Source organism: Triticum urartu, chromosome 2A (genome assembly GCF_056163025.1).
Source record: "Triticum urartu cultivar PI428250 chromosome 2A, HENAU_Tu73, whole genome shotgun sequence".
NCBI classification, from domain to species: domain Eukaryota; kingdom Viridiplantae; phylum Streptophyta; class Magnoliopsida; order Poales; family Poaceae; genus Triticum; species Triticum urartu.
Window position 1 is genome coordinate 139,445,778 of NC_141874.1, and position 72,089 is coordinate 139,517,866.

At 46.6% G+C, this 72,089-nt stretch overlaps 3 protein-coding genes across 3 annotated transcripts; 1 reads left to right on the forward strand and 2 right to left on the reverse strand.

Annotated features, from left to right (window-relative positions):
* Positions 1-9,807: 9,807 nt before the first annotated feature.
* On the reverse strand, positions 9,808-20,754 carry LOC125536352 (NADPH HC-toxin reductase 1). Its single transcript, XM_048699549.2, has 5 exons — positions 20,572-20,754; positions 20,299-20,468; positions 11,330-11,542; positions 10,290-10,684; positions 9,808-10,195 (listed from the first exon to the last, which is right to left on the reverse strand). Exons 1-5 carry the CDS (start codon positions 20,675-20,677, stop codon positions 10,042-10,044), a joined length of 1,038 nt encoding a protein of 345 aa, XP_048555506.1. The 5' UTR covers positions 20,678-20,754; the 3' UTR covers positions 9,808-10,041.
* Positions 20,755-22,558: 1,804 nt separating this feature from the next.
* On the forward strand, positions 22,559-23,457 carry LOC147984293 (uncharacterized). The gene is made up of 2 exons (XM_087541042.1): positions 22,559-23,159; positions 23,285-23,457. The coding sequence occupies exons 1-2, from the start codon at positions 22,559-22,561 to the stop codon at positions 23,455-23,457; spliced, it is 774 nt and encodes a 257-aa protein (XP_087397168.1).
* Positions 23,458-26,929: 3,472 nt separating this feature from the next.
* Positions 26,930-29,964, reverse strand: LOC125536353 (uncharacterized). Its single transcript, XM_048699550.2, has one exon. The coding sequence runs from the start codon at positions 29,719-29,721 to the stop codon at positions 27,163-27,165; it is 2,559 nt and encodes an 852-aa protein (XP_048555507.2). The 5' UTR covers positions 29,722-29,964; the 3' UTR covers positions 26,930-27,162.
* Positions 29,965-72,089: the final 42,125 nt, after the last annotated feature.

Sequence of the window (72,089 nt, forward strand, 5' to 3'; positions counted from 1 at the left end):
GGTATGAGACCTCTAGCAAGTATTTTGCCTACAAGATGGAGGAGAATAGCTCAACCAGTGAGCATGTCCTCAGAATGTCTGAGTACTACAATCGCTTGAATCAAGTGGGAGTTAATCTTCCTGATAAGATAGTGATTGACAGAGTTCTCTAGTCACTATCACCAAGTTACTGGAACTTCGTGATTAACTATAATATGTAAGGGATGACAAAAATGATTCCCGAGCTCTTCGCGATGCTGAAATCGGCGAAGTAGAAATCAAGAAAAACATCAAATGTAGATGGTTGACCAGACCACTAGTTTCAAGTAAAAGGGCAAGAGAACCAAAGGGATTTCAAGAAGAATGGTAGGCAAGTTGCCACTCCCATGAAGAATCCCAAAGCTAGACCCAAGCCTGAAACTGAGTGCTTCCACTTCAAAGGAAATGGTCACTAGAAGCGAAACTGCTCCAAATACTTGGCGGATAAGAAGGATGGCAAAGTGAACAAAAGTATGTATGATATACATGCTATTGATGTGTACTTTACTGGTGTTCATAGTAGCCCCTGGGTATTTGATACCGGTTCAGTTGCTATGATTAGTAACTCGAAATAGGAGTTACAAAATGAACAAAGACTAGTTGAGGGCGAGGTGACGATGTGTGTTGGAAATGATTCCAAGGTTGATAAGATCACCATCACATACTCCCTCTACCATCGGGATTAGTATTGGAACCAAATAAATGTTATTTGGTGTTTGCGTTGAGCATAGATATGATTGGATCATGTTTAGTGCGATGCAGTTATTCATTTAAGTCAGAGAATAATCGTTGTTCTGTTTACATGAATAAAACCTTCTATGGTCTTACATCCAATGTAAATGGTTTACTGAATCTCGATCACAGTGATACACATAATATTGATGCCAAAAGATGCAAAGTTAATAATGATAGTGCAACTTATTTGTGGCACTGTCGTTTAGGTCATATTGGTGTAAAGCGCATGAAGAAACTCCATGTTGATGGGATTTTGCAATCACTTGATTATGAATCACTTGATGCTTGCAAACCATGCCTCTTGGGCAAGATGACTAAAACTCCGTTCTTCGGAACAATGGAGCGAGCCACTGACTTATTGGAAATAATACATACTGATGTATGTGGTCCGATGAGCATTGAGGATTGCAGTGGGTATCGTTATTTTCTGAACTACACAGATGATTTAAGCAGATATGGGTATATCTACTTAATGAAACATAAGTTTGAAACATTTGAAAAGTTCAAAGAATTTCAGAGTGAAGTGGAAAATCATCGTAAGAAGAAGATAAATTTTCTATGATCTGATCATGGAGGTGAATATTTGAGTTACGAGTTCGGCCTTCATATAAAACAATGTGGAATAAGTTTCACAACTCACGCAACCTGGAACACCACAGCATAATGGTGTGTCCGAACGTCATAGTCGTACTTTATTGGCTATGGTACGATCTATGATGTATCTTACCGATTTACCACTATCGTTTTGGGGTTATGCATTAGAGGCAGCTGCATTCACTATAAATAGGCCACCATCTAAATCCACGGAGACGGCACCATATGAACTGTGGTTTGGCAAGAAACCTAAGCCATCGTTTCTTAAAGTTTGGGGTTGCGATGCTTATGTGAAAAAGCTTCAGCCTGATAAGCTCGAAACCAAATCGGAGAAGTGCATCTTCATAGGATACCCAAAAGAAACTGTTGGGTACACCTTCTATCACAGATCCGAAGGCAAGATCTTTGTTGCTAAGAATGGATCCTTTCTAGAGAAGGAGTTACTCTCGAAAGAAGTGACACTACTAGGGAAAAGCCTAGCAGCAGCGCGAGTTTTAGGCCTATCAGTAGCGCGGGATGGAGCGCTACTGGTACGACGCTACAGCTAAAGGTTAGCAGTAGCGTGGGTTAACCCACGCTACTGCTATATCGACTTAGTAGTAGCATTTTCTACAAACAGCGCTACTGGTAATTACTAGTAGCTCTTCTCCCTGCACGCGCTACTACTATTATTTCGTATTTTATTCTTTTTTATTTCATGTTTTATTCATACACCTTTATACAAGTTTTCATACAACAGCAATTTAGAGATTGTTTTTACATCATAATGAGTTATTACATCACTGGGTGAAAGAACCGTGGACTAGTTTCAAGTGGGGTTATGCATTAGAGGCAACAGCAATTTAGAAACGCGCTACTGCTACGGGCCGTAGCAGTAGCGCTGGTCAGTGGTACGCGCTACTACTAAGTGGGGCTAGCCATTTGCGCCCAGTACAAATATAGCGGCAGCGCGGTTTCGCGGAACGCGTTACTGCTAAAGTAGTAGCAGTAGCGCGGTTTAAAAAATGCTACTACTAAGTAGCAATAGTGACCTGTTTTGTCCGGCGCTACTGCTAAGATGTTGTGTATAAGGTTTTCCCTAGTAGTGTGTGTGGGAGGAAAGTAGAACTTGATGAGGTAATTGTACCTTCTCTCGAATTGGAAAGTAGCTCATCACAGAAAACTGTTTCCGTGACGCCTGCACCAACTAGTGAAGAAGCTAATGATAATGATCATGAAACTTCGGATCAAGTTACTACCGAACCTTGTTGGTCAACCAGTCAACCAGAGCATGTTCCACACCAGAGTGGTACGATAACCCTATTCTATAAGTCATGTTACTAGACCATGACGAACCTACAAACTATGAGGAAGCGATGATGAGCCCAGATTTCGATAAATGGCTTGAGGCCATGAAATCTGAGATAGGATCATGTATGAGAACAAAGTATGGACTTTGATTGACTTGCCCGATGATCGGCAAGCCATTTAAAATAAATGGATCTTCAAGAGGAAGACGAACGCTGATAGTAGTGTTACTATCTACAAAGCTCGAATTGTCGCAAAAGGTTTTCGACATGTTCAAGGTGTTGACTACGATGAGATTTTCTCACTCGTATCGATGCTTAAAGTCTGTCCGAATCATGTTAGCAATTACCGCATTTTATGAAATCTGGCAAATGGATGTCACAACTGCATTCCTTAATGGATTTATTAAAGAAGAGTTGTATATGATGCAACCAGAAGGTTTTCTCAATCCTAAAGGTGCTAACAAAGTATGCAAATTCTGGCGATCCGTCTATGTACTGGTGCAAGCATCTCAGAGTTGGAATATACGCTTTGATGAGGTGATCAAAAAGCATATGGTTTTATATAGACTTTCGGAGAAGCCTGTATTTACAAGAAAGTGAGTGGGAGCACTACAGCCTTTCTGATAAGTATATGTGAATGACATATTGTTGATCAGAAATGATGTAAAATTTTCTGGAAAGCATAAAGGAGTGATTGAAAGGATTTTTTCAAAGAAATACCTCGTTGAAGCTACTTACATGTTGGGCATCAAGGTCTATAGAGATAGATCAATACGCTTGATAAAGACTTTCGATGAGTATATACCTTGATAAGATTTTGAAGTTCAAAATGGATCAGTCAAAGAAGGATTTCTTGCCTGTATTGTAAGGTGTGAAGTTGAGTAAGACTCAAAATCCGACCACGGTAGAAAATAGAAAGAGAATAAAAGTCATTCCCTATGCCTCAGCCATAGGTTCTATAAAGTATGCTATGCTATGTACCAGATCCATTGTGTACCTTTCCATGAGTTTCGCAAGGGGTACGATAATGATCCAGGAGTGGATTACTGGACAGCGGTCAAAGTTATCCTGGGTTACCTAAGAGGACTAAGGAAATATTTCTCGGTTATGGAGGTGATAAAGAGTTCGTCGTAAAGAGTTATGTTGATGCAAGCTTTTACACCGATCCGGATGAATCTGAGTCTCAGTCTGGATATATTTTGAAAGTGGGATCAATTAGCTAGAGTAGCTCCATGCAGAGCATTGTAGACATAGAAAATTTGCAAAATAGATACGGCTCTGAATGTGGCAGACTCGTTGACTAAACTTCTCTCAAAAGCAAAACATGATCACACCTTAGTACTCTTTGGGTGTTTATCACATAGCAATGTGAACTAGATTATTGACTCTAATAACCCTTTGGGTGTTAGTCACATGGCGATGTGAACTACTTATGTTAAATCACATGACGATGTGAACTAGATTATTGACTCTAGTGCAAGTGGGAGACTGAAGGAAATATAACCTAGAGGCAATAATAAAGTTATGATTTATATTTCCTTATATCATAATAAATTTTTATTATTCATGCTAAAATTGTATTAACCGGAAACTTAGTACATGTGTGAATACATAGACAAAACAGAGTGTCCCTAGTATGCCTCTACTTGACTAGCTCATTAATCAAAGATGGTTAAATTTCCTAACCATAGACATGTGTTGTCACTTGATGAACGGGATCACATCATTAGAGAATGATGTGATGGACACGACCCATCCGTTAGCTTAGCATAATGATCGTTAATTTTTATTGCTATTGATTTCTTCATGACTTATACATATTCCTCTGACTATGAGATTATGCAACTCCCGAATACCGGAGGAACACCTTGTGTGCTATCAAATGTCACAACATAACTATGTGATTATAAAGATGCTCTACAGATGTCTTCGAAGGTGTTTGTTTGGTTGGCATAGATCGAGATTAGGATTTGTCACTCCGAGTATCGGAGAGGTATCTTTGGGCCCTCTCGGTAATGCACATCACTATAAGACATGCAAGCAATCTGACTAATGAGTTAGTTGCGGGATGATGCATTACGGAACGAGTAAAGAGACTTACCGATAACGAGATTGAACTAGGTATGATGATACAGACGATCGAATCTCGGGCAAGTAACATACCGAGGACAAAGGGAATAACATATGTTGTTATGCGGTTTGACCGATAAAGATCTTCGTAGAATATGTAGGAGACAATATGAGCATCCAGGTTCCACTATTGGTTATTGACCGGAGATGTATCTCGGTCATGTCTACATAGTCCTCGAACTCGTAGGGTCCGCACGCTTAACGTTCGATGTCGATTTGTATTATGAGTTATGTGTTTTTGATGACCGAAGATTGTTCAGAGTCCCGGATGAGATAATGGACATGACGAGGAGTCTCGAAATGGTCGAGAGGTAAAGATTCATATATTGGAAGGTTGTATTCGGACATCGGAATGGTTCCGAGTGATTTGGGTATTTTTCCGGAGTACCGAGGGGTTACCGGAACCCCCAGGGGGAATATTGGGCCTACATGGGCCATAGGGGAGAGGGGAGGCAGCCCACAAGTGGTGGCCGCGCCCCTCCCTATAGGGAGTCTGAATTGGACTAGGGATGGGGCGCGCCCCCCTTTCCTTCTCCTCTTCCTCTCCCTCCCCTCTTTCCCCCCTCCGGAAAAGGAAAGGGGGTCCAACTAGGATTGGGAGTCCTAGTTGGACTCCTCCCCTTTGGCGCGCCCCCTAGGACGGCCGCTTCCTCCCCTCCTCCTTTATATACGGGGGCGGGGGGCACCCCAAAGACACATCAGTTGTTCCTTAGCCATGTGCGGCGACCCCCTCCACGGTTTACCACCTCGGCCATAATGTCGTAGTGCTTAGGCGAAGCCCTGCGCGGATCACATCACCAACACCGTCGCCACACCGGCATGCTGACGAAACTCTCCCTCGACCCTCTACTGGATCAAGAGCTCGAGGGACGTCATCGTGCTGAACGTGTGCTGAACACGGAGGTGCCGTACGTTTGGTACTTTGATTGGTTGGATCGTGAAGACATTCGACTACATCAACCGCGTTAACATAATGCTTCCGCTTTCGATCTACGAGGGTACGTGGACACACTCTCCCCGTCTCGTTGCTATCCATCTCCTAGGTAGATCTTGCGTGATCGTAGGATTTTTCTTGAATTACTACATTCCCCAATAGTGGCATCCGAGCCAGGTCTATGCGTAGATGATATGCACGAGTAGAACACAATGAGTTGTGGGCGATAATAGTCATACCGCTTATCACCAACGTCTTACTTTGATTTGGCGGTATTGTTGGATGAAGCGGCCCGGACCGACATTACATGACCGCGTTCATGAGACTGGTTCTACCGACGTGCTTCGAACACAGGTGGCTAGCGGGTGTCTGTTTCTCCAACTTTAGTTGAATCGAGTTTGACTACGACCGGTCCTTGTTGAAGGTTAAAACAACACACTTGATGAAAAATTGTTGTGGTTTTGATGCATAGCGGTTCTTGCTAGAAGCCCGTAGCAGCCATGTAAAACTTGCAATAACAAAGTAGAGGACATCTAACTTGTATTTGTAGGGCATGTTGTGATGTGATATGGTCAAGATGTGATGAGATATAAATTGTTGTATGAGATGATCATGTTTTGTAAAAGTTATCGGCAACTGGCGGGAGCCTTATGGTTGATGCTTTATTGTATGAAATGCAATCGCCATGTAATTGCTTTACTTTATCACTAAGTGGTAGCGATAGTCGTGGAAGCAATAGTTGGCGAGACGACAACGACGCTATGATGGAGATCAAGGTGTCAGGCCGGTGACGTTGGAGATCATGACAGTGCTTTGGAGATGGAGATCAAAGACACAAGATGATAATGGCCATATCATGTCACATATTTTGATTGCATGTTATGTTTCTCCTTATGCATCTTATTTTGCTTAGTACGGCGATAGCATTATAAGATGATCCCACACTAAATTTCAAGGTATAAGTGTTCTCCCTGAGTAGTGCACCATTGCTATAGTTCGTCGTGCCGAGACACCATGTGATGATCGGGTGTGATAAACTCTACGTTCACATACAATGGGTGCAAGCCATTTTTGCACGTGCAGAATACTCGGGTTAAACTTGAGGAGCCTAGCGCATGCAGATATGGCCTCGGAACACTGAGACCGAAAGGTCGAACGTGAATCATATAGAAGATATGATCAACATAGAGATGTTCAACATTGAAAACTACTCCATCTCACGTGATGATCGGACATGGTTTAGTTGATATGGATCACGTGATCATTTAAATGATCAGAGGGATGTCTATCTAAGTGGGAGTTCTTAAGTAATATGATTAATTGAACTTTAATTTATCATGAACTTAGTCCTGATAGTATTTGCATATCTATATTGTAGATCAATAACTTGCGATGTAACTCCCCGTTTATTTTTGATATGTTCCTAGAGAAAAATAGGTTGAAAGATGAAAGTAGCAATGATGCGGACTGGGTCCGTGATCTGAGGATTATCCTCATTGTTGCACAGAAGAATTAAGTCCTTGATGCACCGCTAGGTGATGGACCTATTGTAGGAGCAGATGTAGACGTTTTGAACGTTTGGCAAGCTTGGTATGATGACTACTTGATAGTTTAGCACGCCATGCTTTACGGCTTAAAACCGGGACTTCAAAAACATTTTGAACGCCACGGAGCATATAAGATGTTCCAAGAGCTGAAATTGGTATTTTAGACTCATGCCCGAGTCGAGAGGTATGAGACCTATGACAAGTATTTTGCCTACAAGATGGAGGAGAATAGCTCAACCGGTGAGCATGTGCTCAGAATGTCCGAGTACTACAATCACTTGAATCAAGTGGGAGTTAATCTTCTAGATAAGATAGTGATTGACATAGTGCTCTAGTCACTATCACCAAGTTACTGGAACTTCGTAATTAACTATAATATGCACGGGATGACAAAAACGATTCCCGAGCTCTTCGCGATGCTGAAATCGGCGAAGGTAGAAATCAAGAAAAGCATCAAGTGTTGATGGTTGACAAGACTGCTAGTTTCAAGTGAAAGGGAAAGGGAAAGAAAGGGAACTTCAAGAAGAATGGCAAGAAATTTGCCACTCCCAGGAAGAAGCCCAAAGCTAGACCCAAGCCTGAAACTGAGTGCTTCTACTGCAAAGGAAATGGTCACTGGAAGCGGAACTACCCCAATACTTGGCGGATAAGAAGGATGGCAAAGTGAACAGAAGTACATATGATATACATGTTATTGATGTGTACTTTACTAGTGTTTATAGTAGCCCCTGGGTATTTGATACCGGTTCAGTTGATATGATTAGTAACTCGAAACAGGAGTTACAAAATGAACAAAGACTAGTTGAGGGCGAGGTGACGATGTGTGTTGGAAATGATTCCAAGGTTGATAAGATCACCATCGCATACTCCCTCTACCATCAGGATTAGTATTGGAACCAAATAAATGTTATTTGGTGTTTGCGTTGAGCATAAATATGATTGGATCATGTTTATTGCGATACGGTTATTCATTTAAGTCAGAGAATAATTGTTGTTCTATTTACATGAATAAAACCTTCTATGGTCTTACATCCAATGTAAACGGTTTACTGAATCTCTATCACAGTGATACACATAATATTGATGCCAAAAGATGCAAAGTTAATAATGATAGTGCAACTTATTTATGGCAATGCCGTTTAGGTCATATTGATGTAAAGCACATGAAGAAACTCCATACTAATGGGCTTTTGGAATCACTTGATTATGAATCGCTTGATGCTTGCGAACCATGCCTCATGGGCAAGATGACTAAAACTCCATTCTCCGGAACAATAGAGCGAGTCACTGACTTATTGGAAATAATACATACTGATGTATGCGGTCCGATGAGTGTTCAGGCTCGTGGCGGGTATCGTTATTTTCTGATCTTCACAGATGATTTAAGCAGATATGGGTATATCTACTTAATGAAACATATGTCTGAAACATTTGAAAAGTTTAAAGAATTTCAAAGTGAAGAGGAAAATCATCGTAATAAGAAAATAAAATTTATACGATCGGATCGTGGAGGTGAATACTTGAGTTTCGAGTTTGGCCTTCATCTAAAACAATGTGGAATAAGTATCACAATTCACGCCACCTGAAACACCACAGTGTAATGGTGTGTCCGAACATAAGTTTCACAACTCACGCCACCTGAAAGACCATATCCGAATTTTTTTTGCCCAGACCTCCACGAATGTCATTTCAGCTGAAATTTTGCACGCAATTAGAAATTTTGTCAATGTTCATCACAAAAAAATAGATTTTTTTGAATTTTTACTATTTTTTTGATTTTACTGTTCATTCGGGAGCATATGTGCTCGGGATCAAATACTCCATGTCCGAAGAAACACACACACACACACACACACAAAAGCCTATGTACATTTCCAATATACTTCCTCTGTCCGAAAAAGTTTGTCCCTTAAATGAATATATCTAGCATCAAGTTAGTTCTAAATGAGGGACAAGCTTTTTCAGACGGAGGGAATACATAGCAGTTCTCAAAAGAAAAAGAGTGCACCTAGACAATCCTTATTGTCCTAACTGCAATAAGAGGGCGGAAGAGACCACTATGCATCTTTTATGGGATTGTAACTTTGCACAAGATTGTTGGAACTCATTGATACCAAATAGAAAGAGAGGTGCATCTGTGTATGAGGACACCACCTTTGCAAGGGAACTCCTTTCAAAACAATTTGCTTCGGAAATTGTTATATTGGGATGTTGGAATGTATGGATTTAGAGAAATGACAAAATTTTCAGAGCTCCGCAACAGTCAATTCAGGCATGAAGGTTCTATTGAAGCAAGACCTGAAACTCCTAAGATTCAATATTAAGGATAAGTATGAACAAAGTTTCTCCAAGTGGTTATACAATAATTTGTAAATCCATGACTCTTATACCTAGAACAGGCATTGGCTAGGTCCTCACTTGGATCTTTGGCCTTTTAGGTCTTCTTTTCCAACTTTTTGTAATATATTGGGTTTTTATAAAATATACCGTACAACTATTATTCTACGGTTTGGGGGTAAAAGAAAACGTTTCGAACATATGTTCTTTCAGACTCTTAATAGAAACAACTCATGAGACCAACCCAAACTAATCGCCAAAGGAGTACAATAACTTCATTGAGTTTCAAGAAAAAATTACAAGAACACGAACATATAACATCTAAAAGATAACTTGACCCAGTGGTGGCACATCCATATTAACCAGTTTCCACTCTTGAGCAAATTTGGGTAGCTCATCCGGGTGGTCTCTGCTTGAATATACTGTTCACGAGGCTTCTCCTCCGTTAGATCTTTTTTTAGGATCCTTGATCCGCCACTGACAGCACTCCTAACTTTTTCCCGCAATCGACGCTGCCATCAAGCACCGCCTCTGCCCGGTACTTAAACTTGAACCCCAGCTCCACAAGCTTGTTCGTGTTGACCTGCACTCTGACTCCCTCTCCCACCACCCTAACAATCCACACGCAATGAGAGATTAGTATTAATCACAATTCAAACGCACCATGAGATACCTGATTTGGAACATTTAGTCGAAGAAAAGTACTCTTTCAGCGCCAGCTTGAGCTCCGGGTGCTTGCTCGCGTAGTGCTCCACCAGATCCTGCATGTTGGGGTGTGCGGTGGCGCAGAGGTACCGACCGGCAGCGACGTCGCGCTGGCGCTCCATGCAGAAGACGTGCGCCTCGCAGACGTCGTCGACGTGCACCACCGGCACGGAGCCGAGGAGGGCCTGCGTGAACCTGAGGGCGTTGTGGTAAGGCTCGATGCCGGTGAAAGGCGACAGCATGAAGTGTTGGCTCTCGTTGATGTACGGCAGGAGGGTGTCTCCTCCTACGAGGCCCAGTAACAGGACGACGACGTCGAACGCTCTGCTCTCGGAGGGGCGGTCGTTGTACTTGACTAGCTCCTTCTCGGCGATGCACTTAGAGGAGAGGTAATCCTGCATATATAACATAAGTAACAACAACAAAATGGGGACAGATTGCTTGATAGTACAACAAGTGAGCAGGCTTGTGACAATGTTGCCGGCCTAGCATGCCGAGCCGGCCATTTGCTCAAAATATACTTTCATTTTAAGAACAGGCAAAAGACCGGCAGCTCTTATTCCACACAAACTCCGTGGAATAGCTTATATAATGCACAAGGTTGTCTATATCGCCAGATGCAATATCTTCACACACAAAATTATTCCGGAATTTTAAATTTAATAGGTTTTAAATAATATTATTTAAATAGTTTTAAAACGAAAATATGTGCTGGAAAATAAAAATATTCATGTTTCTTAATATAAAAATGTTCATATATTCGAGAAAAAAGTTCATCACATGTTTAAGAAAAAATCATGTGTTAAAAATGTTCATGTATTTAAAAAAATATATATTCAAACACCACTAGATATGTGGTCATATACTTTTGAAAAAATATTTACTCATTTAGAAAATATTTGTGTTTACAAAAAAATTGTGTTAAAAAAGGTTCACGTATTTTGAAAAACTACTCAGTATAACATATATGTTTACATACTTCTTAAAAAGATATCACCGTGTACAGAAAAAAAACATCAAAATCGCAAGAAAGCACTCACGTCCATGAATTCGTTGCTGTGATCAATGGGCAGGCCGAGCGGAGTCCAGCAGGACTCATTCGCAAACTCTTTGTACCCTTTCCCGTCCTCGCGGAGTGGCGACGCCGTGATAACAGACCCCGTACTGATGACACGTCTCACTGACTTGGACCGCTCGCACTGTTGTAGGATGGCACGCGTCGCGTCCTCGATCGCTTCGGTGGTGTCCTTGTACTGCAAAATCAAATCATATAAAAGAAAGGCATGACATAACTTAGCTACAATCGATTAAAGTGAAATGTGACATTAGTGTATGTTGTGATTTGAATAGTCGTGCATGCAACTTGCTGGTAAAAGCATCTAGAGCCGGCATCCTCAAACATTCTCTATGCGTCTGAGCACACGGTCCGGTCAGTGGCCGGTCACAAAAATGTGACCTGGCCGGGCACCTCTGACCGGTCCTATATGCCGGGTTGGCTAGCACTTCATATCTATCCCATATCTGCGGCGGGTATGATAAGCCGGGACCCGCACGTCGGATTCGATAAACAGGATCCATCACAAATTCCACCAAATCTCCCCTGCCTTATCAGATGAGCCATTTCCTCTCTTCTCCCTCGTCCGCTCCAGCCCTCCCCTAAGTCCACCGCCATCACCTCCACAAAACTCATCCCCGGCCGACGGCCGTCTCACCGCTCCGTACACTTATGCCACCCCGGACGCCACGGTACGTCCGGCTATTCTCGGATTGCACCTTGCCGTCTATGTGTTCGACAAATTGTTCGAGCAGTTTTTTGTGATTCTTATGTAGGCAAAACGACGGATCCTGATGAGGAGTATGGAAACACGAAGGTTGATGAATTAATGCAAAAGAGTTCTTCGATTTGTTGGAGTTGGACGAAGATATCAAGATGATGATGAACATGAGCATCTAGAAGGAAATGGGCAGAGAGGTGGATCACATTCTGAACATCAAGGGTTGTATCAAAGGGAGGATACTTTTGAACCGAGATAGGGTCGCTGGAGCATGACTTCCCTACAAGTACTTTGATCCCAAACCAACATTCTTTGATACATGGTTTCTTCGACGCTTTATATGCAGAAACCCTTGTTCTTGTGCATGGTGGAGGGAGTGAAGGAACATGATCCCTACTTCAGGTTCACCAGGGACTGCAGCAGACAACTCTCATTCTTTGTTAAGCAAAAATACACGACTACTATGAGGATGTTTGCACCAGGTACCACTGTTGATGTCGTTGGTGAGATGGTTTGGATGGGGAGGACATGCCTAAAGACCACTGTGAGATTTGCACACGTCATGGTGCAGGTCTTTGGAGCAAAATATCCAAGAGAACCAAGTGTGCAAGATACAGAAAAGTTGATGGTGATTGGAGCGGCAAGATGCCTTTCACGTATTCTTGGTTCAATTGATTACATGCAATGGCAATGGAGTAACTTAGCCAAGGGTTGGCGCGGGATGCACCAAGGTCACATCAAAGAGGCCAGCATCATACTCGAAGCAGTCACATCAATGGACTTGTGAATTTGCTATGCTTTCTTTGGCATGTCTGATTCTCACAACGACATCAATGTGCTACAGCGATCTCCCATGTTCAGGAGACTTTGCAATGGGAAGCGTCACCGTACGCAGACATGGTTTGGAAACAGCGAGCCCCGCAACAGCATCACTTCTTCACGTGGCTCGTGATGAGAAATAGGTGTTGGACCTCCGACAGATTGGCCCGGAGAGGCCTTCTGCATCAACAGGCCTGCCCACTCTGCAACCAAGCCAAAGAGACTATAAATCCCATCCTACTGACCTGTGTTTTGCCCGCATAGTGTGGGGACGCATTTGGCAGGGCCTCAGGTGTCCGGACCAGGCACCTATGGCATCTGACACTCTCATAGACTGGTGCACCACGCGGACGACCAGCCAGTACTCAAGGAGAGATCTCAAGGCCATCATCACTCTTAGCCTTTGGGAGATGTGGAAACACACGAATGATGTCGTTTTTAATGGTGGCGCGCTTCCATCCCCGTAGCAGGTGATCTCCAACATCCATCGGGAAGGCGGAAACTGGCGGACGACGGGACTCCTTAAAGGAGATTTAGAGTCTTTCTTTGGAGATCTAACTAGGTGGGTGATACGCCTCCAACGTATCTATAATTTTTGATTGTTCCATGCTATTATATTATCCATCTAGGATGTTTTATATGCATTTATACGCTATTTTATATGATTTTTGGGACTAACCTATTAACCTAGAGCGCAGTGCCAGTTTCTGTTTTCCCCTTGTTTTTGAGTATCGCAGAAAAGGAAAACCAAACGGAGTCCAATTGACCTGAAATTTCACGGAGATTATTTTTGGACCAGAAGAAGCCCACGGAGTATCGAAGATGGGCCAAAAGAGTCCCGAGGCACCCACGACGGTGGGGGGCATGCCCTACCCCCTGGGTGCGCCCCCTACCTCGTGTCCGCCTCGGGGACCTCCCTGACTTGTTCCCGACTCCAACACCTTATATATATACACCTAAACTTCTAGAAAGAAACCTAGATCGGGAGTTCAGCCGCCGCAAGCCTCTGTAGCCACCGAAAACCAATCTAGACCCGTTCCAGCACCCTGCCGGAGGGGGAATCCCTCTCCGGTGGCCATCTTCATCATCCCGACGCTCTCCATGATGAGGAGGGAGTAGTTCACCCTCGGGGTTGAGGGTATGTACCAGTAGCTATGTGTTTGATATCTCTCTCTCTCTCTCTCTCGTGTTCTTGATTCGGCATGATCTGTATGTATCGCTAGCTTTGCTATTGTAGTTGGATCTTATGATGTTTCTCCCCCTCTATATCCTTGTGACGAATTGAGTTTTCCCTTTGAAGTTATCTTATCGGATTGAGTCTTTAAGGATTTGAGAACACTTGATGTATGTCTTGCGTGTGCTTATCTGTGGTGACAATGGGATATTCACGTGATCCACTTGATGTATGTTTTCGTGATCAACTTGCGCGTTCTGTGACCTCGTGAACTTATGCATAGGGGTTGGCACACGTTTTCATCTTGACTCTCCGGTAGAAACTTTGGGGCACTCTTTGAAGTTCTTTGTGTTGGTTGAATAGATGAATCTGAGATTGTGTGAAGCATTTCGTATAATCATACCCACGGACACTTGAGGTGACATTGGAGTATCTAGGTGACATTAGGGTTTTGGTTGATTTGTGTCTTAAGGTGTTATTCCAATACGAACTCTAGGATAGATCGAACGGAAAGAATAGCTTCGTGTTATTTTACTATGGACTCTTGAATAGATCGATCAGAAAGGATAACTTTGAGGAGGTTTCGTACCCTACAATAATCTCTTCGTTTGTTCTCTGCTATTAGTGACTTTGGAGTGACTCTTTGTTGCATGTTGAGGCATAGTTATATGATCCAACTATGTTATCCTTGTTGAGAGAACTTGCACTAGTGAAAGTATGAACCCTATGCCTTGTTTCCTAGCATTGCAGTACCGTTTTCGCTCACTTTTATCATTAGTTACCTTATTGTTTTTATATTTTTCAGATTACCAAAACCTATATCTATCATCCATATTGCACTTGTATCACCATCTCGTCGAACAACTAGTGCACCTATACAATTTACCATTGTATTGGGTGTGTTGGGGACACAAGAGACTCTTTGTTATTTGGTTGCAGGGTTATTTAAGAGAGATCATCTTCATCCTACGCCTCCCATGGATTGATAAACCTTAAGTCATCCACTTGAGGGAAATTTGCTACTGTCCTACAAACCTCTGCACTTGGAGGCCCAACAACGTCTACAAGAATAAGATTGTGTAGTAGACATCAGTGGGCCAGCCCAGAGTAGTCGGCTGTTGTTGTGGGGATCATGGTAGATCCAGTGTTTGTAACCAGGTGTATGTAAACTTGGGTGGAGGGTTCTATCCCTACTCTTCTTCTATCAATATATGATATGCACGCTCGTGCATATTCTAGAAAAAAACATTATCAACGGGCACGACTACAACATGAGGTACTACCTTGCAGATAATATATATCCTCGATGGGCGGCATTGTGAAGACCATATCCAATTCCCATGACAACAAAAAAGTCACTTTGCAAGAATGCAAGAAGCGACTAGGAAGAATGTGGAGAGGGCATTTGGAGTGCGCCAAGCTCGTTGGGAAATTATTCATGGATCTGCTATGATGTGGTAATCATGGAATTTGTGGAAGTTGATGGCATGTTGTGTCATTTTACACAATATGATTGTTAAGGACGAGTGTGAAGGGGCTGTTCGAACTCATGATTTTGAGAAGCCTGGTGAACAAGTCCACATCCCGAAATAAGATGCGGATTAGATTACAATTTTTTTGCAAATTCATCATAATCTTTGAGATGAACAAGTGCACATGTGGGTCCACTACTAACTAATCTTGCAGAGTATATGTGGACCCACAATAGAAACTAAGAAGGACCAAAGAGTTTAATGTTTGAATTGTGCACTTCAAAAAAATGTTTGAACTATATACGTTAAAATTATGAAACTACACAATGATCTTATGATATTAATGTGTATGATGGACGTGTATGGATTTGAATGGATTTAAAGGGTTAGATATGAGGAGTGTTGTTGTCCGGCAGGAGATATGAGGGGCTCGTAATGCAAGAGCATTGCTGGATGGCGGGCCGTCTTGCACGGCACGGCCTCACCCACGACGACGTGTGTGCCCTATGCGACCAAGAGCCAGAGACGATGCAACATCTTCTTGTAGGTTGTTCCTTCTCTAGGCAAATATGGCATGAAATACTTAGTTAGGTGAGAGCACCAACTAGCCTACCAGATGGTGACACCCGCTTCCAAACATGGTGGACAACTTCGTCCGACCAAGCGTCAGCCTCCGCTCGCAAGGGCCTCGCATCCATCACCATCCTCAATGTGTGGTGGATATGGAAGCATCGCAACGGATGCGTCTTCAACCACGATCAGCCATCGGCCTCTCAGCTTAACACCACCATCAAAGACGAGGCGCCTCTGGGCTAAGGCCGGTGCTACAGGGATAAGAAATATCATTCCCGAGAGTTAGCCTTTTTGTGTTTTGGGGGTGAGCAACCCCTTTTTCTGTTTGCTCCATCACTCACAAACATGCCTCTAGCACACATGGCTTGTGAGTGTGTGTAATCTCATGTTGACACTTTTCTTCCATGAATGAAAAGGTATGCAAACTTTGCGTATTCGCGAAAAAAAGATATGAGGGGCTGCCCAACAGGGGTCACTCACGGGCACGTCGACCGATGTGTAGGGGGGACGGATTGCCAATCTGATTGCAGAAACTCTAAAACAAGAACGCTCTTGCATGGGTGACCGTTGACCGTAGCCACGGTTATTTTTTCATTGCATGATTGCATGAATCCTGTACCGTATTACTCTTCCTCGTGAGTCTAAGACGCGCACATTTCAAGGTTTAACTATGTCCATCAATTACACCGAGATTACTTCATTGCCATCAATTTTGGCCTAAGCATGACTCTGGATTAGTTTAAAGTGTAATACAACAAATTGCCAATACACCAAAAATGAATCAAGATGGATAAATAAAATGAAGACATCGTGGATTACCCGTGTTGAGATGGTGATAGGAAATTTCATTTTGTTTCACAATATTTATGATCATGACTGAAAATATAAGTTCTGTGACTTCAAAATTATATCTCCGGTCCAGCAGCGGACCAGAGGGCCCAATGATATGCGCGCGTTAAGGCACTAGTGGAGGTGGGGTAGTGGTTGGCGGGGTGTGGTGTTGTGTCACTTGGTGGGTGGAGTTGGCTTGCCGGTGTTCTACGGTGGTGTTGCAGCACGGTGGCGGTCTCTGGCGGGTATGGCTATTCGGGTTGGCATGGTCGATGACTTTTCCTCTAGTGGGTCAATATTGGGCGACGTGCGATGGACTTCCCTGTTGCAGTTTGGCTTTGGCATTGTTTGTGGCTTTGGACAAAAGTCTTGTTCGACTTTGTCGGTGCTGGCAACGACGACACTCTTCACGATGCTCCATTCTTGGTGAGTGTTTGAGAAGCATTGGCACCTCCCATCCGATGGGGTCCATTACTTCGGGTGATAGCCTTGACTTAGCTTGCTGGGTCAGACTGTGGCGGCATTTTCCATGTCGTTTCCTTCTTGGAGGCACGGTCCTTGGAGTTCTGATCCCGTGGTTGGCGCATGTCCCAGCATTGGCAGATCCCAAGGGGGCCAACGATTTAGGGTGCGGTCAGGCATGGAGCGGCGATGCTTCCGAGTATGGTGTCTTGCCTTCCTCTGATTCTAGGGAGGCCCGGGACCGCTTCCCTACACATCTGGGCTAAGGCCGGTGCTACAGGGATAAGAAATATCATTCCCGAGAGTTAGCCTTTTTGTGTTTTGGGGGTGAGCAACCCCTTTTTCTGTTTGCTCCATCACTCACAAACATGCCTCTAGCACACATGGCTTGTGAGTGTGTGTAATCTCATGTTGACACTCTTCTTCCATGAATGAAAAGGTATGCAAACTTTGCGTATTCGCGAAAAAAAGATATGAGGGGCTGCCCAACAGGGGTCACTCACGGGCACGTCGACCGATGTGTAGGGGGGACGGATTGCCAATCTGATTGCAGAAACTCTAAAACAAGAACGCTCTTGCATGGGTGACCGTTGACCGTAGCCACGGTTATTTTTTCATTGCATGATTGCATGAATCCTGTACCGTATTACTCTTCCTCGTGAGTCTAAGACGCGCACATTTCAAGGTTTAACTATGTCCATCAATTACACCGAGATTACTTCATTGCCATCAATTTTGGCCTAAGCATGACTCTGGATTAGTTTAAAGTGTAATACAACAAATTGCCAATACACCAAAAATGAATCAAGATGGATAAATAAAATGAAGACATCGTGGATTACCCGTGTTGAGATGGTGATAGGAAATTTCATTTTGTTTCACAATATTTATGATCATGACTGAAAATATAAGTTCTGTGACTTCAAAATTATATCTCCGGTCCAGCAGCGGACCAGAGGGCCCAATGATATGCGCGCGTTAAGGCACTAGTGGAGGTGGGGTAGTGGTTGGCGGGGTGTGGTGTTGTGTCACTTGGTGGGTGGAGTTGGCTTGCCGGTGTTCTACGGTGGTGTTGCAGCACGGTGGCGGTCTCTGGCGGGTATGGCTATTCGGGTTGGCATGGTCGATGACTTTTCCTCTAGTGGGTCAATATTGGGCGACGTGCGATGGACTTCCCTGTTGCAGTTTGGCTTTGGCATTGTTTGTGGCTTTGGACAAAAGTCTTGTTCGACTTTGTCGGTGCTGGCAACGACGACACTCTTCACGATGCTCCATTCTTGGTGAGTGTTTGAGAAGCATTGGCACCTCCCATCCGATGGGGTCCATTACTTCGGGTGATAGCCTTGACTTAGCTTGCTGGGTCAGACTGTGGCGGCATTTTCCATGTCGTTTCCTTCTTGGAGGCACGGTCCTTGGAGTTCTGATCCCGTGGTTGGCGCATGTCCCAGCATTGGCAGATCCCAAGGGGGCCAACGATTTAGGGTGCGGTCAGGCATGGAGCGGCGATGCTTCCGAGTATGGTGTCTTGCCTTCCTCTGATTCTAGGGAGGCCCGGGACCGCTTCCCTTCTGTGTTAGCGTCTCTCTCAAACGGCGAGGTGGTGGCAGTTGAAGTGCTCCTTAGTTGATTTTGTGTCATTTTTTACGGCTCTCCTGGCCTAGGTTAGCTAGGTTTTTGTGGCCATGGGTACTGGTGGGTTTTGCCTGGTTTTTCTCTAATTAACCGAGCTATGTTCACTTGTTGGGTCTGGTTTTCCTTCTAAACTGGCTCATTTCTGTAGGTTTTTTGGGTTCGGTTTTCCATATAAACAAGACATGTTCTATCCTTCTAATGGAAATTGCAGGTAGCCCCTGCCCTCTCGAAGAGGTTCTTCAAAAGAAAATCATTGAATACATTTTTTGGAATACGAATTCAACTATATAACCTTTTGTCGCACATAACTTATATTTGTTTGATTATATTGATGACCAAGGTAAAATCTTGTAATGCACGCGGGTATTACTTGAGTATTTTTATAGGATGTTAGAAGACATATTGAGTTCATCCAAACAAATCTGATTCTTTTTAAATTGCATTTACTATTTTTTTTGGATTTTACTGCTTATATTGATGTATTTGAGCTCGGAGCAGATGATTCATGTCCCTGTCTCAGTACTTTCTTTATTTTCGTAAATATAGGAGTGCCTTCTTTATGCGGGTGTATTTAAGTTTGGATGTTCGGAATTATTAAAATTGTTGGAAAAATCTGAAAGATGGAGACATTTCTGAATGTTTGTGTTAAAAAAAATAAAGTTGTCGAACATCAGAAGTGAGAGTTGCAGGTGGTGATTGTCCTTCCGAAAGTGCCACAGTAGCTGTCGGACAATGACCACAGACCCTTGCTGGTCTTCCTGGTCAGCTGACCGCGGAATAACCTTTCCTGTGTGAACATATGTCCACCGGTGTTGTGTTTGTGATAGCAAAAGTGTTACTCTAATCCCCGCAAAGGTTCCGATAAAATTGTAAAAGAAAAAACGAAAACAATTTGAAACCTTTTTGGACGAACATCAATAATTATTCTAACATCCAGCAAAATTTCGCCACCGAATGTCATCCATAGTGATTTGTGCCTAATTTTTTAGAAAATTGAGTGCTCCAAATGTGTGTGCTTTTTTGCGGGGTCCAAATGTGTGTTTTTGATTCCCAAATTCTGCTTTTTTTGTACATGCCTGATGCCTCCACAGATGTCTTTTGTAGGTGATTTTTTACAGTATTGTTTTTTGGATTTTACTGTTTACGTGGGTATTTTTGAGCTCGGAGCAGATGATCCATGTCCCTGTCTACCTTCTTGTATAATTAAGAAGTACCCTTGTGATCCTCCTGATCGAGACACAACCGGCCGAGAAGACTAACGAGTGGGTTACCTTGGAGCTGCCGGAGTTGTGCTGCAGCGGGGTGGCGACGAGGAAGACGAACTCGCAGCCCTGGATGGCCGGCTCGAAGGAGGCGGCGTCGTAGATGTCCGCCTCGAACAGCACCAGCCGCTCCGCCGCGCCGGGGAGCCCCCTCAGCAGCCCCGTCTTCTTCTCATCCCCTGCGTGTCCACGACGGACCAAGAACGCTCAGAGAAGAATAGAAGACCGCGGGGGCCAACGGCACGCATGAAGACATCAGCGTGAGAGAGGGCGGGCGCATACCGAGGTTCCGTAGGGTCCCGTGGACGGTGCAGCCTCTTTCGAGGAGCTTCTTGACGAGCCAGGACGCGATGTAGCCTGCCGCTCCGGTGACGCATACCTTGCTCATCTTCTCCGGCCGGTCTCTTGTCTATGTCGATCCCTTGATACTGTCTGTATATGTACGTGTGGGGTGGGCGCTGAGTTCTCCCGGGTGATCGTGGGCAATGACGCTGTTGCTAAGAGGGTGTTTGGATACGTTTTAGTCTCATGACTAAAAGTAGTGGGACTAAAACTTGCTAGCCTCACCCATGCTTGGATCTAAATACTAAAAAGACCTAAAATCAAGTTATTGAGCATTTATTATCCTCCAAACCATTCAATTCAGAACTCGCATGTGTTAAAGGAGAGGCATTAAATAATGAGAGAGAGGGCTAATACATATTTTAGTAGGTTTTCTATGACTAAAAAATTTTAGCTTCAAGACTAGTTCTAGCCTTTCTTTAGTCAGGGGTGCTTGAAACTTTAGCCTCTAAAAAAGACTATTTTTAGTCAGACTAAAAATAGTCTCTTGGATCCAAGCATCCTCTAAATATTTTTTTTTGCTACGACGGTCACTAAATTTGCCTCGTCAAAGATATACTCCCTTCATTCCAAAATATAATGCGTCCGCGCTTTCTGAGGTCAAATTTTGACCATAAATTTAATAAACGAGACCGACTGCGGTGGGAAAAAAATTACATAATTAAAAACTTCTTTCGAATACGAATTCACTGATATAACTTTTACCCCGCCGCAATCGGTCTTGATAGTTAAACTTACGGTCAAAGTTGAAGCACGTAGATAGAAAAAGTACTATATTATAAAATGGAGGGAGTAATATCAGAGCCCGTAGTGGGTGTCCGGTCCACCATCGGTTAGCCGCCGAAGACTCTTGGAAAAGTGTAAGTTCGCACGCGGGCGGCCGCAGCAACCAATGATTTAGCGAATCTGATGATTATATAGCGGGTTAAAGACACCTGAACGCAGCCTCGGTTGTATTTCCCCGGAACAGAGCAGCCCTGCAGGAGACCGTCACATCCATATGGACATACGTGTTGAGATACAACAACGAGACGGACGGGCATGCTCGATCGAAACCACCATGTGACCGTACTGTGCCAACCGATACATACACTTGTCTAGCGTGCTAATCTAAACCAGCAACCTAAAGAAGAGGAGCTGACGGACGAGCAGAGACAGAGACATGTTTCTGCCTCCGCTAACTGTTCGAGTTCTTTAGTCCAGTGCAACCTTTTCCACCTCCGCGGGCGAGGTATTCTTGGGGCCTGTACGTACACGCTGATCAGCTCAGCTCCTCCAAGCTGGACCAGAACGCAGGCAGGATGTTGCTGGGGCGAGCGTAACGCCAACTCCACCATGCCATCTCATCACGTCCGCGCGCGTCTATTTGGAGTAAATAGATGAATAGCACGGTCCAACGCGCGGCTTCAAACGGACAAATGTCCGGATCCCGTCCGTTTTCGACTCATCCCCGTTCCAAACTTGTGCTCGGTTTGGGGTGAAACGGATGCGCGCGGACAGCCTGGACGCATGCCCTTGTCCCTCCGTGACCCGTCTGTCGGGGACACTAGCAGTCCCTCCGCTCCCAACGCTTCCATCCTCTCTCTCCCGCCCTGCCCCGCCGCCGACGCCGTCGCTATTCTCCGGCTGCCTCCTCACCGTGCAGCCCCCGAGCGTCCCTACCAAACCACGTCTCGACATGGCCGCCACCAGCCCGCGCTTTGGCCGTAGTTTTGGCCATCGATCGGAGGTTTGGCCGTCGCCGTCTTTGTCGGTCACAGAGGGGAGACGACCGCCGGCGACGTACCACGGCGGCCTCGGCAGCTTCCGACGAGAGCTCCAGAGCGGCCAGTAGCCGGCCGACAACCACCCCTGCTGCGTCGAGGTGATCATCGCGGCCTCTTCGCCACCACGACCGCAAGGTGTTCGGCATTTTTCCCACAAAGGTATGGACAGTGGAAACGAGTTTTTCTTCCATCACTTCCTTTGTTCATCGGATGATTCGTCGTCGGATGATGAAGATCTCGTGGTGGCTGCACTGGTCGTTCATGACCACATTCAACGGCAGCTTCCTCGGTACAGGGGGTCAGTCCCTGGCCGTGCTGCCAACCTGAACCGTAACAGGGAGAGAGGCCACGCCCTGCTCTATGCCGATTACTTTGCCAACACCCCGCTCTTCAAGCCGGATAAATTCCCTCGCCGTTTTCGAATGTCAAGGCATGTGTTCAATCGTATCCGAGAGGGAGTGGTTGCTCATGACCCATACTTCGAGTGCAAGACGGATGCCCTTGGCAAGCTTGGATTCTTCTATTACCAGAAATGCACCGCGGCCATCCGCATGGTTGCATATGGAATTCCAGGTGATCTGGTGGATGAGTATGTGCGTATGAGTGAGACAACATGTCTAATGTCAATGTACAAGTTTTGCCAGGCTGTGATCGAGGTGTTTGGCCCAGAGTACTTGAGGCAGCCAACTGCCGCTGATACAGAGAGATTGTTGACGACCAACGCAGTCAGAGGCTTTCCAGACATGCTTGGCAGCATAGATTGTATGCACTGGGAGTGGAAGAACTGTCCATTTGCTTGGCAGGGCATGTCAAGGCGTGCACTGTCATATTAGAAGCAGTGACATCACAGGATCTTTGGGTATGTCATTCTTTCTTCGGCATGGCAGGTTCTCACAATGATATCAATGTGCTGCAGCGTTCTCCAGTCTTCGCGAGGCTTGCAGAAAGCCACTCCCCACCTGTCAACTTTGAGATCAACGGTCACCAGTACAACAAGGGATACTATCTAGCAGATGGTATATATCCTTTTTTTCGAGGATACGCCAATGGCGTACCTTAGCTTTATAGGAGGAAGAAAAATATGTACAAGAGATTACACATCGCTAGCTAGGAGTCACAAACCGACCCTAACCAAGCCTCCACACCACTCCCTAGCTCTACTCGACTACTCTATGATCAGTTGTCCTCCGAAAGCTCCTGCTTTGGCCCAAGTCCTCAACTCATCGAAGATAGAGTCTACCGTATCCCACTCGTTCTTGATTATGCCTGTGCCGAATACCCTTGCATTCCTTTGCTTCCATATCTTCCAACAGATTAGCATCACGAGGGTGTCAAAGCCTTTCCGAGACTGCTTATCCATTCGCTTTCTCGTATCCGTCCACCACTGCACCAATCTTGAGTCATTTGTTGGGCATATGTCGGCCGTCAAACCCATCCTAGTGGTGCAGCGGAACCACACTTGCCGCGAGAACACACACTGCAGCAAAATGTGATCGACTGTATCCTCCTCCTGGTCACACATGTAACATTTTGAAGCTTGGTCTTGCAGTCCGTGCCTAGCTCTCCTGTCCGAGGTCCATAAACGATATTGCACCGCAAGCCACATGAATAGCTTGCACGCAAGCGGTGCCCAACACTTCCATATGGCTCCGAAGCAGTGGAATCTGACTCCTCCCTCGCATAGCATCTTGTACGCAGATGATGCCGTGTAGACTCCAGACGTGTTCCAAGCCCAGATGGGGCAGTCCTCGACCTGAGCGTCCAAACGAACTTCCAAGAGGATCTCCCAGAGGCCGATGAACTGGGCGAGACCCTCAGTGCATAGGTCACCCACTACATCGTCCATCCATGAATGCATGCACATCGCATCTCGCACAAGTCTCCTGTTTGCCACTTGTGTCCGCACCTTTGCCACAACGAAGGGTGCAAAATCTTTAATAGCTGCTCCATGTATCCATCGGTCTTTCCAGAACAAGGTCTTGCCTCCTGAACCAACTTCCCATTTGACAAGGCTTCCAAAAGCTTGATCCACCTTTTTGTCCGAGGTTAGGTTGAGGCCTTGCCACGGCCTGGAATCATCAGTGCGTCTGAGCCATTCCCATTTGAGTCTTAAAGCGATACCGTGCTTAGCCAGGTCAATGACACCCAAGCCTCCCAAGTGTTTAGGCCTGCACACTCTAGCCCAGGAGACGACACATTTGCCTCCATTCACCGCCTCGGTTCCGGCCCAGAAAAATGCCCGACACCCCTTATCCACTCTCTCCAGAGCCCATTTAGGTGCCTCTGCTATCACGAGATGATGTGTAGCACGCGCCCTCATTACTTGATTGACAAGAATGAGCCTCCCCGACCTCGTCACGAGACCCCTTTGCCATCCTGGTAGGATGTGGAGAGCCGTGTCAACAATTGGCTGCCACTCTGACCTTTTGAGTTGCCTGATGCTAAGCTGGAGCCCAAGGTATTTGCATGGAAAGGTGTCGATTCTCCATGGCAGTGCAGACTTAACAAGCTCTTCATCCTCATTTTCTGCTCTGATCAAGATTGCCGCAGATTTGGAATAGTTGACTTTGAGCCCAGATGCCACTCCGAATATAGCAAGGATTTCTTTAACGCACATGAGGTCTGGCCATGTTGGTTTTATGAAGAGCACCACATCATCAGCATACAGGGACAAGCGCTGCATTGGGCTACATCCATTGATAGTACTAAGCACTCGTGCCTCATGCGCCTTGGAGATGATGGCCGTAAGCACATCCATGGCAATAACAAACAGCAAGGGAGATATCGAGTCCCCTTGTCTTAGTCCTTTAGCGTGCATGAACTTGTCACCAGCACATCCATTCACCAGCACCCTCGAGCTAGCGGTGGTGAGGAAGATCGCAATCCAAGAGATCCAGCGCTCCGAGAAGCCCTTGGCTCTTAACACCTCAAACAGAAATGGCCACGCCAGCGAATCAAAAGCTTTGGTTATGTCAAGCTTGAGCATCACTCCCTTGGCTTTCCTCCTATGCATCGTGCGCGCCATTTGCCGAACCAAGAGAAAGTTATCATGCAAGCATCTGCCCTTAATGAATGCGGACTGGTTCGTCTGTACTAGCTCTCCCATGCGCAGTCTTAGCCTGGCAGTCAACATCTTAGAAGCTATCTTGGGCATACTGTGCACAAGGCAAATAGGTCGGAAGTCAAACACCGCGCAAGCATCCGGTGTCTTCGGAATCAGAGTGATCAGAGCTTGGTTGAGCCTTCCAAAACCCCTTCCATTGCCAAGGAAAAACTTGTGAATCACAGCAACAAGATCCATCTTGATAATCTCCCACGCTTTTTGGAAGAAAATGCCAATGAACCCGTCCGGCCCAGGTGCTTTATCCGAAGGCATATCCTTGATAACTGCCCAGATCTCATCCTCAGTGAACACACGATCTTGGTCCGAAAGATCAATGGCCATGACACCAAGCCCCTCCAAATCAAGTGTGAAATCTCGGGCTCTATCCTTGCCTAGCAGGTCCTTGTAAGCTTTGTAGAAGGCTTCTTCCTTGCCTTTTCTGATCCGTGATGATGCACCCATCCATGGTCAAGGAAGGAATGTAGTTTTTCATACGTCTCCCATTCGCTACCAGGTGGAACAACTGCGTGTTAGCATCCCCTTCTTGAAGCCATGTAATTCTTGACCTCTGTCGCGCAATAGTCCTCTCTAGGGACGCCAGCCCAAGTACAAGCTGTTTAGGGTTCGTCTAAGCCATCTCTCTTCCTCAGTCAGATTACGACTCTCCTGAGTGCAATCAAACCGCATGATGACTAGGTTCGCAATAGCAATTTGCAGCTTTATGTTCCCGATCTCCTTCTGCCCCCATGTAGCAAGCGCTCGTGCTGTGTTTCGTAGCATGATGTCTAAGCGCAAGAATGGGTCTGTGATATCCGGATCACAGACCCAGGCCTCCTTGACTACATCCAAAAATCCATCCATTTTGACCCAGAACTTTTGAAAATGGAACCTCCTTCTGGCATGCATGTGCTCCTCAAGAGCAAGATGGAGTGGGCAATGATTGGAGTGCTCGGTAGATAGTGCTTGCAGCAAGCACTCCGGATGGTCAAGCTCCCAATCTACGGAAACAAAAGCACGGTCGATCTTTGTGAGCGTGGGTGTCTCCCTTTCGTTGCTCCACGTGAATTTGCGTCCATGCAAAAAGAGCTCCTTGAGCGCGTTATCATCCACAAAGCGCTTGAACTTCCCCATCATTCTCCTGTCCAAGTTAGGGTTGTTTTTGTCTGCCGCATAAAGGATGAGGTTGAAATCTCCTAAGACGAGCCATGGCCCTGGACATAGGGATCTACGCTCCGAAAGCTCATTGAGGAAGTTAATTTTGCGCTCATCTTCTTGAGGCCCATATACTATTGTGAGCCACCACGGCTCTCCCTCCTTGGGTGAGACGTACGCCGAAATGCTATGGGAGTCATTGACATAATTCGACAAGAGGACCCGTGTGATGTCCCATGCCACAAAGATACCGCCTCTCGTGTCCGACGCCGGTAAGTAAGTGAAACCATCATAGTTCGGCCCCATGCATTGCAGGATTACAAAGGTGTCCACCACCTCAAGTTTAGTTTCTAGGATACAAACAATCGCCGCGCGAGTGGAATCCACAAAACCCCTAAGCGCCTTCCTTTTGGCCGGACTGTTAAGGCCTCTAACATTCCAACACACTAACTCCAAAGCGTTGAACGACATTGGAACGAAATGCCTCCAACGCCACCAGCACCAACGTGCCTACTGCGCCAAGATCGGCTCTGCCATCCCTGTCTCCTCTGCGAGGTTGAGCGGTATCGCCTTCCCGAAGATAGCCGCGATGGCCCTCAACTGCGGCTCCTGGAGTGGTGAGTCGAAGACTGTACGGAGCTGACCTAGCGCATCTTCCGAGACCGCCAGATCATCACAATCCAGACCCAAGGTTCTAAGCAGCACCGTTTCAGCTGCCAAGGCCTTCGTCTTCCTAGAGCTACTTGCACAGACGGACCGAGTTGTGCGGCGTGGGGTGAATGGGTCATGGCCTGGTTTGACCCCTCGCAGACCTTCAAACTCCTTGAGAAGCGGCGGTGCAAGTTTTTTAAGCAATCCAGCGCAAAACGCCTTGATGTTCCCAAGCGCTGCAATTTCTTTCGCAGATAGATTCTCCTCGCGGCGCTGTACAATAATTGCACCAGCATCAATATCATTGCCGCCATGCAACGCCTCTTGCATGCATGCATGTGGCGCGGTCACATCGGCCCTCTCAAAACCAGCACCAGCCTCCTGTATACTGGGACCCGTATCCACCAAATCAGCTGAAGGCTTGTCAATCCTCTCCGTTGTCGCTAGCTGCAGCGCGTCCAAGACCGGTGGCAATCCCTGTGCGGTTTTGTCTGGCAGCGGATCCAGTGGTGGCCTCCTCCACGGCAGCGGATTGGGCGCTGGTGACCCGCACCGAAAGGCTGTGGACGGGAAGGCGGGATTTGATTGATGGCACGTCTTATCCTGCGCATGGTCATCCTCCATGGGATCCGCGCAAATCGCGCTGTCAATCACCCGTTGCGAGTTGGCATTGGTGGGTGCCTGATCCCTTGTCACCACTTGGTCAAAAGCCTGGCTACCCGGGCCCAACGGAACGTGCAAGATGGCCACCGTAGCCTCCTGGCGTGGCAGGGTCCCACTACACCTGCCCGGATCTTCTGTGGCAAACTGCACCACCGGATCATCTGTGGTAAACTGTGCCACCGGCAATGCTTGGGCTGCAGCCACCGCTTCTCCCTGGCAAGTCCCTGTCGCAGCCGCCGTGGTGACCACGGGCACGCTCGCCGACACCTCCTTGCCATGAGCCATCGGCGGTAACCTCCACTGTGATGGCCTGATGCGACCCAACAGAGCCTGCTTGTAAGAGCCGCCGTGCGCACCACTGCCCGGCGCCCCACCGCGGTGATCTCGTGCACCCCTCGACCACGGCAAGACGCTCCATTCTCCCCGACCCGAGATGTCCTCAGAGTTCCCCGGCAAGCCACTCTGCCCGCTACCATCGGAACTAGGAGGCCTGAACCAGCGCTCTGGACCCTCGTGCTCGCGCAGCCTTCCAATGTGGATGAGCGTTTTATACTCCAGCAAAGCACGGGTCGTCGGTGACCTTGCTGCCGGCCCTCCGTTCTCCTCCGGCTCCGGCACCCATAGCCGCTTGTCCGCCGGCACTTCATCAGGATCCACACACCATGCTCGTAGCTTGAAGAGGGAGAGATCTTCGCGATTTTCCGTCTCCGGAGCCAAACTCTCAACCAGACATGACGAGCCAAGGAGCTCGGCCGCCGTCTCGGTCGTCCACGCGTGAGATGGAATCCCCTTGATCATGAGTTCAACTTGAGTACGCATCACTCTGGACACCGCTTGCGCCTGCTTGAGCCATGGTTTGATGAACAGCTTGAAGTAGCCATACTCAACGGTGCCCGCCGCCAATGCCTTGTTGCGTAGCTCCGGCGAGGCGAAAACCACCAGGAAGTCCTCGGGATGGAACTTTTGGATAGAGAACCGATGGAGTGGAATACGCAGGGCTGTCGACACTCCTTCCGCCGCCTCCCGGCACGACACCGGGGGTCGAGTGCCGCCCACGTACGCCACCACCGCCAGCCTCAAACGCTGCTCAAGATCCTCCATCTCCGGCGTCCTACGGAGCACACAGATGCCACCGGAAGTAGCAGCTGCAGCCGATGCCTGCCCGAACCCCACAGGTGCGGTGTCAACCGGCACTGGCGAGGACCTCTCCGACGGAGCGGTCTGCCTAGCCGCCGGCGACAGCCTGTTCGCGAGTCCAGCCTGCATCGATGGCTGCGAAACACGCGCAACCTTGGCAACGGCATCCCGCCGGAGATCTTCTTCTGACCTTTGGCTCCTCGGCCGCTTGCAGTCCGTAGAAATGTGACCCTCCAGACCACACCGGATGCACAGCGGTGGAAAGCCGCAATCTTCCCGGCGGTGACCCTCCCTGAAGCAAGAGAAGCAAAGGCCAAACAGATCCGCCGGGATCTCTCTCCTCTCCTGGGACGACGCCGACGAGCACGACCGGGCTCCTCCCGCCGTCGCGTGCTTCCGAAGCGCTTTTCTTCCGCGCCAGAGAGCCTTGCGGGACGGCCCCGGCTTGCGCCATGGCGCGGAGAGTGCCGCAGCCGGGCCATCGATAGCTCGAGCCAGCGCACTTCCAGTACCAGTGGACGCGTCCGAAGAACTAGACGAGCCTGACAGGCCCAAGCCGGAGACGATGGGCTGCAGCCTCGACGACACCGAGGCGGGGCTGGCCGGACCCGAAGCCATGGCGAAACAGCCCCCTGGCGAGCGCCGCGGAAGGAAGGTCGGGGCCCGGGAGGCTGCCGGGGAAGGGAGAGGGCGCCGGGGCCTGGGTGGCCACCGGCGGAAGTGGTGGTGGACGCCGGGGCCGGAGTGGCCGCCGGCGGGGGGAGCGGAACTCACTAGGGAAGGAACCCGCGCGAGGCAAACTCGCTAGGGAGCGTGATTGTATATATCCTTAGTGGTCAACTTTTGTGAAGACAATCTCGAAACCCCAAGGTGAGAAAAGAAAGAGATTTGCCCAAATACAAGAGAGTGTTAGAAAGGATGTAGAACGTGCTTTTGGTGTGCTTCAATCCCGGTGGGGTATCGTTCGAAACCCTGCACTGTCATGGGATGAAAGGAAGCTTTGGGAGGTGATGACTGCTTGTGTGATCATGCACAACATGATCGTCGAGGACGAGCGTGATGAGAGTATCTTCGACCAAGGATTTGATTATTAAGGTGAAAATATTGAGCCCCTACACCAAGACCCAACCACATTTGAACAGTTTGTCCGATTCCACCATGAGATGCGTGATTGGCACACTCATTTGAATCTTCAAAATGACTTGGTAGAGCACGTGTGGGATCACATTAGCAATCAATAGATGTATTGGTCCATTTTATGTTCAGTGTAGACAATTTTGATTTGGTTGTAAAACTATTTTAATTTTCAGACAAACATTTTGGGTTGTAAAACTAGTTTTGATGAAAATATGGGCATTTTTGGCCGCGACGGACAGGATGGGACAAAGCCGCGCGCCCAGGACACGTCCGGACACGACCCCATTGCCCTACCCAAACGAACAGAATCCGGACAAAACGGACGTCTGTTTGGGGTCGTGCGGTGGAGTTGGCCTAAACAGCACAAATGCGGCACGTACATGTTACCTCGTGCACGCTAGCCTGAGGGATCTGCTCCTCTGTTCACCGTGTTCTGCAGCACATCGGACAGTGCGTGTAAGACGTCGATGGCTCACTGGCAGCAAAGCTTTCAGTGAAGAATGGCATACCTCGGCCTCGGTGTCCGCCTTGTCCACGCTATCGCTTCCGAGGAAGTCAAGTACATGCTTTGCCGCCTTCCTCGGCTTCTCGACATGGGGAATGTGGCCGCACTGCCCTACCTGCCTTAAAATTGCGCTGGGGAGCTCCTGTTGTAACCGCTGCAGAGCACCGCAACACATTTGAAATGGTGCGCATTTGTGTCCGAGTCTCTGAGACATGCATATATTTTGCAAGTTAGACAATGCACGTCATTTAGGCATTCTCAGGTAAACTTACGTATGCTTGCTTATTGCTAATTATCCCATCATCATCTCCACATAAGACCAGGCATTTTTGCTTTACCTGTCCACGAAAACAGGGCATGGTCAGAAATAACCATTCCCTTGCACAACCCATTTCATTTTTCTTCCATATCTTGCCAGATTGTGATATCCAACAGTTCAAAATGCTAGTGACAGAAGTATAGAGTCTATAATTGACAGTAAGCAGATGAGAATGATGTAACATTATGAACTGGTGCTTATATATACAATTGATGATATATTTGGAGGATGAATTTCATCTTTCCTTTTATCTCAGCAAAAAATGATGATCTGTGAGGTAGCTGCAGTGTGTTGGACAATTTGGGAAACACACTGAGCTTTGTATTTTAAACATAAATTTCCTGATGATCCTTCGGCTGTAATCTTTAACCTGTGCAGCCACATTGACTCCTGGGCAATGTTGCACAAAGAACAAGATCGAATAAACCTTTAGGCTGGAGTGATACTGCTCAAGAAGGTGACCACGGTCCACGGAGGCATGTGCATGATTGCATTGATGAGTGCTGACGACAAGGATCATAGGGCGAAAGTGATGTTTCTACAGCTTTGCTAGAGACCCATTTGGAGTTTCGCGGTGCTCTATGTTTTGTAATAACCGGAAATGTCAGTGTTTATTTCTGCTTTGGTTAAGTTATGTAAGACAGTTATACTATGGCAGTTTCTTTAGTGTACCGTTGTATACAAAAATTGCAAAAATTTATGCAACAGGTTCTATTAATGCTGCAGGAAGCACTTGAACTATCCATACAAAAAGAACCAAAACATTTCTGAAAGTAAAGGAGCCATATTGAGCAAAAGGAGAAACTCTGAACCAGCATCGATAGCATTTATTTGGGAGAGTTTTTACTGTACCCAGATACTCCCTAACAAGATGCGGGAGTACCTCAGGGTGCAAGTGGGACGGGTTGCGGGCAGCCCGCATCCCGCGCTCTAACCCGCGAGCGGGCCACACGGGAGACGCGGGTCGTCGTATGCGGGATACGCAGGCCGCCGCGGCGCCGCCAGCCCGCCATCTATACACACGTAATGTGTGCGCACTAATATGCATGTATCAAAGTTTCTCGTCGACTGATACGAGCTGATACGCATGCATGCGTGAGCAATATTTGATATTTCTATCTTCCGACTGCACGTATTGCACAAGGAGGTCCTCCAGATCAAGGCCAACGTTCAGAGAGAATAGCCAGCTCGACTGCGGCCACGGAAATAATGGCGCGTACGTATAAATGTACATGAACGCGGGCAAATTGCGGGCACCGCCGGGACATCCGCATAAACCTGTTTGACTTTTGCGTACAGCCGCGGGAGCCCACTTATGATGTGTTTAGCGGGGCGGCGTTGCGGGATTGGTGGGCAGCCCGCGCCGCTTGCACCCTTAGGAGTACCAGATAAATCTAACCGTCCATCTACATGGACCTTTTCTCTCGACTAATTAGTTTTTGTTTTTATCCCGTCCAAATTAAGCGCATTGCTCAGCGACGATCTCGCACTGTTTGTTCCCGGCTCGTCGCGGACGATCATTCTAGTCTTTGTCTTCCCCATTGCTGCTCCCCTCATGAGATGCATCGAGTTTGTTCACCGCATCAACTATTAAATCAAGAAACACTCTATCCAACCATACACATGGATTCCCGTTAATTGCAGATCAATCGAGTTGCGCCGTACGAGGACTGTGCTCCTCCACAGACATCCGCGAAGGGGCATCCAGTGCAGCGGATGTGGCTCCGTCGCCGACCACTTCGCGTAGGCACGGCTATCGGCGACAGCAATTGACTGCAAATCACGACCCTGGATTGCAACACATGCATGCATGACTAAGCAGCTTTGCCTGCTCCTAAGCCACTCGGTGGTGGTGGCCCTGCGATGGTTATCCCCGCCACGCACGATCATCATACTCGTTTTGGGATTTCTTTTTGTGAAAGATATTGATTTGGGATTGCACTTGATTTCTAGTTAATTAATACAAAATTGCAATTATCGATACTAACTAAATCACCCATCAATTACCATTTTACCTTTCTCTAAAAAAAGAGATTACCATTTTACCCATAACATCAAGGCACTCCACCTATTTTGTGAGGTAGTACTCCCTAGGACTTGTGTTGGAGTACCGTGTAAGGTTAGCCGTGGGATTAAGATGGATGGATGGCTCACATTTATTTAGGGGTACTGTAAAGAAGCTCTTATTTGGTGCCTTGCATGATCAGTACGTAATCTTCACTTCACCCAAGTTTTGTTGCAGCAAGCAAGGCTACAGCCTTCAAGAGTGATCATCTGGCGCATATATTTTACTGATTTGGTAACAAGTTGGCTGTGCATATTTGGATGCAGAGACAGGCAGAGTGTTCTCTTGCTTATCTAAATAAAATGAGCGAAGGCAACGAAATTGGATAAGGAGTAAGCATATGTGAACAGCGGACAAAACCATAATTTGAATGTTTATAGAAAAGAACCTGCTTTATTTGGTTTAGGACATTATAACCTCCGGTAATCATAAAATTAACAGTAGCATCTTCCCACCAAGGAAGCAGACAGTGTAGATGGCCAATCTGTAATGAATAATAAATTAATAAAGGAAAAATATATGACTTGAAACCCAAAAGTAAAGAGGAAACTAAATGGTCCCAATTACGGATTGCGAAATCTGCACTATGTTAAAAATAGGATAATCAGGTGTACCTAAGCAGAATTCGATTGGCAAGAAATAGATGATTGGGATGCAAGTATAACATTGCAGCATGAAGCAAAAAAGGATTGTATGTTTTTGACACATCAAATGCAGCATGTCTGTCAAGTACTTGCAGAATGCAGATTGGGCTTTTTGTGTGTGGCAGTTTTGGTCTATTTTTTGACCCCGAAACCGTAGAACAATTGTTCTACGGTAAATTTTCATTAATAAAGTTATGTACAAAATAAAACAACAATAAAAAAGAAAAAGGAAAGAAAATTATCCAACTCCCGTTTTCTCTAACATGGAAAAATCATAAGCTGGGAACTAAGGAAGATCGAAGTTTATCGATTGCTCTAGGCAATCGATGTTCTTATGCTTGGTTCTGTGCTTCACTAGAGAGAGATCGTGCCTGAGTCCAAATTTCCAGGCTTCCAAGGTTGGCCTAATGCTTCTGAAAATCTTCCTGTTCCTTTGCATCCATATATTCCAACAGCCCATTATAACAATGTCCATGGCAATCTGAGGGGGAAAAGCTTGTTTGAGGAAGATGATGCCATCAAAAGCGGATATCCCTCTATGCCTATTTCGGGCAATGCAGTCCCAGCAAGACTGAGCAGACTGACAGTCCCAAAGAAGATGCAAGTTTCTTCTGCTTGTTCTTGACAGAGAGTGCATGTGTAGCTTGGCAAAATATAGTTCTTTCTTTTTAGGAGACTTTTAGAGCTGATTCTGTCATAAAGTAGTAACCAGAAGAAAATTTGATGTCTGATTCTGCTGGCTGCCTTCCACAAATCTCTAAACAGGTGGTGCACTTCTGAGGTGAGGGATTCCTGGACTAAGGGGTCCGCGGGCGTCCGACCTATTAGACATGGGCCGGACTGATGGGCTGTGAAGATACAAAGACCGAAGACTCTACCCGTGTCCGGATGGGACTCTCCTTGGCGTGGGAGGCAAGCTTGGCGTCCGAATATGAAGATTCTTTTCTCTGTAACCGACCTTATGTAACCCTAAATCCCTCCGTGTCTATATAAACCAGAGGGCAAGGTCCGTAGACAGATATCCTCATAATAGTCAGACAGGCTAGACTTCAGGGTTTAGCCATTACGATCTCGTGGTAGACCAACTCTTGTAATACTCATATTCATCAAGATCAATCAAGCAGGAAGTAGGGTATTACCTCCATAGAGAGGGCCCGAACCTGGGTAAACATTGTGTCCCCTGTCTCCTGTTACCATCGACCTTAGATGCACAGTTCGGGACCCCCTACCCGAGATCCGCCGGTTTTGACACCGACATTGGTGATTTCATTGAGAGTTCCACTGTGCCGTCGTCAAAAGGATTGATGTCTCCTTCTACCATCTTCAACGACGCTGTCCAAGGGGAAGTCTTCCTCCCCAGACATATCTTCATGTTCGGCGGCTTCGTGCTGCGGGCCAACTCGCTTGGCCACCTGGAGTAGATCGAAAGCTACGCCCCTGGCCACCAGGTCAGATTTGGAAGCTTGAACTACGTCGCGGATATCCGCGGAGACTTGATCTTCGATGGACTCGAGATCGCGGCAGCTGCTCCCTGCCACCACGATGAACATGACGTAAATCTGTCATCGGACCATACCCAGGAGATAGTACCTGTAGCTGCTCTGGCCTTAGATCCGGAGCAGATGGCGCCATCCAAGGACGGGAAGCTCAACCCCGCTGTGGAAGTCGCAGACTTAGCGGCGTTGGAGCCGCACACAGACCTAACTTCAAGTGACATCTGTGTCACCGGAACCATGGACTCGTCTCCGGCTACAGGTTCCGAACCTTGTGCGTCCGCACACGTCGAGCTTGATCGGTCATCGATCGTCGAATTCAGCTCCACAGACATCTTCCGACACTCGCCTTTGGGCGACGTGTTAAATTCGTTAAGAGCACTATCCTTAGCGGGGGGCTCACAGCCGAACTATATCCGGTTCGAACGGAGGCTGATGACGAAGAATTTCGCTTCCCACCCACCGCCCACTTCATAACCACTGTCGAAGACTTAACCGACATGCTCGATTACGGCTTTGAAGACATCGATGGCATGGACGACGATGCCGATGAGGAGCAGGGCCAAGACCCGCCGTTTACCGGACGCTAGACGGCCACCTCTTCTTACGACGTGTACATGGTGGATACACCTAAAAAACCTAACGACGATGACAAGGGGAATCCAATTGAGGATGAGGCTCCTAAGATAGAACCAAAGCGACGGCGTCAGCGATGCCGCTCTAAATCACGCCACAGCAAAGACAACAACACTGACACGGGAGACGATAACACTCTGGACGGTGCCGAAGACAGAGAAGATCCCGATGAACGAACTGTCGAACAGGATGATCGGGAAGATGGGCAAGTTAGCCCTAATGAACAGGCCATAAACGAAGACTCGGAGGACAGTAGTTACCTTCTGCTCTCCGAGGAGGAGGTGAGCCTCGACAACAAGGATTTTATCGTACCTGAGGAACCTCTCGAGCAGGAGCGCTTTAAGCGCCAGCTAATAGCCACTGCAAGGAGCTTGAAAAGAAGCAGCAACAGCTTTAAGCTGACCAAGATCTGCTCAATGATAGATGGACCAATGTCCTAGCAGCCGAAGAATACAGCCTCAAGCGCCCAGCCAAAAGCTACTCGAAGCGCAAATTGCTACCTCGGTTCGACGACAAGGCGTTGTAGCCTATACCATCATCACACAATACGGCTGACCGACCACCACATGGTCGGGATAAAGCGGCAACTCAAGCCGAACACCAACCCGCCCCGCCTCATCGTAAAAGCAGAGGTAAAACAACTCGCGGTCATACATATGACCTTCGGCAGGACCTGAACAACAGAGCAGGACATACCAGATCGATCTACGGATCGCGAGGACGTGCCTCGACACGTGACGATGGCTATCTATTCGGACGCGACAAACCTAGTCATGCGCGAGCCGAAAACTACAGACGGACTCCATCAGAGCTACGTCACGATGTGGCCCGATATAGAGGCACCGCACACCCTCTTTGCTTCACTGACGAAGTAATGGAGCATGAATTCCCAGAAGGGTTTAAACCCGTGAATATTGAATCATACGATGGAACAACTGATCTCACGGTGTGGATTGAGGATTTTATTCTCCATATCCATATGGCCCACGGAGATGACCTCCACGCCATCAAATACCTTCCGTTAAAACTCAAAGGGCCAGCTCGGCATTGGTTAAACAGTCTGCCTGAAAACTCTATTGGAAGCTGGGAGGATTTGGAAGACGCCTTCCGCGACAACTTCCAAGGTACATATGTCCGTCCATCAGATGCCGATGACTTAAGCCATATAGTTCAACAACCCGGAGAGTCAGCCAGGAAATTTTGGACTAGGTTCTTAACTAAAAAGAACCATATCGTCGACTGTCCGGATGCCGAAGCCCTAGCGGCCTTTAAACATAGCATCAACGATGAATGGCTCGCCCGCCACCTCAGCCAAGAAAAGGCGAAGTCCATGGCAGCCCTCATGACACTCATGACCCGCTTTTGTGCGGGTGAGGATAGTTGGCTGGCCCGTAGCAAAAACAATGCAAGCGACACCGGCACCCCTGAATCCAGAAATAGCAACGACAAGTCCCGACGCAACAGACACAAGCGTCGAGACAACAATGACAACACCGATGATATGGCGGTCAATGCCGGATTCAGTGGCTCTAAGTCTGGTCAGCGGAAGAAGCCGTTCAAAAGAACAATTCGGGCTCATCCAGCTTGGACCGCATACTCGATCGTCCGTGCCAGATTCATGGCACCCTAGACAAACCACCCAATCATACCAACAGAGATTGTTGGGTTTTTAAACAGGCCGCCAAGTTAAATGCCGAAAGCAAGGAGAAGGGATTGCAAAGCGAGGACGATGACGAGGAGCCCCGGGCGCTGAACACAAGGGACAGAAGAAGTTACCCCCTCAGGTCAAAACAGTGAACATGATATATGATACCCACATCCCCAAAAGGGAGCGCAAGCACGCGCTCAGGGACGTCTACGCGATAGAGCCAGTCGCCCCAAAATCTAATTCATGGTCGTCATGCCCGATCACTTTCGATCGTCGGGACCATCCGACCAGTACCCGTCATGGCGGTTCAGCCGCACTGGTCCTGGACCCAATAATTGATGGGTTCCACCTGACGCGAGTCCTGATGGACGGTGGCACCAGCCTCAACCTACTCTATCAGGAGACAGTGCGCAAAATGGCACTACAAAAAAAAGACACATCCGTGACATTTTGGGCCGAACGAATTTTTTTCTGTCATACATATGACACTTCTATGACGATAATTGTGACAAAACCCGGTATCATCATAGATGTGGTGGGCTCGTACTTCTATGACAAAAAATCATGACAGAAAATGGGCTTTTCGTCCTGGGCGGGCCGGAGACGCAGCTGCATGACATTCTTTGGGCCGTCCATGACGGAAAAAACCGTGGTAGAAGCGAGGGGGAGGAAAATTTCGGGGAGTTCCCGGTTACGGTGGGAGGTCGGGGGCCGAGCGATGTGCGTTTCTCTCGTACACGTACGCGCGTGTGTGCGAGGCGTTGGCTCTAACTGAACCCGAGCGAGGCGTTGGGCTCTAACTGAACCCGAGCGATTGCACTGCAGGCTACGCGTTACTGAACCCGAGCGATCGATCGATGGCTGTTAACTGAACCCGATCGAGCGATTCCTTGGCTACTGCTGCTAACTGAAGCCGATCGATGAGATGAATAGTGAGCGTTGCGGGGGGAGGGGGGGGGTTGGATGAACAGTGAGCGGTGGCGTTGCCTCTGGATGAACAGGACCCCGTGGTGTGGTGGAGGGCTGGATGAATAGTAGACGGTGGAGGGGTGCCCGTGGAGGGGTGGATGAACAGGACCCCGTGGTGTGGAGGGCAGGATGAACAGTAGACGGTGGAGGGGTGCCCGTGGAGGGGTGGTTGAACAGGACCCCGTGGTGTGGAGGGCTGGATGAACAATAGACGGTGGAGGGGTGGTTGAACAGTAGCCGGTGGAGTAGCGCGCGGTGGAGGCTGGATGAACAGGAGCCCGTGGAGGCTGGAAGAGGTCGACGGTGGATGAACAGTAGCTCGTGGAGGCTGGAGGGTGTCGACGGTGGAGATGAACAGTATTCCGTGGAGTCCTGTTTTGCGGTACGCCACACCCCTCCCGATGAATAGGACCCCCGTTTCGACTGTAGCGCTCCAACACAAGTCCGTTTCCTCCGTTTTGCGGTACGCCACACCCCTCCCGATCAACAGGACCCCCGTTTCGACCGTAGGAGGCCCGTTTCCTCCGTTTTGCGGTACGCCACACCCCTCCCGATCAACAGGACCCCCGTTTCGACCGTAGGAGGTCCGTTTCCTCCGTTTTGCGGTACGCCACTCCCCTCCCGATGAACAGGACCCCCGTTTCGACCGCAGGAGGTCCGTTTCCTCCGTTGTGTGGTACGCCAGGCCTCGTTTCCATCGCCTCTTCCGTCCAAGCCCTCCCGATGAACACGACCACGCATTCCGTTCCGACCCAACACGACAACGACGCTATTTCTCCATTCCGACCCAGCCATGTACACGAGCCATCGCCGTACGTATGCGCGAGTAGGCGTTCGAGACCCCGCCTGTATGTACACATACGTGACCGTATTTTCTTTCTTGCACCCTGGCCGCTGTACGTACGTGTACATGCTATGTGCGCGCCTCTACTATGACACGTGCGCGCCTCTACATCGACCAGTATGTACGTACACGTTCGCGACCAGAATGTCAACGCTACGTACGCTTCGACCAGGTGGGTCCCGACTGTCAGGCACTTCCTTGCCTGCAAAGATGTAGCTGGTGGGTCCCAGTAGTCAGGGGGCGAATCATTTTTTTTGCCCAGACGCACTTCTTTGCATGCGAAGATGTAGCTGGTGGGTCCCAGTAGTCAGGGGGGCGAATCGTTTTTTTGCCCGGACGCACTTCCTTGCGTGCGAAGGTGTATCTGGTGGGTCCCAACAGTCAGGGGGAAACGTTTTTTTCGTGAAATACGGTGGCCCGTCCGGTGGGTCCCTGCTGTCAGGTGGAGGAATCATTATTTCCTGCATAATTAATAAGGAGGCACTTCCTTGCTGCATTCGTGGACCCAGCTGTCAGCCTGTCCAGGTACAGTCCACGTCCGATGGAAGTCGTTCCTTGACCACGTTGACCACGCCGTGCCGAGAGCACCAGGGCGGTGGACGACGGCGAGGCCTAGGAAGGGGACAACGGGGAGACGGGGAAGACGCGACAGTGGAAGCCCGCGCGCGCGGAGAGGAGTACGAGGGTTCACTGGTTCGGCTGCGGTGTGAGGCTGCCGTCGCCGCAGGGCATGGCCAGCGGTGGGAGTAGTAGGGGGCGGTGAGGCCTCCGCGGTAGCACAGCCGGCCACGGGAGGCAGGAGCATGCGGCACGACCGGCGCTGCTTTGGAAGGCTGGAGCAAGAAGACCAGAGGTTGAAGAAGCACTACGGCCGTTGGATGGACATCGTATGGTCAATGGAGCTAGAATCGTTCATATTACTTTCAAGATTTGCAGGCGTCTTGAAAGATTTGCAGCCCATCAGGGCGTAGAAAAATAAGTAGGCCCGGATTGGGTATTCTTCAGAAAAAATAAACTGGGCTCATTTTCACAAAGAAAAATAGCTGGGCTGGTCACATGGTGAACATAAAATATAAGCCTGGGCTAGATGGGCCACAGCCCAGTTCAAACCCTGCTCCGTCTCAACAATACCAAACAAAAAAAATACTGCTCGAGTAGCTACGTCCCAGGTGTCAGCCGATCTTGTGTTGTTCTCTTGTCTATTGATTATATACGCTAACAATGTCGTGGGTCCCAGATGTCAGGAAAACACTAGGAGGAAGCATTTTATTTTTCCATACGCTGACATGGTGGGCCCCTATTGTCATCCTCTCCATGTACTTCTGCCGATTCCTGTTGTTTGTTGACCATGTTGACAACACGAGAGGGCGGCGCCACGGCGAGCGCACCAAAGTGCGCGGAGGACGTCGGCGTTAACGATTTAGGAGACGGTGGGACGGCGATGCGTGCGCTGAGGCGCAGCTAGCCGTGGGAGGCGGAAGCAGGCGGCCCGGCCGGCGCTGGTTTGGTTTTGGCGGCTAGATGAAGACATGACTGAAGAAACACGACAGACTGTAAAAGCAGCAGGAGTACTTAACAACCTTAACTGAAACCAGCAGGGGCACTTAACAACCAAAGCTGAAAGAAGTATGAGTACTTATACAGGTTCAACCGTACAAAGCACGCCTCGAACAGTGCTACTTTGCCTACAGTTAACCAAGGGTGAGGCCGCCAAGCCCCAGGACAAGGCCCAGGCGCCACCCCGCGCATCCACAACCTTCTGAAAGCGGCTTCATCTCGCAACATGGTCGATAAATAGGATATTCACTTTAGAGCCATGGAAAAGCATGAACATAATCTTCTGTCCTATTCTCCAAGATGGACGGGCCTTCATTATTTGAGACCACCCATGAATAAGTATCTTTTCACCTCCAAGGGGAATTGAGTAGGTCGACATATACATCATGTTGTGACCAAGCGCAAGTCTGACCCGACCATGGTCAGGCATCTGTATAGGAACAATAGAACTCGGTAGTTCCTGTTTCAAGAAGATCACAACTGTAAAACTGAAGGAAATATTCCCTAGAGGCAATAATAAAGTTATTATTTATTTCCTTATATCATGATAAATGTTTATTATTCATGCTAGAATTGTATTAACCGGAAACATAATACATGTGTGAATACATAGACAAACAGAGTGTCACTAGTATGCCTCTACTTGACTAGCTCGTTAATCAAAGATGGTTATGTTTCCTAACCATGAACAAGGAGTTGTTATTTGATTAACGAGATCACATCATTAGGTGAATGATCTGATTGACATGACCCATTCCATTAGCTTAGCACCCGATCGTTTAGTATGTTGCTATTTCTTTCTTCATGACTTATACATGTTCCTATGACTATGAGATTATGCAACTCCCATTTGCCAGAGGAACACTTTGTGTGCTACCAAACGTCACAACGTAACTGGGTGATTATAAAGGAGCTCTACAGGTGTCTCCAAAGGTACATGTTGGGTTGGCGTATTTCAAGATTAGGATTTGTCACTCCGATTGTCGGAGAGGTATTCTGGGCCCTCTCGATAATGCACATCACTTAAAGCCTTGCAAGCATTGCAACTAATGAGTTAGTTGCGGGATGATGTATTACAGAACGAGTAAAGAGACTTGCCGGTAACGAGATTGAACTAGGTATTGAGATACCGACGATCGAATCTCGGGCAAGTAACATACCGATGACAAAGGGAACGACGTATGTTGTTATGCGGTCTGACCGATAAAGATCTTCGTAGAATATGTAGGAGCCAATATGAGCATCCAGGTTCCGCTATTGGTTATTGACCGGAGACGTGTCTCGGTCATGTCTACATTGTTCTCGAACCCGTAGGGTCCGCACGCTTAAGGTTTCGATGACATTTATATTATGAGTTTATGAGTTTTGATGTACCGAAGTTAGTTCGGAGTCCCGGATGTGATCACGGACATGACGAGGAGTCTCGAAATGGTCGAGACATAAAGATTGATATATTGGACGGCTATATTCGGACACCGGAAGTGTTCCGGGTGATTTCGGAGAAAACCGGAGAGCCGGAGGGTTACCGGACCCCCCCTGGAGAAGTAATGGGCCATATGGGCCTTAGTGGAGAGAGAGAGGGGCTGCCAGAGGTGGGCTGCACGCCTCCTCCCCCGTGGTCCGAATTGGACTAGGAGAGGTGGGCGGCGCCCCCCCTTTTTTCCCTCTCCCTCCCCACTTCTTTCCCCCTCCTAGTAGGAGTCCTACTCCTACTAGGAGGAGGACTCCTCCTTGGCGCGCCATAGAGGGCCGGCCAGCCTCCTCCCCTGGATCCTTTATATACGGGGGTAGAGGGCACCCCTAGACACACAAGTTGATCCACGTGATCATATTCTTAGCCGTGTGCGGTGCCCCCTTCCACCATAGTCCTCGATAATATTGTAGCGGTGCTTAGGCGATGCCCTGTGACGGTAGTACATCAAGATCGTCACCACGCCGTCATGCTGACGGAACTCTTCCCCGACACTTTGCTGGATCGGAGTCCGGGGATCGTCATCGAGCTGAACGTGTGCTAGAACTCGGAGGTGCCATAGTTTTGGTGCTTGATCGGTCGGGCCATGGAGACGTACGACTACATCAACCAAACACTTCCTTTGTCGATCTACAAGGGTACGTAGATCACACTCTCCCCTCTCGTTGCTATGCATCACCATGATCTTGCGTGTGCATAGGATTTTTTTTTGAAATTACTACGTTCCCCAACAGTGGCATCCGAGCCTAGGTTTTATATGTTGATGTTATATGCACGAGTAGAACACAAGTGAGTTGTGGGCAATATAAGTCATACTGCTTACCAGCATGTCATACTTTGGTTCGGCGGTATTGTTGGACGAAGCGGCCCGGACCGACATTACGCGTACGCTTACGCGAGACCGGTTCTCCCGACGTGCTTTGCACATAGGTGGCTTGCGGGTGACAGTTTCTCCAACTTTAGTTGAACCAAGTGTGGCTACGCCCGGTCCTTGCGCAGGTTAAAACAACACCAACTTGACAAACTATCGTTGTGGTTTTGATGCGTAGGTAAGATTGGTTCTTGCTTAAACCCGTAGCAGCCACGTAAAACTTGCAACAACAAAGTAGAGGACGTCTAACTTGTTTTTGCGGGGCATGTTGTGATGTGATATGGTCAAGACATGATGCTAAATTTTATTGTATGAGATGATCATGTTTTGTAACCGAGTTATCGGCAACTGGCAGGAGCCATATGGTTGTCGCTTTATTGTATGCAATGCAATCGCGCTGTAATGCTTTACTTTATCACTAAGCGGTAGCGATAGTCTTGGAAGCATAAGGTTGGCGAGACGACAACGATGCTACGATGGAGATCAAGGTGTCGCGCCGGTGACGATGGTGATCACGACGGTGCTTCGGAGATGGAGATCACAAGCACAAGATAATGATGGCCATATCATATCACTTATATTGATTGCATGTGATGTTTATCTTTTATGCATCTTATCTTTCTTTGATTTACGGTAGCATTATAAGATGATCTCTCACTAATTATCAAGAAGTGTTCTCCCTGAGTATGCACCGTTGCGAAAGTTCTTCGTGCTGAGACACCACGTGATGATCGGGTGTGATAGGCTCTACGTTCAAACACAAGGTGAAAAACAGTTGCACACGCGGAATACTCAGGTTATACTTGACGAGCCAAGCATATACAGATATGGCCTCGGAACACGGAGACCGAAAGGTCGAGCGTGAATCATATAGTAGATATGATCAACATAGTGATGTTCACCAATGAAACTACTCCATCTCACGTGATGATCGGACATGGTTTAGTGGATTTGGATCACGTAATCATTTAGAGGATTAGAGGGATGTCTATCTAAGTGGGAGTTCTTTAAGTTAAATTAATTGAACCTAAATTTATCATGAAACTTAGTACCTGATAGTATCTTGCTTGTTTTTGCTTGATTGTAGATAGATGGCTCGTGCTGTTGTTCCGTTGAATTTTAATGCGTTCCTTGAGAAAGCAAAATTGAAAGATGATGGTAGCAATTACACGGACTGGGTCCGTAACTTGAGGATTATCCTCATTGCTGCACAGAAGAATTACGTCCTGGAAGCACCGCTGGGTGCCAGGCCTGCTGCTGGAGCAACACCAGATGTTATGAACATCTGGCAGAGCAAAGCTGATGACTACTCGATAGTTCAGTGTGCCATGCTTTACGGCTTAGAATCGGGACTTCAACGACATTTTGAACGTCATGGAGCATATGAGATGTTCCAGGAGTTGAAGTTAATATTTCAAGCAAATGCCAGGATTGAGAGATATGAAGTCTCCAATAAGTTCTATAGCTGCAAGACGGAGGAGAACAATTCTGTCAGTGAGCATATACTCAAAATGTCTGTGTATAATAATCACTTGATTCAATTGGGAGTTAATCTTCCAGATGATTGCGTCATCGACAGAATTCTCCAATCACTGCCACCAAGCTACAAGAGCTTCGTGATGAACTATAATATGCAAGGGATGAATAAGACTATTCCCGAGCTCTCCGCAATGCTGAAAGCTACGGAGGTAGAAATCAAGAAGGAGCATCAAGTCTTGATGGTCAACAAGACCACTAGTTTTGAGAAAAAGGGCAAAGGGAAGAAGAAGGGGAACTTCAAAAAGAACGGCAAGCAAGTTGCTACTCAAGAGAAGAAACCCAAACTTGGACCTAAGCCTGAAACTGAGTGCTTCTACTACAAGCAGACTGGTCACTGGAAGCGGAACTGCCCCAAGTATTTGGCGGATAAGAAGGATGGCAAGGTGAACAAAGGTATATGTGATATACATGTTATTGATGTGTACCTTACTAATGCTCGCAGTAGCACCTGGGTATTTGATACTGGTTCCGTTGCTAATATTTGCAACTCGAAACAGGGACTACGGATTAAGCGAAGATTGGCTAAGGACGAGGTGACGATGTGCGTGGGAAACGGTTCCAAAGTCGATGTGATCGCAGTCGGCACGCTATCTCTACATCTACCTTCGGGATTAATATTAGACCTAAATAATTGTTATTTGGTGCCAGTGTTAAGCATGAACATTATATCTGGATCTTGTTTGATGCGAGACGGTTATTCATTTAAATCAGAGAATAATGGTTGTTCTATTTATATGAATAATATCTTTTATGGTCATGCACCCTTGAAGAGTGGTCTATTCTTATTGAATCTCGATAGTAGTAACACACATATTCATAATGTTGAAGCCAAAAGATGCAGAGTTGATAATGATAGTGCAACCTATTTGTGGCACTGCCGTTTAGGTCATATCGGTGTAAAGCGCATGAAGAAACTCCATACTGATGGACTTTTGGAACCACTTAATTATGAATCACTTGGTACTTGCGAACCATGCCTCATGGGCAAGATGACTAAAACACCGTTCTCCGGTACTATGGAGAGAGCAACAGATTTGTTGGAAATCATACATACAGATGTATGTGGTCCGATGAATATTGAGGCTCGTGGCGGATATCGTTATTTTCTCACCTTCACAGATGACTTAAGCAGATACGGGTATATCTACTTAATGAAACACAAGTCTGAAACATTTGAAAAGTTCAAAGAATTTCAGAGTGAAGTAGAAAATCATCGTAACAAGAAAATAAAATTCCTACGATCTGATCGTGGAGGAGAATATTTGAGTTACGAGTTTGGTGTACATTTGAAAAATTGTGGAATAGTTTCGCAACTCACGCCACCCGGAACACCACAGCGTAATGGTGTGTCCGAACACCGTAATCGTACTTTACTAGATATGGTGCGATCTATGATGTCTCTTACTGATTTACCGCTATCGTTTTGGGGATACACTCTAGAGACGGCCGCATTCACGTTAAATAGGGCACCATCAAAATCCGTTGAGACGACGCCTTATGAACTGTGGTTTGGCAAGAAACCAAAGTTGTCGTTTCTGAAAGCTTGGGGCTGCGATGCTTATGTGAAAAAGCTTCAACCTGATAAGCTCGAACCCAAATCGGAGAAATGTGTCTTCATAGGATATCCAAAGGAAACTATTGGATACACCTTCTATCACAGATCCGAAGGCAAAACTTTTGTTGCTAAGTTCGGAAACTTTCTAGAGAAGGAGTTTCTCTCGAAAGAAGTGAGTGGGAGGAAAGTAGAACTTGATGAGGTAACTGTACCTGCTCCCTTATTGGAAAGTAGTGCATCACGGAAAACTATTTCTGTGACACCTACACCAGTTAGTGAGGAAGCTAATGATGATGATCATGAAACTTCAGAACAAGATACTACTGAACCTCGTAGATCAACCAGAGTAAGATCCGCGCCAGAGTGGTACGGTAATCCTGTTCTGCAAGTCATGCTACTAGATCATGATGAACCTACGAACTATGAAGAAGCGATGGTGAGCCCAGATTCCGCAAAATGGCTTGAAGCCATGAAATCTGAGATGGGATCCATGTATGAGAACAAAGTATGGACTTTGGTTGACTTGCCCGATGATTGGCAAGCAATTGAGAATAAATGGATCTTCAAGAAGAAGACTGACGCTGACGGTAATATTACTGTCTACAAAGCTCGACTTGTCGCAAAGGGTTTTCGGCAAGTTCAAGGGATTGACTATGATGAGACCTTCTCACCCGTAGCGATGCTTAAGTCTGTCCGAATCATGTTAGCAATTGCCACATTTTATGATTATGAAATTTGGCAGATGGATGTCAAAACTGCATTCCTGAATGGATTTCTGGAAGAAGAGTTGTATATGATGCAACCAGAAGGTTTTGTCGATCCAAAGGGAGCTAACAAAGTGTGCAAGCTCCAGCGATCCATTTATGGACTGGTGCACGCCTCTCGGAGTTGGAATAAACGCTTTGATAGTGTGATCAAGGCATTTGGTTTTATACAGACTTTTGGAGAAGCCTGTATTTACAAGAAAGTGAGTGGGAGCTCTGTAGCATTTCTGATATTATATGTAGATGACATATTACTAATTGGAAATGATATAGAATTTCTGGATAGCATAAAGGGATACTTGAATAAGAGTTTTTCAATGAAAGACCTCGGTGAAGCTGCTTACATATTAGGCATTAAGATCTATAGAGATAGATCAAGACGCTTAATTAGACTTTCACAAAGCACATACCTTGACAAAGTTTTGAAGAAGTTCAAAATGGATCAAGCAAAGAAAGGGTTCTTGCCTGTGTTACAAGGTGTGAAGTTGAGTAAGACTCAATGCCCAACCACTGCAGAAGATAGAGAGAAAATGAAAGATGTTCCCTATGCTTCAGCCATAGGCTCTATCATGTATGCAATGTTGTGTACCAGACCTGATGTGTGCCTTGATATAAGTCTAGCAGGGAGGTACCAAAGTAATCCAGGAGTGGATCACTGGACAGCGGCCAAGAACATCCTGAAATACCTGAAAAGGACTAAGGATATGTTTCTCATATATGGAGGTGACAAAGAGCTCATCATAAAAGGTTACGTTGATGCAAGCTTTTACACTGATCCGGACGATTCTAAATCGCAAACCGGATACGTGTTTATATTAAACGGTGGAGCTGTCAGTTGGTGCAGTTCTAAACAAAGCGTTGTAGCGGGATCTACATGTGAAGCGGAGTACATAGCTGCTTTGGAAGCAGCAAATGAAGGAGTCTGGATGAAGGAGTTCATATCCTATCTAGGTGTCATACCTAGTGCATCGGGTCCAATGAAAATCTTTTGTGACAATACAGGTGCAATTGCCTTGGCAAAAGAATCCAGATTTCACAAGAGAACCAAGCACATCAAGAGACGCTTCAATTCCATCCGGGATCTAGTCCAGGTGGGAGGCATAGAGTTTTGCAAGATACATACAGATCTGAATGTTGCAGACCCGTTGACTAAGCCTCTTCCACGAGCAAAACATGATCAGCACCAAGGCTCCATGGGTGTTAGAATCATTACTGTGTAATCTAGATTATTGACTCTAGTGCAAGTGGGAGACTGAAGGAAATATGCCCTAGAGGCAATAATAAAGTTATTATTTATTTCCTTATATCATGATAAATGTTTATTATTCATGCTAGAATTGTATTAACCGGAAACATAATACATGTGTGAATACATAGACAAACAGAGTGTCACTAGTATGCCTCTACTTGACTAGCTCGTTAATCAAAGATGGTTATGTTTCCTAACCATGAACAAGGAGTTGTTATTTGATTAACGAGATCACATCATTAGGTGAATGATCTGATTGACATGACCCATTCCATTAGCTTAGCACCCGATCGTTCAGTATGTTGCTATTTCTTTCTTCATGACTTATACATGTTCCTATGACTATGAGATTATGCAACTCCCGTTTGCCAGAGGAACACTTTGTGTGCTACCAAACGTCACAACGTAACTGGGTGATTATAAAGGAGCTCTACAGGTGTCTCCAAAGGTACATGTTGGGTTGGCGTATTTCGAGATTAGGATTTGTCACTCTGATTGTCGGAGAGGTATCTCTGGGCCCTCTCGGTAATGCACATCACTTAAAGCCTTGCAAGCATTGCAACTAATGAGTTAGTTGCGGGATGATGTATTACAGAACGAGTAAAGAGACTTGCCGGTAACGAGATTGAACTAGGTATTGAGATACCGACGATCGAATCTCGGGCAAGTAACATACCGATGACAAAGGGAACGACGTATGTTGTTATGCGGTCTGACCGATAAAGATCTTCGTAGAATATGTAGGAGCCAATATGAGCATCCAGGTTCCGCTATTGGTTATTGACCGGAGACGTGTCTCGGTCATGTCTACATTGTTCTCGAACCCGTAGGGTCCGCACGCTTAAGGTTTCGATGACAGTTATATTATGAGTTTATGAGTTTTGATGTACCGAAGTTAGTTCGGAGTCCCGGATGTGATCACGGACATGACGAGGAGTCTCGAAATGGTCGAGACATAAAGATTGATATATTGGACGACTATATTCGGACACTGGAAGTGTTCCGGGTGATTTCGGAGAAAACCGGAGAGCCGGAGGGTTACCGGAACCCCCCTGGGAGAAGTAATGGGCCATATGGGCCTTAGTGGAGAGAGAGGGGCTGCCAGAGGTGGGCTGCGCGCCTCCTCCCCCCTGGTCCGAATTGGACTAGGAGAGGGGGGCGGCGCCCCCCCTTTTTTCCCTCTCCCTCCCCACTTCTTTCCCCCTCCTAGTAGGAGTCCTACTCCTACTAGGAGGAGGACTCCTCCTTGGCGCGCCATAGAGGGCCGGCCGGCCTCCTCCCCTAGATCCTTTATATACGGGGGTAGAGGGCACCCCTAGACACACAAGTTGATCCACTTGATCATATTCTTAGCCGTGTGCGGTGCCCCCTTCCACCATAGTCCTCGATAATATTGTAGCGGTGCTTAGGCGAAGCCCTGCGACGGTAGTACATCAAGATCGTCACCACGCCATCGTGCTGACGGAACTCTTCCCTGAAACTTTGCTGGATCAGAGTCCGGGGATCGTCATCGAGCTGAACGTGTGCTAGAACTCGGAGGTGCCGTAGTTTCGGTGCTTGATCGGTCGGGGCGTGGAGACGTACGACTACATCAACCAAATGCTTCCGTTGTCGATCTACAAGGGTACGTAGATCACACTCTCCCCTCTCGTTGCTATGCATCACCATGATCTTGCGTGTGCGTAGGAATTTTTTTGAAATTACTACGTTCCCCAACAAAAACTGTGTATAAGCAATAGTTTATGAACAACATATATAACAGAAAACAACTCGTACCATAAGTTGGACCTGTTCAACGAGTGCAGCAGTGGCACACATATCCCACGTGGCCTTCCACCATTGAAATGCCCCACAAGGACCTCAAGACGATCAATAAAGTGTAGGAACTTGTGGATGTCGATCCAGTCAACTGCAGTGCCATTAGTAACAACCGAGTTATTACAGAGTAACAAACGAGCAGACTGCTTAACTCTGAAAAAACCTACACGTGCCACCAATTATAAGAAAATATTAGTTAGAAGTAGCATCTTTGTGAGAGATTCGTTGCTACTTCTAAAGTTAAATTGTGATTAGTTAGACAGAATAGGTGGATTAAGAAGTAATCGAGGCAACAAGCAAGAACCAGATACAAAACTAACATGGATGAACAATTGGAACGATGTCGGGGTGGAAGATCGCAGGGAAGATGAGACCAGGTTCTGCTATTTCCATCAACATTCGTGCGCCAACTTTCAGTCCGTAACACTTGAGAAAGTTTATCCAAGTTTGGCCATAAAAAAAGCAACGATCTTCTTGGTTCATGAACCCAACTCGGAACTTATATCCATGGCTTGTCTTCACTGTGACCATTAAACTAGTGTATTCAGTTATGGCAAGGCCGAGCATCTTGAGTACATGTGTTCTGGCAGAGCAAATAATACACTGCAGGAAAAATAATATGAGAACACAACATGTTCAAAAAACCCCCACCCTCCCGGATAGAAAAGAGGATTCTAGGAACATACTGTGCGCGTTTCAAAATGCTGTATTAGGATGAGAAGGAACAAGTGTGGCAACTCGCCGAGGGCGCAGAAACCTGTAGGGTACTCGCACTTTGGACATTGCAAATGAAACACACTAGATTCAGTAGGAAGAAAAATGCATCAACGGCGGCGGCTGCCATCCTAGGATTACCTGCGACCAAGGGACTTGGGTTTATCGAGGATGGATGAAGAATTTGTACCTGGTTCTCCATGAGAAAACCATATGCAATCGCCGAGAGGGGGTTTTCTCTGAACAAGCAGACGAGGGAGAAGGGGATTCAGGCCCAGTGAAATATTGCCGCTTCGTCCGTCCAGCTTACTGCTAAAGCTGGAATGGGGGGGGGTTGTGATTTGACGGCTCATTGGGCATTACTGCGGCGCTACGGCCGGGGTGTGTCTACCGTGAAGTTGTGCACTCTAATTTGTGCATATGGCACGTGGACCTCGTTGCCGGTTGCCCCACATATCAGCGAAAGGAAGTAGAAAGACAGGAGTAACTAGTTACACATAAATATATTTTTTGACAGAGAGATACTCCCTCTGTAAAGAAATATACAAATCTTTTATATCACAAGCTCACCTTGCCGAGAAATATACTCCCTCTGCAATGCACGGGCATTATGGGGGTTCAGCTTTTTTTATGGGGGTTCAACTAAGAATATAATACTCAGATAGGCTCATGGTTCTGGACTTTGGGCCGCAGGATGACCCTACATGTTTGGGGGCCCATGTGTTCTACCTCAGCGCTTTTCATATTGCAAGCGATCGGTACGGCGCTGGTTTTAGATGCTGTCGCAAGGCAAATACACAAAATTGGATAAAGCATAACAACTGTTGGAATGAAATCAAACGACAGTTCCTAACCAGCAATCAGAGTTGCAATTCTATCAACGATATAACATGTGATAAATAATACTGTCGTACTACTTATACACACAGGACACTTGTTTCACCATGCCAGATTATTACATCAAAATCTCTCGGAGGATAGACCAGTTCGGCAGTTGCGTGCTGCTAATTTCAAAGTTGATTTGGACCAGGTCTCCTTGCCGAGAATGTTCGATTTTGACATCATCCCCTACCGCAAGATATGATTTAGATTTGAACCTTGACCATCCTTTAGCATCAATCATCATGCGACCATCCTTTGTACTTACGGTATATTGAGCAGGAGGCTGCGCATGGTAAGAGAAACTTGGCCGCGGTCGCCCGGATTGTTGAACGACTCCCTCGTTGCTCTAGGAATTCTCTGTTTGCAAACAAGAAGACATACCCAAACAGTTAGATCAAAACAGTGAATCATGTGAAACAACATGGAAAGAAAAAAGAGCGAAGCACTTGGGCGGCCAATGCTTACCAAGAAGGTGAACATGTCGGTTTTTGTAAGGACTTTGGTATATGAAGTGCGAATTGCAGCCCAGTCTGTTGCCGGTGCAACTGCACGGGCCGGAGCAGATGCAAGTGCAAGTGTTGGTGCAGGTGTCGAAGCCGCTGCTGCTACCGGAGATGGTGCTCCTTGTAGAGCTGGTGCCGGTGTCGGAGCAGGTGCCAGTGTCGATGCCCGATCCTCCGGTAGATCAGACTGATCCGCTGACGCGGTCGGTGCCCAATCCTCAGCTGGATCAGACTGAGCTGCTGCCGCTGTCAGTGCTAGAGCAACTGCCGGTGCTCGATCTGTGCAAGACAGCGAGGATCGTGTCTGGTCTGCTATGATCAGCTTTCTAACTTGACTAGGATCCGTGACCGTGATCCAGTTTTCTTCTTCATTTCTTTTAAACGCGAGAAGGACTAATTGTGGCGTTTTTGTTAAACCAAACTGCAGTTCATCATAGGGATTCAGCTTGTACTCAGACAACAGACTGATCCAATTTTTTCCAGTAATATAAGTAATGGACAGTGCCTTCGTTACTGACACTACATAAGAAGTGAAACCAGCAAAAATAGCCATCATAGAGCAAACCAAACGGTTTATTCTGTGATGAATGTCACATGCCAAAACCTGCATCGTAAAATTACAGGAAAAGAAAGAAAACATGACATTAAATCAATAAGATTTAGATAGTAAATCAATAAGATTTACTTGATGTGACATGAGTGAATCCTTACCAGGAAATCACTATGTTGAAGTACTAAATAGAAGATTGATCGTCCAACTACGCGTGGCATGCAGGGGCACTACCTACTCCCACAAGCAGGACAGTCCAAAGGTCGTGACAAATCGTATGGACCGAACATCCATGGGACTGGAAATCCTGGTGGGTGCGATAAACCCTGCAATGCATACAGATATTGGAGTGTAACCATAATTGATAAACCGTCCTCACAAAAAAATATGATCTGGATACTTCAAAATATACAGACTGAATTGAGTGGAGAGACATTAACATAGACCGTTCTCAGGACTGACCACACACCAAAAGCGGCAGTACTAATAAACAATACAGGGTTCACAAACACAAATCAATTACTGAACAATAGTACTTACTATAGACAAGCAAAGTTGCACTAACTAAACTCTGCAGACTATTTCTTGCCACCGACCTACGGGATGAACCCCGCATAACTGACTAGGCCATGGACTTCGTGTGAGATGTCTACCCGCACCATCACCATCTTGTCAACCTTGGAGAACCTAACGAAGTGGTCTTTCCACTCATAAACATGATGATGAAGACATGCCGCATCAGATTTGTTGGGAAGCTTTACAAGAACCACACCCTTCATAATCGAAGGCACAACTAGGAAATTGTTGTGGTCAAGTACAACCTCGAAAACACGCTTGATAACAATGCTACAGGAAAACACTAGTTCAGGACACGTGGCGACAAGGACACAGCAGCTGGATAGTTCAGCAGTAGAACTCATCATCAGGTCATCCAGTTCACATGGCATGACTTTGAGAACTTCATATCCACCGCGGACCTGGTTCTAATTCAAACAGAAACCATATTTTATTACTACCTCCATTCAGAAATATAAGATGATTTTCGATATTATACTCCATATATGACTACATATATGCAAAGAAATGAGTGAACAAAGACACTAGAACATGTCTTCAAAGGCATGAGAGCAGAGGGATTACATGCAAAATCCATAACACAAGTAACGAGGCAAATATACCCTCTTAAAAGGTAGCATTGATGTTCATAAAGTACTCCCTCCGTCCCAAAATTCTTGTCTTAGATTTGTCTAGATACGGATGTATCAAGTCACATTTTAGTATTAGATACATCCGTATCTAGACAAATCTAAGACAAGAAATTTGGGACAGAGGGAGTAGTTGAAAGTAATCTATAAGAAATCAGTGTCAACCTCTTGCATGTTTTGGTCAAAAGAGGAATTTAGAACCGTCATTTGGCACACAAAAATCACATGCAGGATCACCTAGAAAGTTGTACTACTAGTACTAGTACTGCGTGTTAGATGAAAAAACACGATCAAGATCGAGAAAAAGATCGTCAAGAAGAGATATTACCTGGACTTGCTTAATGAGGGATCCCGGAGAGGGGGGCTTGGACAGGGCGATGGCTTTGAGCTTGTCTGCGGTAGTCTCGGCGGGGTGCTTGCGCTTCTTCGTACCATGAGCCTCGACGGTTTTGGCCGGAGCCATAGACATCACTTCGGCCGGTGCTCCAGCGTCCATCAAGAAACTGTCAAATAGAAATAAAAGAAAAGAAACCATAATCACAAACCCAAAAGAAGAAAAGAGAGGGAGTTATAGGATCAGTCTCGAGGTTGCAAGACCGGGCCTTGGCCAGAATCAACACCATTGATGCGCTCACCTTTCCTTCTTTGGGAGAGAAGAACAATGGCAGAAGCAGGTCGGGGTTTTCTTGAAGAAATGAGGGACAAGATGAGGCAGAAGCGAGGGTTGGGTAGAGAGGAAGCTGAGAGAGAAGAGTGAAATGATGGTTGCTTCGTCTGTCCAACTTACTGCTGGAAAGGAGGGGGTTTTGTGATTTGACGGCTCATTGGGCATTACTGCGGCGGTTCGATTAGGGTAGTCTACCGTCACTCTACTACGGAGTAATTTAGTGCATGGCTGGTGGACCCCGATGCTGGCTGTCCCACACGTCGGCGAAAGTGAGTAATTTAGTGCATGGCTGGAGGAGGATCCGCACGGTAGAGCGTGTCCACTATTTTTCAAAAGAAAAAATGATTACAGCAAGTGTTTCCACTCTTACGGCGGAGGAGTGTGAAACACGGCAGCCACTTGAACATACACAGTGCTCCTACTACCAGGCATGTGCAGTGGTTCATACGTTAGTACTACACAATCTTGTTGCTAGTGTAGTAAGATATGACGATAACAAATGATGTTGTGCGCATGTCAACTACTCCTATATGTAACAAATACACGAAGAGGAAACAACTATATTGAGATGAGAATGCAACCAAACACACCCACATGCTTTGTGCTACAGTGGCTGATCTACACCGTCTGAGTTTGATCCAACGGTCATGTTGTGTCGAGACATGGACATGCCCATGCAGAGGGTGCCTAAACACCACCGAAGTCCCTCTGCTTCTCGAGGCGCACGGCGTTGGTGATACAGGGTGCAACCTCCCGCAGAGCCCGCTCCCGGTCGACAGGAGCCAGCTCGTCAAAGACGGCGTCCAATGGCACGAATGGGTTCCGGTGACGGAGCCTTGAAAGGATTAGCCCGGCAACAGCGACGGAAGCCCGCAACCCCTCCTTGTCCAGCTCAGCCCCCACCATCGCGCGGAGACGGCTCAGCTCCTCAGAGATATAGGTGAAGGAGACCAGGTCAGGAAGCCGCAGCTCGTTGAAGTTGACCGGGTGGTCTAACGGGTTTAGCCCGACGGCCGGCATCGTCGCGCTGGCACGACGGTAGGCATCACGCAGCCGCAACACATGCGTGGCAACTTGGTTCACCAAGTGGCTGAGGCGATCCTGGACCTCGTCACGATCGGCCCGCTCATGCTCCAGCCGGCTCCCCTGATGGCCTATCGTATCTCCCGCTTTCTGCAGCAATGCCGCCGACGCCTCGAGCATCTTTGTGGTGGACGCCTGCCGCTTTTGAAGCTCTGTGAACTCCCGCACATAACGGAGGAGCATGGCACTCCTCTCCTCCTTGAGCTCACGGAGCTCCACGTCCTTGGCCCTGAGCTCCGCATCCTTGGCATGGAGCTCCTGTGTCAGGAGCCTCACCTCGGACTCCGTGATCTGCTGCGCCGCCATGGCACCAGGTAGAAGCAATGGGGAGAGGAAGCAAAGGGGCTGAAACGGCTGAAAGGCAATGCAATCTACGGGAAGGCGGAGGGAGCGGGGAATCTTTTGGTTTTCACCATGGTAAAACACCGGTCGATGACTTCTCACATCAGGGAGTGGTGGGTTTTTACAGGCGGAGTCATCGTGACTAATTGCTGCCGCGCCTGCTCCTGTCAATCTAAAAATTAAAAATCCTGCCGCGCCCGCTCCCGTCAATCAAAAAAATAAAAATCCTGCCGCACCCAAACACTAGAGCAACGCCGCGGTGGATATTTATATTTACCTGCCGGCAAGTAGATAAAAAAAGGGGTGAAAAAACAAATGTGGTGGCGGCCTAGCTAATCGGTTGAACTAGCCCAACTAGCTAGCCACCGTGCTTCACTGATGTACTCGGCGGGAAAGTTGGTCTTTCGTGATTTGATGACTCATTTACTTACTTTGGTGCTACGACCGAGGAGGACCCAGAAAACGCGCGGTAGCGCGTCCCACGTCAGGAAGAATATATGCGTGCACCACCCGGGAGGACCCCGAAACTGCGCGGTAGGGTGTGCCACGTCTCGGCACGGAGGAAAAATGTGCGTGTAAAAATATACTGTATCAGACGTAGTACCTATGGTTCGACCTCGGAACCCAGCCAGTCGGTCGAAGACACCCCACTAGCCACACAGCTTCATCGTGCAAACGTGGCACGGAGGATAGATGTGGTTAGCTCCGTCTCGACCAGCCACAACGTCTCTTGTTCTAGGCGATTCTTCTATTTTCCAAGCTTTTTTTAGTTGTAACAACACCACGGCAAGCTAGCGCCGCTCTTAGTGTGTGCCCGTGCAAAGGTTAGACGATGGAGAGAAGAGAGATTGAGATCGCAGACCTGGGACCCATCAGTAAGTGAGACAACGGTCATGCACGTGTTGACGAGGCACTCCCTCTACTCTACTCAACAAAACTACTGTATAAATAAAATCAAGTTATGGGACAAAGCCACCAACCGTTCGTTTTTTCAGGCTATCAACTTACGCTTTGTAGTCTAGGTTGCCAGTTCGAATCTCGTCTTTCAGATTTGTTAGTTTTAGGTCCAAATTTGATTAATGACAAGTGGGACCCCCGTGTGTTGTTCCGATATTTCAGTGTAGGATGGTTTTTTTGAACAAACACTTTGCGCGGTTAGACAAGTAACGGCATGAGTTACACATATTTTGCAAGTTTACGAACAAAAATGACAGCAACATAGAATATCACATCCACCCCGCAGCTTAGATACTATGGTGATACGAGTTTTTACACTGTTGGAAGTGAGATCCAATGGCTTGGGAGTTGTCTTTGTAATTATGCGCAATTTCCAAACTCTCCAAAGGTTTTTTTGCAAATAAAACATTCAGGCCTCGTGTGTGCCGCTGCATCTTCGATCCAACGGCTCCCCGGTGCTCATATTAGGTGCTCCCCGTAGCTTAATTACCCGCTACGGTGATATGAGCATCTAGGTCGTATGATCAGTGATCAGATGGCACATTCATAGTACTTGTAGTTTCTGCGCATTTCCCAAACTCTATCAGCCGTATATTTCAAAAACATTCAAACCTCCTATTGTGGGCCGTTAGATCTCAGTGAACTCGTATCACCATAGAATCTATGGTGCGGGAGCACCTCATACTCTCCCGTGCGAGAAAACATAAGGTGCTATCGCAGCTTGGATGCTACGGTGATACGAGCTTGGAGGTCGTTTGATCTGAGATCCAATGGCATCTGAGCAGTCTTTGTTCTTGTAAGCAGTGGCCGAACTCTTTTGGGGCTTTTCTGCAAAAAACCATTCGAACCACCGAGGAGGTGTTGGGTCACAAATCCAACGCCTCCAAAGAGCTTGTATCACCAAAGCATCTAAGGTGTGGTAGCACATGATATTCTTACATACAGGAGAATATGATGTCCTCCTTCATCTTAGATGCTATGGTGACACGAGCTTCGAGGTTGTTGGATATGGGATCAAAGGGCATCTAAGTAGTTTTTGTACAAATTGTGTGCAATTCTCAAACTCATCAAGGTTTCCTGCATAAATATTAAGACACATCATGTGAGCTGCTATATCTCAGATCTACAAGCTCCAAGGAACTCGTATCGGCATATAGCCTCTAAGGTATGGGGGCACATGATATTCTCCCGGGAAGGAGGGGTGGGGGGTGCACAACCAATCGGTGGCTGGGAGAGTGGGGACAAATATAATCTAAACAACCCTAAACAGAGCTCCACAATTTTATCTAAGGTCGAGGGGTTGACCCCCGACAATCATAGCTCCGCCTAAACAGAACATTTGCATGTACTGTAGTAATAGACTTAATATTCATGTTTCAGTTTCATGTTCATTTTAAGTATTGAACTAAGGACCATGGATGTTTTACATTTTACTCCCTTCGTTCCCAAATATTAGTCTTTTTAGAGGCTTCAAATGGACTGGCACATACGGATGTATATAGACATATTTTAGAGTCTAGATTCACTCATTTTGCTCCGTATGTAGTCACTTGTTGAACTCTCTAAAAGACTAATATTTAGGAATAGAAGGAGTATTTTTGAATTCGTGTCATACATGCATGGTTTGGAAAAATAGATGCACTATACTTACTGGATTGATGTTGTGTTCGTGCGTGTGTGTCTCTCTGTGTGTGTGTGTGGTCATATGCTTGATACATACAAAGTTTTCTCACCTCCATGTTGTTCATCCTTTAAATTTGAATTTGCATTGGAAAACTTACTAGGGATACCATGAAATATGAAATCCACGTTGAGATCACTATATCACAAACTCACTCTAATACAACTCGTCATAAATCAATTACCACGTTGAGATTAGTATTTGCAAGGAAAATAAGGGTATTGTAATACAGATAGATTCGTTCGGCAATTTAAAAGGTTCCTTTCATATTCTCGAATGGTAGGACCCAACAACGTACCAGCCAGACCTTGGCTCGTGTTGATCCTAAAAAAAGCGGGCTCGTGTCCTTCGGTGGCGTGCGTGGTATGCACATTAGGCAACCCCATTACCCCAACCAGTCGAGCCTCAGCGTTTCAAGTCGAAATATCTGGCGGCCAGAATTCCAGCCCTAGGAAATTCCCCTCATGTCCCCGGTCCATAATGACTACCGATGAACAACGGAGGGATGCTTTAGTAACTAGACAATGTTACCTACCGTGCCGAGCACGGTTCAATTCCCTCGGTCGCCGCTCGTCAAGGTCACCCGTTAACTTCATTGCCTACTACTGCTACTACTGCTACTACTGCTACTACTGCTACTCCTGCTACTCCTGCTACTCCTGCTACTCCTGCTACTCCTGCTACTCTTGCTACTCCTGCTACTGCTGCTACTGCTGCTGCTGCTGCTACTGCTGCTGCTGCTACTACAGCTACTACTGCTACTACTGCTACTACTGCTACTACTGCTACTCCTGCTACTCCTGCTACTACTGCTACTACTGCTACTACTGCTACTGCTGCTACTGCTACTGCTACTGCTGCTACTGCTACTACTGCTACTACTGCTACTACTGCTACTGCTGCTACTGCTGCTACTACTGCTACTACTGTTGCTACTACTGCTACTACTGCTACTCCTACTACTGCTGCTACTCCTACTGCTGCTACTACTGCTGCTGCTACTACTACTGCTGCTACTCCTGCTACTGCTACTACTGCTACTGCTACTGCTGCTACTGCTACTACTGCTACTGCTACTACTGCTACTACTGCTACTACTGCTGCTCCTACTACTGCTGCTGCTCCTCCTACTGCTACTGCTACTGCTGCTACTGCTACTGCTGCTACTGCTACTGCTGCTACTGCTACTGCTGCTACTGCTACTGCTGCTACTGCTGCTACTGCTACTGCTGCTACTGCTACTGCTGCTACTACTACTGCTGCTACTACTACTGCTACTGCTGCTGCTGCTGCTACTGCTACTGCTGCTACTACTACTGCTACTGCTACTGCTACTACTACTACTACTACTGCTACTGCTGCTACTGCTGCTACTGCTACTGCTGCTACTGCTACTGCTGCTACTGCTACTGCTACTACTACTACTGCTGCTACTACTACTGCTGCTGCTACTATTGCTACTGCTACTGCTGCTACTGCTACTGCTGCTGCTGCTGCTGCTACTGCTACTACTCCTACTACTCCTACTACTCCTCCTCCTCCTCCTACTACTACTACTACTACTACTACTACTACTACTACTACTACTACTACTACTACTACTACTACTACTACTACTACTACTACTACTACTACTACTACTACTACTACTACTACTACTACTACTACTACTACTACTACTACTACTACTACTACTACTACTACTACTACTACTACTACTACTACTACTACTACTACTACTACTACTACTACTACTACTACTACTCCTGCTGCTGCTGCTGCTGCTGCTACTGCTACTGCTCCTGCTGCTACTGCTCCTGCTCCTGCTACTGCTACTGCTACTGCTACTGCTACTGCTACTGCTACTGCTACTGCTACTGCTACTGCTACTGCTACTACTCCTACTACTACTACTCCTACTGCTACTGCTACTACTGCTACTGCTACTGCTACTGCTGCTACTGCTACTGCTACTACTGCTACTGCTACTGCTACTGCTACTGCTACTATGCATTGCAATTAATGCATTGGTAAACATATTTTTTTGAGAAAAACAAGAGCATTAATTGGGTGCTTTTGCAAACTACAAAAAGTATTCCACCACTCACCATCTACCTTGGTTGGTGAGATTTTTGAATTGAGCCTTATAAACCGGAAAGGAGGGAGTATCGCTACAATCCTCTCTCTTCCTCTCCGATTCTCCTGTCGTCTACCTCGAACTAGCCTGACCTAAACGTACGCCATGCCGCATCACGATGGTCTGCCATTAGTGTTCCAGTTTCCTGAGGAAGACACCCAGCCGGAGTCTCAAGAACATAAGGCGCTTTGGGACGAGCTTGAACTGGCCTTGCGGGAAGACGCCGTGCCTGTCCACGCTCCCGTTCCGGCTCCCGTCGCCCCGACTGCGCCAGCGCCCATCCCCGTGGCATTGATGGGCCGGGAGCCGCACATTGTCGCCGAGCTTGATCCCACGGGGTTCCATGAGGTGCCCGCCGACTTTCACGCGCCCGTGCACCTGCCAGCGCATGCGCCTGCACGTGCACTGACGCGCACGCCCGTGCCGGTGCCCGTGCACCTGCCAGCGCCTGTGCCTGCGCGTGCATTGACATGCGCGCTCGTGCACACGAATGTCTCCGCCGCGCCGTTGACAGCGCATGTCCCCGCGCGGGTGCCAGTGCCCCCCTCAACGGCATGGATGGCCGCCGTCGACCGCTTTCTTGCACCAACGCCAGTCGCCTCCTCCCGCCAGTTGACTCGCTCCGAAGTCCAGAACATTTTGGCCTTCCTTGAAGCTAGGCCAACGTCCAGGAGTACGCCAACAACGGCGCAAGACGCCGCCGTCGCCGTCGGTCAGTGGCCCGACGACACACAAAGCACGGCAAAGGAGCCGCTTCCCACCGCGAGACGCCCCCCCGCCACCGCGTAATCTAAATTTGCCATGAAAAACGTTCGGATTGCCATGCTTAAAATCTGAACGTTTATCATTTCTGTTTATTTTATATCGATCGTCGTATAATTTAAAGTCGGAGTCAGACTGAACGATATGTATGGTTTGATCGATTGAATGTTCTGCTAGAGCCGTATCAAATTAAATATAAAATGTCATCAAGCCACATGTATTCCTTGTCATCCAACGACCTAGACTGCTTCAATGTCGAGCGCTCAACACGTTTAGCGTGTAGTTAATTTCATGCCAAAAATAGTGCTAATCACATGACAACACGCAAATAATATCCTAGTAGTTAATATCCGCATGCAGTTCATATACATCCAAATTAACGTGCATTGCACGTACACACTGACTAGTGCTGCTAGTACGTGAAACTGGTGCCGTGACTTGTGAACGCGTCCAGATATGGTCAACGGCAACATCGCCCGCGAGTTCTTCCTGTTTGCCCGTGCGTCTAAATGCAGAAGGGGAGGAGAGAGAGAGCACACATGGAACCCACCAGTAAGTCAAGACGTGTAGATATATTTTGTGCGTGGGAGGAAGCAAGGTCAACCGATCACATAGGGTTGCCGTGCGATCGAAAGAGTGAGACGGGTTGGAGAGAGTGACCTAGATAGACGATGTGCGTGAGAGAGTATACAATGTGAATAGGTCGAATTGGGCTCAAACATGGTGATATATCGTTTGTTGTGCTATTTTGTAGGTCATATGTTTGAATCCATCCAAAAGTTTTCTCACTACCATGGTGTTAATCATATACATATGCATTTGTATTAAAAAAGTAGCGTGGATACAGTGAAATGCGAAATCCACGTTAGAATTGGAGATCGCTACATGACACACACTCTAATTCAAATAACTAACTACGTGACACACACTCTAATTCAAATAACTAATTATGTGAGACACACTCTAATCCACGTTAGCGTGGGTACCGTTTTGATTTTTTTTTTCAAATAACTCCTCATTAATTAATTTATAGTACTCCCTCTGTTCACTTTTATAAGACCTTGAAGACATTTCAGACAATGTGCAAAACAGTTCATTTTAAGTTGTTTGAAACGACTTACAAAAGTGAACGGATGGAGTATCTCGTTTCGAATGACTAATTATTGCAAGGAAAACACGGGCATGGTAATACATACAGATTCCTTTGCAAATGAAAGAAGATTCGTTTGCATTCTCAAATGTAGGCGCACCAGGCAAACCAGGGTCGTGTCGTTGTGGACGCTGCTTCGGTGCCTTAAAGGCAACTGCCTTTGCGTCACTGACATGTTGGCCAGCCACCTGTTGGGCCCATATGTCATGGACACAAAGGCAGGTGCCGTAAGGCACCGAAGCATAGTCCTGTCGGGGTGGTCGCGTGTGTCGGACGGACGCGTAGCACCCAGCCACCCACCCCCCTCCCCCCCAAAAGAGGACGACGACAATATAAGTTCGTGCTTCCACATTTTGGATTGAAATATCTGGCGGCCCCAATTCCAGCCCTGCAAAATCCCTCTTCTCCACCGTCCCCTTCCGCGCCCAGATTGCTCAAATCCCTAATTCGCCGCCAACCCTCGAATCGCCCCTCGTCTCGTCTCTTTCCCCACCGTTCCCCACCTCTATGCCGGACGACGACGACGAAGACGACGGTCGCGCTTCACCACCGCACCGGAGCTACCTCATCTACGCCCTCGTCCACCGCACTGGGTGGTCCACCGACAACGTCGGCCGCCGCAACCGACGTACCTCACAGACATCGAGTTCCACCGCATCAGGTGCGCTTCACCGACGCCGTCTCCCAGCTCACCGGGGCTACTTCACCGAGAACATCGTCACACCTCCGCCCCCCGATGCCGTTGGGGCTTCACCAACGGTCTCGTCCACCGCATCGTAGCGCTCCGTTGCCACTCAAGATCTGCATCCGTGTGCGGCCAGCCAATGCCAGCGCATCACCCTCAACGGCTCTGAAGTGACCCACACTCTAGCTAGGCGAGCATGCCCAAACGCCGGCCCGAACTAGGTATCCACACATCACTCCCTTGTGCACTGTTCCAATGATGTTTGGATATCCTTTCACTGCTCTCTTAGCTTACACGCCTATGCAACTCTGACCTTAACTCTTATTTCTTCTGGAGATATCATCTGAAACAAGCAAATCCATATTTTAGCGAAGCATGACGGCGCTACGGGATCTGGTACACATCTTGCACACCCGTATAACCTTGTAAGTATCTGTCCTCCGGTACAACATCAAGGTAGATTCCTCTTATTTGATCAACCATTCGCCGTGTCAAAAATGCAGAGGGGATGCAAGGAGCACAAGGCCTGCGCATCCAAGCAAGTGGTAACATGGACTTGTACATGGAACATCCCAAGCGCAAGCAGAGCTGCAGTGAGCCTGTACAACGAGCTAGCATAAGTCCCTGCATTTCATTTAATTCGTACTGACATTCGTGTATGATTTGTGTGCAGTGGCTGATCCACGAATTCAAGTTACCAGGGGCGAACATTTAACTTAAAAGGTACGAAGGCACTTGCACTCCGGAAATCAACATAAGTTGAGAAATGTGAAGCTACATGCACTTTGAAAACCAGCTAATGATCCAAAGTAGTTCAGATTATAAACACTAAATGATGCAAGCACCAAAAAACACAAAATGCAACATGGTGTACAAGGACTACAAACATGGTCTGTACCTACTTGAAAATTTCGTTCTCTGGCTGAAAATATCGAAGTGTAATTGCACGTATAACCAGTGCGCAAACTGCATATCAATATATCTATCCTGCACAAGTATGCCAATAGTTTCAAACAACAGATTAGAAAAGTATTTATGCTATGTTGTCATGATACGGGGACTTTCTGGTAGATGGCCTCGACGTTTCCTCAAGCTATGAAAATGCACTATAATTTGCTTGTCATCAATGCCTGCAAATCTCTGTCTCTCTTAACATAGTAGATCATCATTAGACACTAAATCCTTCAATGAGCTTGCAAAATGCTTGCATTAGATCCCTCATTAGACACTATATGTTCATCACCAGGAGCATGTAAAATGTTTGCATCAAATCCTTCATTAGCAGTCTATTCATTAGACACTTCAGGCTCAAGAACAACATGAGCTTGTATGTTTGCACCGGAAACTTGATTAGATACATCAGATTCAGTCAGTTCAGTATTGATTGGGGGAGTTATAAAATAAGTAGAAATTGGTTTCATTTTCTCATAGATTCCCTACATACAAGCAGTTTTACAACACCGTCAGGTTTAACTATTGGCCAGAAATTGAAGAGTTGAATTAGATATAATCAGGGATGTGATGTACCTGCTCGTTGCGCATGCTATTCGTGCAATTAGCGACTGTCCGTTTGCGCAAGCTCGATGCCATGCCCGTGCTGCCGCTGCTGCCTCCCACGCAGGCTACACCCAGGGTTGGATCTTCATCTTCTTGTCCTTCCGTTCGCTTGAAGCCCGGCGACCGCCCTCCAACGAGGGCGCGAGGAAGTGCTGTGTCAGTCTGTCCAACGACGGCTAGGTTAGGAGCGAACCATACTGGAGGCTGCAGCGAATGAATTGGGATTTTTCCTGCCGTCGATCGATATGGGAGGTGCTCGTTTGGGCTGCGAGCCTGCTATAGGGGCTGCCTTGCAGTTATGTTATTTGCCCATCCAAATTGAAACATTTTTCTTCATTTTTTACATTGCCTGCTTGGGACGAACAAAACTAGCGTGGGCCAACCTGGACGACTCAAACTTGGTGCACACTTTCCAGCCACCTGAGGCGGCCGCCCATACCAGCCCCTATGGTGGCGTCGCCCCCTTTTTGCGTGTATGATTGGATAATGAAAAATATTCCAGTGGCGCTTTTGATTTACCCACAAAATGGTTGAATTGCTTGTTTCTATGAACTGAGTTCGCCAATAATGTGAAGGATGTCAGTCTTTTCATCCTATTGTAGATTGCTTAGATCTCGATATGCCAAAAGTAATCACATGAAATATACAGTAAAAGCCAGTGTGATGTGTTTGGCTACAACTAGTCTAACTACACGTCCTCATATAACATATCAAGGACGCACCATCTTACCAGATTAACCATTCGACTTACCCATGCAGTGTGGGAAGAAAGAAGTATTGGGACTGCGTATCCAAGCAATTGATGCCATGGACTCCTTCGTACAACCATGTAAGCGAAAAAGAAGTTGCAGTGTGCCTGTACAAAGAACTAGCGTAAGTTCAGTTACCCGCTTCTCGGAATTTTAGTTAGCCACTTATTGCAAAATTGTTCAATTACGTTGCTTGGCTTAATTTAGTTTGCTATTGATTACATAATGGCACAACCTGTTAATCATATTGTAGACTGCGCCTATCTATGTGTTTGATACTTACTGTTAAGAATTACCTGTTTGCCTTAACTTAAATATCTACTTGTTTGTTTAACTGCTTTGTTGCTGCAACAACGGGTTACAATGATGTTAATAACTACTTTTCAGCATCCAATTGAAACTCTTTAATTCCTTGTTTGTTTAACTGGTTTGCTATTATAACTCCCAGTTGAGATGTTTTGCTAACTTCAACTTTTCTGAATCCAATCGGAACTTTAATGGCAAAACAGGTTAGCCCAAGATCAAAGAGCGAGGTCCCCATGGACGTTGCATCATCCCACAGCAGTGGCACCGGCCCAATCGTGCATTATGAAGTGCCAACTTCTGATACTCTAGAGGCTAAACTAGTGGTAGAAAGAGATTCTGCTTCTGCACTTAGAGATGAAGTTGACATGTTGAGGAAGCAAACAACACAATCACAAGCAGTACTCAAGACAACCATTAAATATTTGGTGGATTTCAAAACGAAGCAAGCTGAGACTGACCAGATTGTTAAGGTCTTGAAGGAAAAAAAGGAAATTAAATTCCTACTTGGTAAATCATAGGTGAAATGTTCTTTCCATAGTTGAATAACCTTTGTGTTGTCTGTTCATGTAATCAATCAAACCATTTTTTTAGAGATCATGTAATAATTGTTTTTTTGTTTTTTGTTTGTAATTTTATTTGAGCACAAGTCTGTATTAATTGATAAGACTCGGAGACATTTCATTTGGATTGCTGTGCCAGACCTACAAATATGCCAATCGGGGTGAATGTGCACTCAGCAATACTAGTATAGATGGACCATAAGTGGCACGCATCGGAAAGGGCCAAGATGCTGGCTAAAGAAAGGATGCTGTTGTAGCCAAAAAATAGTACAGCGGCCTGGCTTATGTATGTTAGTTGATATTATTGATCCATATACTCTATAAGTCTTTATATGTCTGTTAGTTCCGTACATTCTTGGTTGATTGACTCGGTATTTGAATCTTGATACATCGCTTGTGTACATATCTAAATGGGAGTACACATTATGCTGCGTGTGACATTTGAGTTGGACATGAAGTGTTCCAAATATTCGAATTCACCTTAAACTGGATTCTAGTTTCTGAATTTGAGTATCGGCATTTGTAAACCATATTCATATATGACAGTGGAATACATCTTTGTCGTCCTTTTGAAGATATATAAAAACACGTAGGATGATTTATAAAGATTCATATAGGAATACAAAATGGATTCGAATTTAGTTGCCAGGGTAAACGTGGATGCTTATTGTCCCAAAATTCGAAAGAAACAACAAAATGTCCACTCCCACATCGGCTGCCCGAAGCCAAGTGTTTGGGAGATGGAAATTACTGTCTACCCATTACACGGACAATCCATCGGCCCGATTTCCACTGCTCTAAATAGGGGTAGGTTAGTAACTTTAATTAGATGTGACATGACCGCCTCTGAGCCCATTCCGACACGGTGGGCGTCAAACATGGGTGGCAAAACTCAGTTGATTCAAGCTCGTCTGAAAGACCTCTGTTTCTCCCTCCATTCCCCATTCATACACGGTGGGCGGCAAAACAAACTCTCCTCGTCCGAAATAGATGTAGGCTAATATTTTAAATAGGGGCAGATGTGTAACTTCCATCAGACGTGACACAACCGCCCTACCTGTCAGCCCCGTTCATACACCGTGGGCGCCAACCGTGGGCGGCAAAACACCCTCTCCTCGCCCGAAATAGTTACCGGCAAATATTTGGGAGATGCGAGATTACCGTCCTATCCCCAACCGACGAGACGTCCAGATTTAAAACGAGGGATAAGTTCGTAACATTCCCATATTTCAGACAGGCGCGTCCCAAAAACATGGTTCCCCGTACCTCTCCCTCCATTTTCCCATTCATACACCGTCCGCGCTAGAACACCCCATTCCCACACCGTCCGCGCTAGAACACCCCACACCAGCCTCCGTCCGCCACCCCATCCATCACCGCCGTCCTCCACCACATCCATCGCCACCGTCCTCCACCATGCTGGAGCGCCTACCAAGACCGCGTCGTCCACTACTAGAGATGGACGTTTCTCATCCACGGCGACGGACCAATAGCCTTGCATCGCGTCCTCTCGCTTCATCGACGCCGTCGTCCTCTTTGCCGGGGCCGCTCACACGACCTTCTCTTCCACCGCAACGGGACTTATCCTCCGATGCACCCGTCTACCGTTGCAGATCTGCTTCAACACCACCGACAGCCATCGCACCCCCGATGCCTACACGGCGCCGCAAGAGAGGTGGTACTTCATATCTCCTCAACTTTTTGATATCAACCAGAAAATAGATCTTAACTTGGTTACTCTACTTTCTTTTCAGCTCTTAGAATTTAGTTCTTAGTTCGAAGCAAACAATGGATGCTAAATATCATTTCTCCGGTTTCCAGCTTCAAATCTGCCATGGCACAGCCATAATACGGTTTAATCGATCATGCTTAGGGTTTAATTGATCATGTTGGTTCTGTGGTGGTTTCTTTAATAGAAATCAGAGGGGAAACCCTCTTTTGCTAAAATATATATGCTTAGAGTTTCCCCCTTTTATGATCACTATACGATCAGAATACGTGCTTCGTTTCATAATAACACTGCTCCACCCATCAAGCTAAACAAGCTTAGTTGTTCAAATACGAATCTGATATTATTAAAACAGAGTTGTTTAATTGGTCAGCTAAATGTTCCTAAATTAGTTTCGAAAATGCATGTTCGCCTCTCAGGTGTGTATCTCTGTGTGTGGTCTGGTCAGCACGGTTGGGGAGGTGAACTTTGCATATGCAGGGGTTTATAGGGAGACACTCTTCGAGTTGAAACCGCAATGCATTCCATAGATAATTTGACTACTTTTTATGTTTTCATGAATCTCAGATTCTGAACAGCATCATAATGATTATGAGCTTGCGTGCATGAAAAGAATAAAGCAGAACAATGCCATGGCTGTCAAACTTGGCATTAAGGGACTGAAATCAAGTCTGGATGCAATGCAATGCAAACACTCTCCACCTATAGATTCATGCTCAGAATATGATCCTAACAGTGATTCTGAGCTAGAGGGAGACCTAAGTCAATGTAGCTCCCTAGTGGAGGAGTCAGAGGAAGATGCCCTATCTTATTCACCCATCAAGGTACTTGCTCTAACTTTCCAAGGTTACATTGCTCGCACATATCTTGCAACTGATGCTTTGCATTGCTTCTACTTTGTTGAACTGCCATTAGCTTAGTTTACGCATCGTGTATGTGAATACGCCCTGCCTATCCATTTTCAGTACATATTCCATCTGTCATCATACCATATTTATCCATTCAAATGCTGTTCTTGTGTATCAGATGTTCAAAAGGAAGAGGGTGATTGCTGATCGTGGAGGAGCACAAGCAAAGTATTTGGAAAAGGTAGTGGCACCTGATAAATCAAATAGCCCATTAGGTGTACTTGCAATATCACCTGACCCACAAAATACCCCAACTCTAGCAGACTCTTGCCCTACCACACTGGTCATTTCTGATGCCCCAACTCAGCAGACCCCAACTGCAGCAAACAATATGATTATGCCAGCTGACATAGCACCAACTGTATGATGCAAAACCCCCATTCTAGCAAAGAGTACACCAAATCCAGTTGCCAAATCCCTTTTCGAACCAGAGAGAGCCCCAACTACAGCAAATAGGACCCCTGTTCCATTTCTTCCCAGTTTAGAAGATGAAGCTTATGTTGTTGTCAGGAACTTTGTGCGCATCTTTCCTTCATGGAAAGATTATACCGCAGACACAAAACAATTTCCAGTCTTCCTCCGCAACTTACACGTAAGTAATGTACTAATGTTATTCATGGTCATTACTGCATATGTTTCTGCTGACAGAAGACACAAGATTTCATTCTTTTAAATAGCCGAGGCGCAAACTGGATTTTGATGACGAGCGAGGGTTGGTTGCACTTTTCAAGCACTCGTTGATGAATATCGTTCCTACCTGAGGCAAGCGCACTTCGATGGCAAGCCTCTGAACAAAATTTCTGTAAAGTCTCCGGTGCTACATTTATCCGACGGTGACTGGAATAATCTTGTTACACATTGGTCTCGGCTGCAGCGTAAAGTACTGTCTATGATATCACATCACAATTTGAACTACATTTCTGCATTTGCCTTAATGTCTCACTTGTACGAAAACTGTTAGCAGAAGAACATTCGTTCTCAAGGGACCGCAGAATCTCGCAACTATACTGCACACTGCATTGCTCTTGTGAGTACCTCTTGCCCTGTATGACCATATTTACTTTCATAGATGTTTGATTATGTAGCATCACTGCACATGTTAGCCTCGTAATCGTCCATTTGGTGGACATTATAAGATCCGTATGGACTGTTACATAAATTTAGAACCAACCCAATGCTTTTGAAGAGGTTTAGCTCTGCAGTCCTCTTGTAAGGACTGAACGTGGTCTATCACTATACTTACATTAACAGCTACTCCCTCCGTCCCATAATATAAGAACGTTTTGTACAGTACACGAGTGTTTAAAACAATCTTGTATTATGGGAAGAGGGATTGGTTCATTTTGTAGCATTCTGCATCTTATCTCCCTCGCCCACCATTTACTAAAAAAGATCAGATCTATATTTAATCTTACCAACAAGTAGAATACACAGACAATGCCAGTGCAGAAGCGTAGCCCATTGCTCTTGTCAGTACATTTTGTCCTATAACGCTTGTACTTCCAGGGATTGGTAGTTGATTATGTAGCATCATTGTGCATCTTATCTTCATTATCCTCTACCCCTTCCAGTATTATCATATCTATAATTACGCTCTACAAAATGTAGAGTACAGGCAATGCTTATGGAGAAGATTCTGTGCTAAAATTCTTGAGTTATCCTTCCCTTGACATGGAGAAAGGCATTATAAAGCCGGTGTTAACTGTTAATGTAAGTTAGTCCTTCTAAAGCCTTTATCCTCAACTGCTGTTTAATTTGCTCATACCCCCTATCGTTTACTGCTGTTTAGTTTGCTGTTTCTACCAAAATGCATGTTCGTAAGAACCGTAAGTTCTAAGTTTTACTTGTAAAACCAAATTCCTTATTCATACCATGCACATTACTTAATACTCCCTATATGTATGCTTGTTTTTGTGGATCTATAATCCAGTGTGTGGTGAAGCAGCCCACGTTTGCACCTTGTCATCTCCTGTTTTATCTTACTGATGTGGCTAATGATATGAACAACATGCCATGCACATTATCCAAAATAGATACAATGATTTTCTTTTCCCTTCATCTATGCTTGTTATGTTGACATGGTAATCCAGTAGTGTGGTGAAGCTCCCCGCATTATGAACAATGCCAAATTATGCTATTGATATTTTGAACATACTCTTTATTTTCTAATTTGAAATTGGATAGAATTGACAGAACAGTTATCATCTTTGTTTATACACGTGGAAAACCTGTCATCTCTCTGCTTTGTTTCAAGGTGATATGCTTGACGGCATGCACAAGTCTGCTGAAGGCTATGAGACAAACCCAACATATATTGCAGCAAAGAAGGCAAAACATCTTGAAGATAGCGAGATAACCCCAAAGTCTTGTCTTGATGCAGTGTTCAAGTTACTTGGCACTAACAGTCAGACAAGCTCACATAATTTGTTGTCTAAATCTGTTCGACTTCTTTAGTCCCAAGTTCTAGTAGAAAGGCATTCTGCAACTCAACTTCAACTTGAAGTCCTATCTCTAAGAAAGATTGCGGAGAACACCAATGAGAACATCATCGCTAAACAGCTACACCTGGAAGCTATGACCGACATGCTAGGCCGGTCTCACAGCCTTGCTCAGCAGCTTGCGCAGCAGTTCCCCCGCAAGGCTAACCTTTCTTGAACTGTCTTGGAAGTGGTCTCGGTTTAGTATTATTTTGTTACACTGCAATGGTGCCCAATTTTTGTAATCTGCTTCTACGTTGCGCTTTATGATCACTGGTGGCGAAGTTCGATGCCCAGT

Excerpts from the sequence above, each read along its gene's own strand:
- LOC125536352 (XM_048699549.2), bottom strand. The coding sequence starts at position 20,677 with ATGAGCAAGGTATGCGTCACCGGAGCGGCAGGCTACATCGCGTCCTGG. Across the intron at positions 10,685-11,329 it reads ACAGCAACGAATTCATGGAC|GATTACCTCTCCTCTAAGTG; the intron begins GTGAGTGCTTTC and ends TTATATATGCAG. Across the intron at positions 10,196-10,289 it reads CTCAAGCTGGCGCTGAAAGA|GGTGGTGGGAGAGGGAGTCA; the intron begins GTACTTTTCTTC and ends GTGGATTGTTAG.
- LOC147984293 (XM_087541042.1), top strand. The coding sequence starts at position 22,559 with ATGGACAGTGGAAACGAGTTTTTCTTCCATCACTTCCTTTGTTCATCG. Across the intron at positions 23,160-23,284 it reads CATGCTTGGCAGCATAGATT|GTTCTCACAATGATATCAAT; the intron begins GTATGCACTGGG and ends TCGGCATGGCAG.
- LOC125536353 (XM_048699550.2), bottom strand. The coding sequence starts at position 29,721 with ATGGCTTCGGGTCCGGCCAGCCCCGCCTCGGTGTCGTCGAGGCTGCAG.